Genomic DNA, 55,825 nt, shown 5'->3' on the forward strand with positions numbered 1-55,825 from the left:
CAGGCAGTTGCCTAGGGTCTCAGGCTTGGAGGTGGGGGCTCCATAGCTTTAACGTGTCTCCAACTTAACGTGTCGCACATAACATCAAACTACTGCAAGTGTTTCGAAAATATAAATGCAGCAGTTTACTTGAGTCTTGGCTGCGTGCTCCTGTCCTAACATGCAGCGCGACGCATGTCCCCGCACATCTCTTTTACAGTCATTGGCGTTGTTTGTCATAACGAAAGAGTATTATTTTACCCGTTTTAAAACGCTTGCTCATTTAAACTTTCTATCGATTTCTCACTCGAAGTCACTCGTGCACCCTTACGAAAATTAACCATGTTTTTTTTTTTAGGTACAAGTGCAGTAACCATGTTTTTTTGGTGCATTGATTACTTAGGGAAAAAACATGGTTTTACTACAGTAACCATCGTCTACTATGGTTTTTACAAAAAACATGGTTATTTTGTGATAACCATTGTTTTACTACAGTAACCATGTTTTTTTGGGGTTTTAACTGTAGTAAAACCATGGTTTTTCCATTTTAACTGTAGTAAAACCATGATAAATTTTCGTAAGGGACATAGACGCCAGTTCCCATACAGCGCAAGGCTACACGCAAGATCTCTATCGCGTCTTTTTGCGTTACTGTGAAATACAAGGTTATGTCAAAAACACATGAAAACAGTCCGATATGTCTTAAGTGAAAGCAAACAGTCGGATATGTATCCCTATATCGGATCAGTGGATTAAAGTTACTGTTGTTATTGCGCAATAACCCCTTCAGTGTGACACAAGAAGACCCTCCGCTTCGCGTCGTGTCTTCATCACATCACACTGTCAGCTCCGGCTGCGTCACATTATCCCTTACGTACATACCTGATAATAAGATTTTGTCAACCCCTACTTTGGCCTAAACAGTCTGTCATTCTTTCTTTCTTTTGAAGTGGAACACACCTACAGTATCCCTTATACACGTGTCCACCATCCAAGACACAGGCAGCAAAAAACTAAAGTTATTGCCCATTGGTCCAGTCTCTGAATGTAGGCTATAGAAAGAATAAACACTTTCCTGCAGCTGACTGATTATCAGTCATTTATTTATGATGGTGCCTTTTCTTATTTTAAATATATACTCATCCAAAAGAGTGGAAAAGTGATCTTTTACAGTGTCTTACTGTAAAATTGTGTCAAAAAAATAAAAAAAACTACTAAACAACTCAAAAAAAAAATCCTGGCTGCCCTAAAATTTTATTTTGAAACAATTTCAAATGTAAACAGACTTTTTAAAAATATCAATAACTTGTTAAAATTGTTACATTTTTACTGTGTAAAAAATGCTTTATTTATTCTAAAAGGTGGAGGAGATGAGGGTGCTGTGAGGGGTATTTAAAATAATTTTGCCCAGGGCCTCCAAATGTGTAGAACCGGCCCTGACTGCCCTTGAGAAATTGTGTTTTGGGCTCACTGTTTTTACAGAATTTTTCTGTTCTTTTTTTTTTTACAGATTTTCCACATATATATAATGTAAAAAACTGTAATTTTACTGTTTTTACAGATTTTTCATTTGTAACAAACGTAAAATTACAGAAAAATACCTAAAATTTACAAGAAAACATCATTACATCATTACATTATCATTATCATTACATCTTCTGGGGCGCCAGCTGGCAGAAAATTTCCATTTTTTTACAGGATTTTTTTACAGTTTATTTATGAAAATATGGTCAAAAAATGTAAAATTACAAAAAGACCGCAAATTTACAAGAAAAACAGGGAAACATTTTTTTACAGTGTGTATTCTAGCCCAAAACTGATTTTAATTTCTTTAGTGGATGGGGCATGTGCAAATAAACAGCGCTATCACTGGTGTAATTAATTGATAGTGATCCTTCTGTATTCACATGCATGAGCCATTTGTGTACAAGTGTTCATAACTGCTTGGAACTTACCCAGTAAGCACCACTACAAAGTCCATAACATTCCAGCCGTTTCGTAGGTAGGAGCCCTTGTGGAAGGCAAAGCCCAGAGCCAAGATCTTAATGCCCGACTCAAAACAGAAAATGCCGATGAAATAGGGTTCTGTGTCCTCCTGTGAGGGACAATCAGAGAAAAACACGAGGTTAGTTACATGCAACATATACCAGGGACCAATTATTATCTGTATTCTGTGGTCTGTGTGTGTTTTTTAAGTTATGTAGCTTCTGGTTTTTCAATACACTGACACAAAGACTCACCAAGCGCTCTGACATAGGGGTCTTGTCACCATCTGGAAGGTGCTGTTCCAGGGCCAGGACAATGCAGTTGGCGATGATGGTAGCCAGGATCATGTACTCAAATGGAGTGAGAATCACTGGTTAAGGAAAATGACTTGACACAATGCTACTGCTGGTTAACGCAAAGGTTTGTGGTTTATAGCCTTTTTGAACATCTAAGAAGACTCAAATGCTTAAAGTCAAGCATTTCTCAACAATCCCACAATCGCGGTAGTCAGACGCTCAGCATCCACACTGAATAAACTGAAAACACACACAGAGCTCTGCATCAGTGTACATATACATTAGCTTTAAAATCTCCAAAATCAGATTTTTCATAGCGGCTGGTTGAGCCTGTGGCAAATAAGCTGGTATTCATGCCAAAGTAATACGGGCTGTGGTTGAGTATGAGTCAGGCAGATTCTGTATGCTTTAAATGACCTCATCACTCGACACTTGCATTCACTGCAGGCCAATTTGCGTGCAGGCTAACATACAAGCTCAGAAGGAAACATACAGTATATTATTATTATGCATGCCTAGATAAATAATTGGTTATTAATCATGTGAATGTGACAATAGATTAATTTCTATACATTTAAATACATTAAAAGCATAAATACGTTTTGTATTTTTCTGCCGTTACCAAAAAGGTCAACTGCATGTCCAACCTCCAAAAAAAAATTTTACTCACCGAGGCCAGTTTTTGCTCGCATTGGTGCTTGGCAAGTGGTCACTCTGTCTATATGCAGTAAAAGAGAGAGATCTGGAAGGTTTTCAAAGGCGCTGTACTGTAAATGCTTGTGAAATAATACCCGGCAATGAGTCCAGCATTACAATGCATTACCACTTACAGTGCCTTTTAATTAGCCCTGCTTGACCTCTGCTCTGTGTGTGTGTGCATGTTTTCCACATGCGTGAACAACCATCATCAATGTTGATATTGTTATGTGTGATCATTCTAGTGTTTAATTTAAATACTACAACTGGGGTGTGTGTGTGTGTTCGGCCGGAAATTCTGCCTCTTTTTGGAAGTGCCTGTCGGGATGGAAAGATAAAAGGGAAAGTGGACATCCTGTTTCTGATCTAGAGACTGTGTGTGTGATATGGCCGCAGACGGTAATTTGTTTGCAGTGCTTTGAAGACTCCTTGCATCTCTGGCTTTGTGAAAAGGGGGCCTGTATAAAATAGGATGCATATTCACTGCTGTGATCTGTTCTGCCAGAACACTTTAATTATAAACCCACCTTCCTCCTTCTGCACAGCACTATATATAGTAACACCACAGAGATGCAATAAAGCGGAAGACTATGGAAAGGAAGAAAGTGTCCCTTTTCAGCCTCTGTGGGTGTGCGTAAAGTAGTATCGGTGGCATCACGCTGGAAAACATTATCCGCTGCTATGAGAGCGAAAGGTCATGTGTGTTAGAAGTAAGGGTACTCAGGTGGTACAGGAGGTTATGGCACAAGGCCGAGAGAGGTGAGGGATCAAAGTGCATATAGAGAGAGAGAATATCAGTTTAGCAGTCGCAATTACTGACCAGAATGATCCCTGTTACCCTATATTCTAAATCCAACAGCCAGCTGCCTCCAAAAAACACGCAAACTTGCCACTGTATTTACCTGCACACAAATCTGTGTATGTGTGCCACCCGCCCTTCAAAAGTCCTGCACTCATTCCATCAGAATCCATTGTTCCCGCACTTTCCCAGAGCCGCATCAATCTCTCATGCATCCCGTCAATCTCTCATTTTCCATCCCTTCATCTTTCCTCCACGTCCTCTCAGCCGGCTGCTCCCTCATTCCACCTCTCCCACTAAACCTGTGCATTCATCATCTCCCTCCATCAGCCCATCTCCATTCAGCCGAGTGCAGTCTGCACCGTCAGCTGCCTGACACGCTGCTCCACGGAGAAATGGATGGAGAAATATGGAGAGACAAGTTGAGAGGAGAAAGTAAAGAATACAATCTAAAATGGAAAGAAAAGATATAGATGAAAGAACCCTACACAGTAAAATCGCTAGTAAAAACGGTCAAGTTAAAAAAGGACACTGAGAGACACTGTGAGTGTTCATTTAACACTGTCGATTTTAGTGTGTAGGCACATATGGACACAGTTTAATGCCACATGAAGCAATTATCATTACATCTCTGCAAAACACTGAAGGTTGCCAACTAAGCAAACATGGCTTTGAAATATTGTGATGTCATTATTAATGCTACGTGAATGTAAATACGAAAATTTATATTCCAGTTTTTTTTTAATTTTGAGTAATGGAAAGGGAATAATTGTTACAGCTACTTTTAGACAGGCAGAAATTAATATCTTGAAGACTATACATTGTACAGTTGTTTCTACTTCCGTGTTATTAAACCATTCAAACTATATAAAGTTTTAAGAAAATCTATATAAATAGGTTATATAAAACATTTGTTTATGCTAACTATTAGTAAATGAATGGAGTAATGATGTACCGTAACAGCAATTATAAAAACGACAAGTAACCGAAGAAAATAATTCTAATTTACATACAAGCTGATGTAAATTTGTCAGCTAAGCAGTGGTGTGGAAACTTCATTAAACGTCTATGTCAACTGCACAGGTGTAATATACAGGTGTAAGCAAGGACATATCTTACTTTCTTTCACACGCTGTCTTCTCACAGTAAACAAGATGATCTATTGTAAAAAACACTGTATCTGTATAACAATAAAGACATTACATGACTTTACCTAGCGACTGATAGTGTTCATTGAGAAACACTTACACATGTATTGTAATGTATTTAAGTAATACATTGCTGTACTTCTGAAACCTTGTATGACCAAATTCGCTTTTTTCAGGAAATAAAAAAATGTACTTTTTAAATTATTACATACTGTTGACACTTTTTAATACTTTGTATTAGTTAGATATTTACAAAACCCAAAGACAAACATAACGCGTGACTAATAATGATGATTTATGGGAAAAATACAAATCATGAAATATGGACAAGGTTTCAGAAGGACAGCAGTGAATAGGTCTGCATACAAACTATGCCGTCAATAATCTCTACAAATATTTTAACATAAATCAGACACCTTTCATACAGTTCTACAGTCTTACTCGTACTCTGACATCTATTAGGCTACTTGTGCTCTCTGAAAATCTATTTCACAGTCTTCTGCAGATCCCCCAAATCAGTGCAAAAACATTAAAAAAGTCTGTTTTGGCTCATCAGGCATTCCTCACCACAGCTTAACTTTATTGAAGACTTGCAATCTACAAAATCCAATACAAAGCAGTGCTATCAAAATGGCTGACTAGACACATCTGACTGTAGTGCTCGGAGAAGTCGAATGAGTTGAAGCAATCATATGCAGTTATACACTTTAATCCACTAATACAGTACATGAGTGATTCAAGGAGCATGTCAGTCAGTCAGTGAGTGTGTGCTGCGTGTTTGACGTGTGTGAATCACTGGTTCTGTAATTAGCCGTAGTAAAAGTCAGTGCGCTATACAGTGCGACCTGAGAAGCCCAGCCAGTAAAATGTAAATATGTATTGATTTCCTCATCTGGCTGTAAGGTCCCAGGCTGTTTGCTTTTCTAATACTATCTCTAGCATTCTGGAGCTGCAGTCTGAATAATTTATTAACTAGAAACAGGGGTGTTTTTTCTCTAAATGCAGCTATAAAAGATGTGCCTGTAGTTACACTAATACGCTCTCCATCTCTTTCGCTCACTTTAATCACTCATTTACCCTTTCTTTACCCTTTGCTTTTCTAAAAGCTCATTCAGTCTGTTAGGACAGGATTAGCATTGATACTGTGTATGTGTGTGCGTCAGTAGGTATGTGTTACTGGACAATACTGTAGTCTAATTAACTTTACACCACGGTCTCCTCTGTAAATTCCTAAATCAGCCTCCTGATATCACTCATTAATTCATGGTAATTTATGTAGGCTATTGCTTGGTTATAGAGCAGTCTTTGTGAAAAAAAATGTCAAAAACTTTTGCAGTGTACCAGTGAAGTACTTTATCTTAAGGGACCCACATCTTTTCCTTCTTTTCAGTCACATTACATGCAACTATTTCAGCCTGGCTGCCTCCAGACGTTGACAAGTGTAGTCAATTCTGTAGTCAAGACCTAGACACAGGTCTAATGTGTCATTTTTTGGAGTATCTATTTAAAGAAATGCAATATAATAAACATAACTATGTCTTCAGAGGTGTATAAAGACCTCACATAATGAAGCGTTATGTTTTTATTACCTTAGAATGAGATCTATCTACATACACGGCAGGTCCCCTAGCATGGAATTCGTCATGTTGTTTCTACAGTAGCCCTAAACAGACAAACTGCTCTACAGAGCTCATTTCGTAAATACGTTATCTCCTTCAGCAAAAGAAGAGAAACGTGACAGCATCTTAGTGCTGTGTCAGCCACCTTGCTTCTAAAGGGAGGGATGTGAGCCGTTGGTTGCAATTCACAACCTCACCACTAGATGCAGCTAAATTTCAGACACTGGACCTTCAAAAAGCTAGAGACTTTGTGTCCTACAAGTGAACAAATAGTGTTTGTTTAAAATGCAGTTATAGGAGTGGGTAAATCTAAATTGGATGATCCCAAAATAACAAGAGAAAAAGTGTAAACATAACTGACAATGACTTGGATACATTCTCTTGCTAACAGAATAGCACAATTTTCGGCAGTGGTGGCAACGTGAAATATAAAAATAAGTGTGCATTGACATGTAGAAGATGATCAACTATAAGAAATTATATATGGTTATATAGTTTTCAGTTAATCAGTTTAAACTGCAGCCCTAACCTCCACTGTAAAACTTTGCTGTAGTTTTTGCAGCAGGTTTGACAGTAACTTACTGTAGATTTAATGACTACTTAATATACTTTCCAATTAGTACTGTTTTCAATTACTTTAATAAAAATTAAAACACTTTGACTTTTGAGATTCAAAATGAGCAAGAAGAGACTGGCATTATCACAGCAACACTGCAAAAAACGACATTCTTCTTAAGCATTTTTCTCTTGTTTTCTGTAAAAATATTTAAAACTTCTTAAATTACGATACATTTACACAACAAGAAAAGTGACCCAAGATATTAAGTCTTGTTTATGAAAGAAAAATATATAAACTAGGTAAGTTTATGCTTAAAACAAAATTGCACATTACTCTACAGTTAGTTACTGGCAAACCTGCTGCGAAATTACAGTAAAGTTTTACGTGTCCATTTACCCAAAAACAAACAAAAGTTTAACAAATAAAAAAAAGTTGCAGTATTCTATTGCTGCAACAATAGAAGCACAGTACTGTAGAGTAAAACATTTTATACCTCAGGCTAACATGCAAGTCTGTGTTTGTGTTTGAGAGGAGGCAGCAGGTGGAGGTGTGCGCCAGTGAAAACAACATTAGCAGAAGCAGCACGTGACTGTACAAACACCAGCATGAAAATTCAAGCCAGCATCTTTTTTTCTCTCTCAGTGCCCGAAATAGTTTCTCCCAAGTCAGCATCACACACACATACCACCCAGCCATAGAACTGAATAATTTACTACTAGAACACGAGATACAGAACAAGAGCGAATGAGAAACACACGAGAATGAGGAGGAAGGTTGGCAGAAATCACAAGAGATGCCAATAAAACATTTCACTGAACTGACTGCAGGTACATACTGTACATGTCAACACACATGCAAACACGGCTTTGTTCACATTATTAATAGAGGTTCAGGTTTCTCGGCGGATCAACTGTATGAAGCAGTTGTTGGTTGGGTTCTGTGTCATCGCTGCCTCCTGTGCAGTAGCATCTTAGCAGTGCTGGGCTGAAACATTACGGATGACTGCCATTTTTTAGACCCAGATGGTAAGAGGTACGAAACCACCAGAATCGTCCAGAAGGCGAATACAAACAGCCATGTGCACATGATGCTTATCTGAAATACCACGACTGGTGCTCTTGACTTGCTAATAGAACACTGTCAGAATAAATGGTCAAAATATGTACCCTTTTGTCACTGGGGCAGCAGTACCCTTTTAAAAAGTACACATTTACACCTAAAACGATTACAAAGGAACACATTGGTTCCAAATGTATACATATCTGTACCTAATGGTACATACATATTAGGACCTTATTGACAGGTTACTGCCCCAGTGACAAAAAGGTACGTGTTATGACCATTTTGTTCTGACAGCGAAGGTCACATTCCAATTATTTAACACCCCTTTACACAGAATATTAGAAAACAAATGTGTGAACTTAGTCTAGCCAACTAAACTAAAAAATATGTGGGCACTATGAGGAATTTTTTAAATATAAAAATATGTTCTATAGCCAAATCTATGTCTCCACTACACAGTATAGTCTATATAATTATTCAAATCACTTATTGCCATCTTTTACAATCATGCCTATAAAAAAGTGAAGGAGGAGACAGAGAGTGAGACAGTGGGTGTGAGTGACAGTCAGTGAGACAGTTGTGTGAATGAATCTAAGGTGATAGACTTTAACTGTGAGTAACTGAGGACGAGAGAGGGATTCTTAACAGTTAACATTGTCAAATGAGACTTAATGATATTATCATCATACACTTAAAAAAGGCTATAGATGATAGAAGAACCTTTTTGGTTCCCCAAAGAACCATTTACACAAAGATTCTTATAAGCACCATATCGTTCTTTTTTATCTAAAGAGCCTGTTTCCACTACAAAGGACCTTTTGTATAACAGAAAAGGATACTCATACGACTAATGTAACCTTGTGATATGTTTTATTTAGGTGCGTATGTGATCTAACATGGCTTCCATCCTAAAATATTTATATACAGTCTCCCTCTCTCTTCCGGAATACAGAATGTTTTCCATCAAATCTATTTCATCCTTTGAGGTTTCTTTCCTTCTTTTTGAAGTCTGTCTACATCTTGTAAAGTCTCAGTGTCTTTTTTATCTACGTTTCTACCTACACAAACCATCAATTGATACGCCTAATAAATAAACACACTTTACATACAATCTAAAACCCCCAATTCGTATACTCTTAACTCCAACATTTGTTTATCACGGCTGTTTCTTGTGCATGCATTTACATTACATTTACATTTGGTCATTTAGCAGACTCTTGTATCCAAAGCGACTTACAAATGAGGTAAACAATAGAAGCAATACTAAACCATGCTAAACCTTGTAAGCGACACTACATTTACCAAATCATACATTTACCTTCACACAGACATGTTTTACACAATCCACTCTCTCAACTCACTCAAGGCTGGTCAAATCTATACCGTCAATTTATGCTGAATAAACAGGACTGGAAAATATTTCTACAACAGTGGTTCAGGCACAAAATGCCAACATGCTCTCCCCAAACACTGTGTAAGGCACAACAGCATTCAGACATCACAACAGTCATTTTTTCTACCACAGTTATTACAGTCTTGACATATTCTGCAACCCTTTAACAAAACTATGGTGCAAAGGAGTGGGCATTGGAGTATTTAGCTATACATATATACGCTTATCTGGGGCCCTTCTGTATTCATACAACAGAGATCAGGAGCCACAAAGGCAGGAGGAAAGGAAACAAGACATGCTTTTTAAAATCCAGCACTGTTATTTTTAGCCTGACGGGAACCATGGAAAAGAAGTGCGTAAGAAATCTGCTTGTAATAAAAGAAGGCTAGCTGGTACTATGTCAGAAATATGTCATAGAATAAAGAAATAGGGCCTACATATTTTTTGTGCTGTACGTATGCACCAGACTTTACCACAGCGCTTTGAAATGTTGACACACACACATACAGTACATTGCAAAAAATGACTTCCTTACTAAGTCTTTTTTTCTTATTTTCCGGTAAAAATATCTAAACATATATTATATATATATAAACATTCTTGAATCAAGAAGCATTTTCTTGGTGAGCAAACTGACCTAAGAAAATAAGTCTTGTTTTTAGTAAAAAAATATGAAATTTCAGTGAATTTGTGATTAAAACAAGCAAAACAATCTGCCAATGGGGTAAGAAACATAATCTTGAATTGAGTGACTAAGAAAAAGGTCAACCTTAATTCAAGATTATTTTTCTTACCCCATTGGCAGATTTTTTGTTTTAAGCACGAATTCACTGAAATTTCATATTTTTTTACTAAAAACAAGACTTATTTTCTTAGGTCAGTTTGCTCATCAAGAAAATGCTTCTTGATTCAAGAATTTGTAGACATTTTTACTGGAAAACAAGAAAAAAAGACTTAGTAAGAAAGTCATTTTTGCAGTGTATGCATCAGCATCTATACTGGCACAAATGGTGCTCGATTTTAAAGCCGGCGGCATTTACATTTACATTTATTCATTTAGTAGACGCTTTTATCCAAAGCGACTTACAGATGAGGGAAACAATTGGAACAACATAAGGACAACAAAAAGCTAAGTGCAATAAAAGAAAACTGGTCTCATATAGCCTACCACAGTTTACAGAGCTAAGTTTTATTAAAAAAAATTGAAAGAGAAAAGAGATAGAAGTCAGAACTGATCAGTCAGGTGCTGACGGGAGAGATGTGTTTTCAGACGATTCTTAAAGATAGCTACAGAATCTGCTGAACTTGTAGCAGCAGGCAGATCATTCCATAAATGCATGGAACCGATCCCGAGAAGGTACGTGAGAGAGATTTTTTACCTTTTGGGGATGGCACCACAAGACGTCGTTCATTTGCAGAGTAGGGATCTGGCAGGCATATAAATCTGCATTAGCGAGTGAAGATAAGGGGGTGCCAAATCAGTGGTGGTCTTGTAGGCCAGGAGCAGAGTCTTGAATTTGATTCGAGCAACTATTTATCATTAATGAGTTAAAGTCTGTACAAAGTGAAATAGATGCTGGTCAGTACTTTGTTTAAGAAACTGGGTGAGAAAGAGGATTTAAGAGACGAAGACAAAGAAAAGGCGAATAAATAATTTAAATTCTGCGGACTGAATGTAGATCACTGCCTCTATGGAAGGGCTCACGACTCAGATCAGAGTAACTTCTTTCTATCTGTCTCCCTCTGGTGTCCACTTCTCTTCAATCTGAACTATTTATAGCCTTAAACATACCTTTCTATCATTCATTTGCCTCTTGTGTCTTCTTCTGCCATTGGTCTGTGAAACAGAGCAGTAGCTCAGTTCATATTAACGTATCTTATAGAAAGAAAATGCACATATATGTTTCTTTATTGTTAAAGCTGAAAAAACTATATTCCGTACTGTGTGTTCAAGCCATGACCTCACTGACATGAGCATCGTGAGCTGATTCATTGAATACAAGTTGGATTTCTCTGCAGTGTTAAATAACCCGTTTAAAATGTCAGAGCTTTGGTCATGCAAACACGTCCTATATTCTGTTGCTTTTGGAATATGGGAAATGGTGGCTGTTCCTCTCCCCTCATCGCCCCCGTTTTCACCATCGCTTTCTCTCTCGCGTGACACCAGGACGAGATACTTCAATGCTGACATCAGCAAGCCTGCGCGGAACACAGCGCCGCCCGGCCGCTATCGTCACACACAGCTCACCTCACTCCCGTACGTAACACACCGAACACACACACACGCCAGAAATCGTATCAAATTATTGTGCCACAAGTAATCGTATAGCCTACCTAAAAAACTCAGAAAAACCAAAATTCAGCCCTTTACCTATTAGTAGGAGACGAAGCACAAAACCATCACATCACGTGCTTGTTTTATCATTAAATCAGCAGTATTGGATCGATAATTATTGTACATTATAAGGTGACATGTATACCTTAACTGAAGGCTTTGAGCTTCTCGTTTGGTGTTTAAAAGGATATGGCCATTCGGTGATCTTTTTGGCGTATTTTCTCACAAAGTTGTCCTCGCTGAAGATGAACAGAGATCGGTTGACAGTGAAGCAGTTTTGCCGCACTGGTATTGGGTTGTACAGGGCCATAGTTCTGGCTCGCTGGGCCATCGACTGCTTGTACATTCTCTGATGAGGACCCGGCGGGCCGCCCTGCCTGCTGCCGCCGCGGCCGGGTCCCCCTTGAGCGTGTCCCGGACCTCCGCCATACCTGGACGGCACCTCATCTCCGAACCTAGCCATTCTATAGACACCAAATGCCAGTCTTCACGAAGCAGGAGAAAAGAGGGTGAATATTCAACGCGACCACACCACATTACATCCCATCTGCTTCAAAACTTAATACGTGTATAACTGGAGTGTACATTTGTCTTCCTGGCTTTTACGTGACGTTTAGGATCCAGGAGCTGATGCTTGTATATTCTGGCAGAGAAAATTATTACAAAACAAACGAACAAAAAACAAGCAAAAATCGAATAAAACAAGCGTGCCTTAGGCTATGTTCTGTAGTTCACAGGTTCGTTGCACCTTTCAATTTACAAAATGGTCCATCATCATCTCATTTCATGTCCAAAATCATGCACTGTATACTTCCAAGGCAATGTAATTATTGGGTAAATCTCTCTTTTTCCGTTGCTCCATTCTCATATTTCCAGAACTGTCCCTCTCTTGCTTCGCTTGCTTTTCCTTGGAAATTCAGGTTGTAATTATCATAGCCACTATCAGTTATACGATCTAGGTGTAATAACCTTAAGTGAAGAAAAATGCAAAAATGTTGAGCAATCATTTGAGTTGACTTTTCAACGATACATTGCCATTTTTGCAATATCAAAATCTTGTTATAGGAAAAAATAGGATAAAAATCGAATTATTTATTTATTTAGTAACATCCGCAATATTTGGCACGGTATAGCTATAATCTGCCTTCGGTCACCCCTCGATCACGTTTACTCGCATGCATTTGCGATCTCCACTACAGACAGATGCGAGATGTCCTATGTTAATTCATATTTCTTTTGAACGACATATGTTTCTAGTCGGATGCAAAGAAACAGATCACAATGATCGATTGGTTTTGAGCTCACTGGTAAGGTGTCATCTTTTCCGCCAGAGCCATTACTAGCATTTCAGTGCGAGAATACCAATCCAACCGTCATAAAATCCAATGAAGGGACACACATAAAGTAAAACCATCAATCGTGAGAGGACAACGGCGACATCTCCGCGTTCCCATAGCCGCTCTTATTCATCGGGCTCCGGGCCGTGCAGGATCTGCTCATCTTCCACGAGTGAGGGCAATCCGTTCATGAGAACACTCGGATCCCTCTTTTCCTTATTTCTTCCAGTGTTGAGCTGTCTGTTAGCCTCGTTACTCTCCGTCAAGCGCCCCTGAGAAAAAAAAGAGGGGGAGGAGGCAGTTGAGGACGAATGTGGGGTGGGGGCTCTCAGGATATCGGTTTGTGAAACACAACCCGCTCCGATCAGCTGACAAGCTAAGCTATATAATGAGCAACTGATCAATTCAGTGCTATTCGTCTCCAAAGCACTTGCAGCACGCATGCACCCCCCCAGTACCCCTACTGATTCATTTATTCCTCTCCCCGGTCTGACTCCAGTATGGCTGTACCTGTACCTTCAACCTAAGTGTGTTGTCAGCCTGTGTGAGCTGCACACAGCTCACCTGCCTTTGCCGCACGATAATATCATCGGCTTGTTTATACGACAGAGTCGGGGTTGATCGGTTTTAGAGATAACGAAGCATCCCAATCTGGCAGCGCGTTGTCAGGACGGACTGTTTGTGCCCAGTGGACGGGGATGTGAGCGCTGGGAGACAGCTGCGCATTCAAACGCGCGTCTCTCGGGAACGGCTCCGCTTTGCGAGGGCATGCAGGGCGAGGACCGACGGGCTATTCTTAGCAGCACATTTCGGAATTAATAGACGGAGATTTCCCATCAGTACAGCTACCTCTGACAACTCTCCATCTCCACCAACACACCCACCCTTAATAGACTAGTGTCTATTAAAATGAATAATAAAACACTAGCTACTGACAATTTTAGATGAACTATATTGGCATATTGGTAATATTAGCAGTATTTGATTAACGGGATTTAAGGATGGTTGAGTAGCCTATAGTTTCATTTAAGAGCAAAAGAGTGGCAAAAATCGATAGACTCGTGCGACCTTAACAGTGCTCACCTATCCGATATCACAGGAAGCGGTGATCAGAAGAGGATATAGGTCCCCCTACAAGAGCCTCATCCCAATGCCGTTGGGTATAGTAGTTACACGAGAATTGTCAGTGCTTCTCTCTCATTTGTAGTTTGGATTGACTACATGTCTTATTTCTGGCGAGTTTATAACATTGACAAGAAACGCTGAATTTAAAAGCAGCGGGTGTCCTCTGCATCTCGGCTCATCCCTTGATCTTGCGCAGTTACATGTTCACAATCTGAACCAGTGCGCGTGTGATCAACCGTACGCGATGCGTTTAGCGTCAGTTCGGTAAAGCCCAGGGTCAAGAGCTCCAGCAGACACCAGCTTCCAGCCCGCAGGTTCAGTCAACAGATCAGCAGCGACTGACAGGCGAATTTTTCATGTTTCCCTGAACAGTCAGACTAAGCGGCAGGAATGCACAGACGGTTTAGATAAAATATGGTAACTACACAGGCTGAAATAAAATTAACCTCGCGAGATTAACTGCAATTTGCAGATGGAAGTGTCACAGTATTCATTTTTACTCAAATGCAAATGCAGACAGATAGTACGTGCCTAATGCCCTTGTATTAAAATTTGTATTCTTTACAAATGTATATGTCAACTCCATAGTTTGATTCGTGGTTTTCTTTCACAAACCTTATAGCTAGTTTGGTAACAGCACCGATAAGCACCGATAAGCAAAAGCGCCTCGCGCCAAGGTAACTGTCCATGGTCCTGAAACAGTGTTCACAAAAATAAATGAAAAATGAAACACAAAAATGTATTAATAATTGATAAAAAATAAACATAGAAATAAACATTTTAAATGTGAATTCTACAAACTGTTATTCTTAGACAACTTGCAGCAAACAACATAAATATAAAAATAAAAGGGTAATATTTAATAGCGCTGGGGCGCCAGAAAAAAACGTGTTTGTAAATTTAAATGAGATGTTTTGCATGTCATTTTACACCCAACCTTTACATTTGCAGTCTAGTTCTGTGATTTTGCAGAATTTCAAAAATGCTTAAAAAATGTTTAAAATAAAACAGTAAAATTACATTCTTACAATGTACATGTTGGCAACATGGCCGTAGCCAGCTATACGAGGTCCGGACCTCGGTAATTTTTTCATATTCAAAAATAAAATGTGAAGCTCTGAATGAATAATCAGCAGTTTAAAACTCTTCTGTCTGCGTTAAATAGTTCAGTCTATACAGTTTACGAAGTTGTTTATTGTCCGTGGTGTAAAAGATTGATTAATTTCACTTGATGCGGGAGGCTGGTGGTGTCATCCGCAGACAGCGTTTTTTTCACGTAATGCCACACTTTTATTGAGGAGTTAGCCTACATATGGAAACATTTTAGTGCAACATTAGTGGAAATGCTGAGTGACTAACGTAACGGAGTGAACTGTAGGTCTAGAAAGTCTAGGTCTGTATCGTAAGCGCGCGGTTTCTCATTCTGGAGTCTGGATCGACGATAGTTCGAGGCCCGCCCTGCGCGGAGCGAGTAGAACAAGTTACATGAGTTGTTCTGGAAAACCACTAGCCACCGTATTTAGATATTGGTTAACTTTATTAATCATTATGTTTATTAAAGTTTAATCATTTATAGCATTTATTGGTAATATTAGGTATAATTATTGACACCCCACCCCAGACCTTACTAATTTTCAAACCCTGGTATGGCGATGTTGGCAACGTGTGTGGACATATCATTTTTGTATTTGTTTGTTTGTATATTTTTTGTATCATTATTATTGCGTGTTGTTTTGTCTCTATATTTTTAATTTAAAAAAAAAGCAAAACAGGACTTCTAAATTAATCCATCTAAACAACTTCCTTACAAATAACATTTTTGTTGTCACTTCAGTGACTCTCCTACTCAATGTATTTTAGTAGCTCCTACCCCATAAAAAGTCTCATCAGGACATATTCATCATCACGTCTTGGAACTGACAGCTGCCTCTATAGGAATCTTGTACAGCTGTTATTTTGCCCTTTTTAAACAAAAGCGCACTTTGTAGGTCACATAAAGGGCTATGTTCTGCTTTTCCTTTCACCCCGTGTAATAAAAAGCAATGTAGATTTAAAGACAAACAATTACAAATAACGAAGTCTAAAGGAACAATCCTAATTGCAATGCAGATATAAAACCTAGTGGAGATAAGAATAGAGATTACGACCGATACTCCATGTACGCTTATAAACATTCATATTTAAACACTAATCAATTAAATGAATTGTTTTTGGATATTATATATGTGCAGGTATTGATAATGAACATGGCATCTGATATGTGCTGTAGTCCTAGTGTGTCAGCCTTGTCACACAGCTGGAGTTCACAGGGCGATTGCTTTTGAATGTCAGAGGCTCTTACACACGGCCCCTCCCTCAGTGCATTATTAAAGCATAGCACACTAATCTAACACAGCAGTACACAGAAAGCACACAGTCACTAAACGAAATCGATGAGACGTCTCACTGCTGTGTACCTATGAAAGAGTTTCTTGCGAGTCTCTTAACAAATCTTGTTTCACATGTCACATTCGCACAGGGCAGATGAAGAATTTAGAGGTTATGTTACTGTGCATTTGCAGCAGAAGCTGAACCCAGTGACTCATAAAGCTGAATAATTCATAAACATCATGTATAACGGGTTCTCTGTTCCTGATTTAACCTTTATTTTCTAGATATGAATACTGCTGGTGACAAGAACAGGCAGCCACCAACGTACAGTATGTCCCCAACATGTTAAATACAATAAATAATAAAAGAGGAACATTTAAAAAAATCTACAGAGTCGTTGTAAACTCAATATTTTAAACTATAAGAAAACCAACCTATCAAAAAACAAAACTATCAAAAAGGAATCAAAGATGATTATATTGGCATGTATAATGCTGTTACACAGAGTCTACTGAAGCTTAAATTAGGACATCTTCCCTTGAGTGGAGTGTTTTATTTGGGGAGGAACCTCATGGCACACTGGTCATCTGCACACAGCCATGCAGGGAATCGCCTGATGTAGGTACAATACATTTTTAAACAGTGTAAAAATATTAAAGGCTTCAATGCAGAGTAGAAATGCAGGGAAAAAACTTTTGTATCAGTATACGCCCTCCTGCAAACATACATCTAAAGGACAAGCGATCATGAAATATAAAAGTCTGTGTGTTTGTAATGAGATTAGAATGAGTAAATAAATACTAACATTTACTTATTAACTTCCGGCTGTACAGCAACATTTCATTTTCTCCCCATTCAATTTCTCCAAATTACATCTTGGGTACAAACAATAGCATGTTTTTGCAAGAGCAACCTCTTTTTGTGAACAGTCTGTGTCTTGTACCTCTCTTTTTCTACTGTGGACGAGCAGATCCAAACTCATTTCTAAGTCTATATTTACATTACAAGCAATTGGGCAATATATAGTCACTTGACAAATGCTGTGAACCTTGGAGACTTCAATGTTTTCCTGTGTTACTTAGATCAGCTGCTGTCAATCATGAAGCCCATTGAGAAAAGACGCTTGAAGTAAGACAGGCTTGGAGAGAAGCCAGACTAGACTTTCGGGGAGTTAGAAAAATATGTTGTTGTTTGTGAGTGTATGTGTGTAAATGTTCTTTTTGTGTGAGATGAACAAAAAAACAACCTCAATCACCTTTACATGTCCACGTGCATTAGATTTCCCCTCATGCTCCAAATGCTTTCAGACAAAAAAGCGTACATGTACAAATTTGTATACTGTGAGAGGAATTCTGCTCAAGTCTTTATTTTCGAGAAAAACATCATTTCAAAGTTACGATATAAAAATGTCTTGACTATTCAAATGTTATGTAACAACATGACATTTGAGCAAATGTGTAAAGTAGTGTTTGCCTGTTGTAAAATGTTTACAGAGAAACAAAAAAATGAGCTGTTTCATGAGTGTATGTTTCAGAGTTGTTTCCGTCTTTGTAATATTGTAATGTTTGCAGTAGCGTGGACATATGGCACATTCCCCAGAGCCATGTATCAGCACTCAATGTCTTACTGCCTATAAATCTCACTGACTTACAGACTGCTTAGTGCCCTCTTACTGCCACAAACAGTGCTGCCTGACCATTACAATTACAAATAATTACCTTCATTACAGTCTTTGAGGCTAATTGATGAGGGAAACCAGTCAATGTGGTGTAGTCTGTGTGTGTGTGGAGAGAGAGAGAGAGAGAGAGAGAGAGAGAGAGAGAGAGAGAGAGAGAGAAATTTATGCGATATTATCACATATCAAGATAACAATATACACCTTAAAGTGATACTTCACCCAAAAATCATTTACTCACCTTTGAGTTGTTCCAGATCTCTATAATTTTCTTTGTTCTGATGAACACAGAGAAAGATATTTGGAATAATGCTTATAACCAAACAGATCTCAACACACGTTGACTCCCATAGTAGGAAAAATTACTCTTTCATTTTTTTTGTTCTGTTAAACACAAAAGAAGACATTTTGAAGAATGTAGGAAAGCAAACAGTTGTGGGGCACTTTTGACTACCATTGTTTTTTTCCTACTATGGTAGTCAATGGGTGTTGAGATCTGTCTGGTTATAAGCATTATTCCAAATATCTTTTTCTGTGTTCATCAGAACATAAAATGTATACATATTTGGAACAACTCGAAGGTGAGTAAATGATGACAGAATTTTCATTTTTTGATGAAGTATCCCTTTAACATGGGAAAAGGAGGAATTATATTTTATATTTAATACTCCTCAAAAAGGCAATACCAGAACCAGGGTCTTTAAAAAATCATGATTTTAGTTGGTGTCAAATGAGTAAAGAAAAATTCAAATATATTGTTATTAAATATAACAATGTTGTGGAAAATTGTAAAATTACTAGTCCCTATACAAAAAAGCAATGGTCGGGGAGTGCTCCCTAGTGTTAAGAAGCGGTATTGTTGGTGCAGAGCGTTTGTCATTTTATTTTATTTATACGGGTATTTGAATAGGGACAGTACAAAAAAATCCCAAGTGAAAATATGCATTTTCCAGTTTATAGTTGGAAAATATGCATTTCAAAGACAGTATATCATCACAGTAAATTGGCTATACTAAAAAAAAAAACAATATAGAACAAACGACAAAGGCATTCACACGTTTTATTTTCAATCAAATGTTATGGGGGATTTCTATCATCATCCGAAAAACAAATAGCCCTCTATCATGTGCCCATGTATGTATTTGCAATATTGGAAATGACTGAATCAAAAACGTCAAGTCCCAGAATTCTTAGCGATTTCAAAATGGCGCCTTGTCAATGACAGCATAAACTGCATATAGTGTGGAGATCCTCACTGTTTTAAGGTGTCATCATTTTCTCCACGACAGAATGAAACTACTGGTCAAAGCAGCCAAACAAGCCCAGAGGACATATTTTCAGCGCATTTTATTGTATAGGTTTACGTCAGACAATTCACCGCTCAGAAAAGGCCTGCAGTCCACAGAGTGTCAATGGTTGTGCGCATCGTCGCAGGAGATTTTGACCGCAGTGCGCGGACTGGTTGAATTTCGGCAGAACTTCATTAGCGAGGCAGAGGAGAAAGCCCTTTTTAAAGAACTAGAACCAGGACTTAGGAAAAAACGATACGAGTTTGACCACTGGGACGATGTAAGTAGAACGTATTTGTGTTTTCGTAACATGTCTATTATTGCTACTTTGATAAAGTGGCGGGCAGAGCGAGGCTTCGTGAAACTACTGAAACAGTTGTATCAACAATCCGATACCCGTCTCCACGGTGACACCTAGTGGTCTTTTGCGCGTGTTGCCCTAAAACGCCAATATAACAACGATTGAGACAATTGTTGACGGATTACAATTTGTATGTTGGTGAGAATTCTTGTTTGAATGTGTGGGCGAGTGGTTAGTGCCCTTGCCTGACGTGTCGGAGGTTCGAATCTTGGTTGAAGCTTTCGTTTTATTGAAAATTAGTAATACTTTTTAATAGGCTAACGTTATACTGTATGTCTGTCTGACAACTGCTTGAGCCTGGATTTGTAAACTTTAGGTTCTTTATTGTAAATGATATGGGCTATTTTGGCAGTGATAATGAAGATAGGCCTAATAAAAGAAATCAAACCACAATGTTTCAAATTTTTACAATAAAACTTTTTTATTCAAATATGTTATTTGCTCTGCTGTTACATTTACTTTTATCCAAAGCGACTTACATTGCATTATACATTATTGTTTCTGAGTATGTGCAATCCCTGGGATCGATCCCATGACCTTAACGTTGCTAGCGCCATGCTCGAACCACTGAGCTACAGGAAGGATGTAGTCTACATCTTTTTTCCCTCATGAATTTACATATACCATAACCGTGTACTTCAGTCATGCATTGTAGGAAATACTTTACTTTATGCTGGATCTTTACAAATGCCCTGGAGCCTTCATTCTTCAACACCGAAAACGGCTGTTTGCCAATCAGAAATCTTAAAGGCAGATTTCTCTCATTAGGCTGGGGCGGGCTATAAGATTGTCTGACTAATGAAAGTGTTTAGGAAACCTCTATGAAACCATCTTTTTTGCAATTCCATTTGATTCCACTGGTTGCGCATAAATAGCATACAACAGCAGGAATAATTTTTGCTTCACCTTAACCTTTTATCTACCATTGTCATTGCCGTTCAGGCCATCCACGGCTTCAGAGAAACAGAGCGTCTTCAGTGGGGAGATGATTGTGAAAGCGTCTTCAGGCGGGTCAGAGAAGTGGCATTTCCTAAGGGCAGTTCACTTCTTGGACCCGTTCACGTTCTGGACCTGGACAAAGCAGGCTACATCAAACCCCATGTTGACAGTGTGAAGGTCTGCCTTTCATCCACCGTTTTATGTGTTGTTTACTCAGTATTGCTGTTCTTCATGTTGTTTTTTCTCTCTTTTCAGTTTTGTGGAAGCACCATTGCAGGACTGAGCCTGTTGTCTGATAGTATTATGCGGCTGATTCCAGAGAATAACTCTGCTGAGTGGCTGAATTTGCTTTTAAGTCGTCGCTCACTTTATATATTGAGGTATATTATTTTCTCTCATAATTCCCAGTACTGTGAACAGAATTGTAGCTACTCTGTACTGGAGGGCAGCAGCCCACTTTGAGTACTTTATACAAACCACTTAAAGTGTAATAAAATGTTGACTCGTTTTATTTTTCTCATTTTATTCCTTCATCAACAGGGATGATGCTAGGTTTAAATACACACATGCAATCCTGAAAGATGAGGAATCCTTTTTCGCAGGACAGAAGGTTCCCCGTCATCGCCGCATTTCTGTGATCTGTCGAAACCTGCCAGTTTAAAAGCGTTGGGACTGGATTGCTTCTTTTTTGGAGATTTAGTGACTTCTGTTGGCAGCAATTTTCCAAAAAAAGAAGAGTGAAAACAGTTATCTTTGCTTGATTAAATCAGGCTCACTTAAATGTGTGGTCACAACACGCTACTGCAATATAATAAATGAGATTTATATTCTTTACACATGCAAAATAATGAAGACTGAGTCAGTAAAACAGTTTTTCTTTATCTATTAATAAATTATCTTTTTTTCTAATCTTCTACTGTGGCCCCTTGTCCAAGAAAATAAACGTTTGTACCGAATACAAATGAACAACAACACTTACACTGTTTTCACAACAAACTGAATTTAATACTGAAGGGAAACATCTGCAAATAAGATGATACATTTTACACAGAATTTTAAATGTACTGTAAGAAATCAAGTTCATTACAAGTGTGGAAAATGCTGTTAAACCTCATTAAAAAACAATTTAATAAGATATTTTACTAAAAGCCACCCTCTCCCTGACCTTGCATTCTCTGTGTCCCTCTCAAAATTCAACAGGTTTTGCTGAGAGACTATTGTGTTTCTCTGTGATATTCAACTACCAATGCTCAACACTAAGAGCCATAAATCGTGTCTTAATTTTCCAAACTTTTTGTATCTGTATATAGAGTTCTACTCGCTTTCTGTTACTATTTCCTTTGTCTTCTGTCACTCTTCTGTGCACTTCTCCTCTGTAACTGAGTTACAGAATTCAAGCACTACTTTTACAATTGCTTGGTGGAAAAAGCAAAATGACAGCAAGAAAAGTGACTTGACCAAGCAGGTCTTAAACTAACTGTATTCTTAAAGGAGAGGCTGCTGGTGATATGCTTCAGCAGCTGCAGTCAGTGACACTCCTCTTCTCTGCTGAGCTCATTCTGTGAGGTAGAAGTGCATCTTGTCGTTGATGTTCTTCCTCTCAGGGTTCAACCTCTTTAAGATCTGAGCGAGCACATTGACTGTCTGCTCACTGCTGAGGCCTGTACGCTTAGTCTGGAACTTCTTCAGCAGGTCTTTAGTGGTCATGGGCTTTCTGATGAGATACCTGCGTACGGCATCCTCTGTCAGTTGCACGTCACTGTAAAAGAGAGATGAAATGGGTTTTATTTTTATCAGAAATATGCAAGACAGAGAACATCAACTACAAAACACAAAAGTGGTAACAAGAGATAGGAAATAGAGAAGGTACCTGGAGCAGGGGGTGGATTTCCCTGATGCGGGCTGTGGAGTACTCTTTCCTGAAGAGCTCTGTGGACTGGGCTCCATCTTCAATCTCTTAGCAGCTGGAGTCTCTGAGCTGGGCACAGTAATCTGCCGCTTACCTGAGACAGAAAAGTCAGTAAGACTTAGAATGACTAGACCTGGAGCAGCGAAAAACATCCACAGAGAAATGGAAAGCAGGCATATAATATCACTAGCGAAGAAGCACAGAGAAGTGGTGCAGTACAGTTGTGGATAATTCAATATGCAGAACTGCAGTGTTTTTAATGTACCTTGCTCCAGTTTGTTGGCAGCGGCACGGAGAGTATTGGAAGTGGCAGCATTGTCAATAGAAGGTGTCCCAGGTCGACTTCCTGTTCTTGAACTACCTGCTGAGCCACGGCCGCCCCCTCGCTTGGGAGGTGTGCGTTTCTTCTGAAAGCGGGTACATAGAAAAAGGACTGTACCATATTCACATGTAACATGTAACCTCAAAACAATTTCACTCTCTCTCTCACACACACTCACAGACACACAAAGATATAAGCCACTACCACCATAAACAGTGCTGAAGCCGCCTCTCCATCAATATCACTTTCCTCTGAGCTGTCTGATTCACCACTACTGTCTGAAACAACATACATCATGTTTTTTAACATTACCTGTCTGTAAGTTTCATGTTTACAGGACATAACCACAAAATAATCATTATGAAAGGCAATGTGGCCGCTCTTACCTTTCTTTTTCTTCTTTTCCACCTGCACTGGTGTCTTCTTCCCATCGTCCTCCTCTTCTTCCTCCTTTGCATCTTCCTCATTCTTGTTCTCCTCCTCGCTCTCTTCCTCACTATCTGAAACTTCATCAATCCCTGAAAAAAAAAAACAAGAACTGAAATATTACCATTAGAGGAAGTTCAAAAATGCTTTTAGAATCAGGCTGGCCACTAACCTTTAGGTACATCTTCTCCTTTATTTGGCTTTGGCTTCTCTGGCTCCTCGTCTTCAGAGCTAAAGCAAAGAAAGAGTTTTAGAAACCATGAGATATGTTTTTTGATGACACGCTGTTTGTATGTACCAATAGTAACTGTTCTTTAAGTCACCTGCTCTCATCAGACATGTAGTCCACTTCCAATCCCTCAAAGTCCCCATCATCACTGTCCTCAATTCCTTCTAGATCACTGCCCTTTTTCTTCTTCTTTCCCTTGCCTTTAGGACCCTTCTCCTTCTTGGCTTTTGATTTGCCCTCACCGTCTGCATTGAAAGAACACCTGCAGCTCAGAAAATCTGACACTACCGTTTCTCTCACAGGCAGTCGCACACCGGACGAGAAATGCAGCACACAACGTAGAAAACACAAGTCTTGTTGTTGTGTACATGTTATTGCTCATTAAGCTCACCCTCTCCCATGCTGCCGTCACTGTCATCGCTGCTCATGTCCAAGTCATCCTCCAAGTCATGTATGCGCAGGTCTCCTCCCTTCTTTTTCTTTTTCTTTCCCCCTTTCTCTCCCTCTTCCTCATCCTCGTCACCTCGCTCCTGCTCACGGAGACGACGCTGAAGCATGATACTGAAGTGGTTTACCACTTTGTTTCTCCTGCAAGGAACATGAAATGTAAAAATGACTCATTCACTTGCCCTCCAGGAAATGATTTATGACTTCCATTTCAACACGACCACCTAAAACTGCTCTAACCTGCCCCACTCTTCTTCTGCCTCCTCGGCTGTGAGTGTACGGTGCTTGGCCTGTGGTGTGAAGTTGTACCAGGCATGCACGGGAAACGCCTCAAAGGCGCCATCGGCAGACTGCGTGAAGATGTAGTAGGAAGCATTTTCTGTGACTCCGCCTTTTTTCAGACCCTTGAATCTGAATGAACAAGAGCAATATAGGCAGAGTCAAATATCCATATTTGGAAACAAGTTTAATGTACAACAAAATATAATACATCATTAATATTTATATTATTTATAATTGTTATAAATATTTAAGAAGCAATTAACATATAACACTTTATTTAATCTTGTAGGTGTATTGTAAACCCTTGAACCAGTTTATTTTTATAATAATCAGTCACCACAATAAAGTAACAGGCTTAATTCTGTGTTTGCTGATCAAGTTTTGCTTTAACAATTTATGACATTTTTCTTCGAAAGAACACACTGTTTTTATGACTTTACAAAGCATAAGCTATCCAAGAGAACAAAATGGCAATAACTTTGTACAATACCTTCTTCCTGCCTTGCCATTCACTTTAAGGATCCAGGGCTGGTCCTCCACTTTGAACTCCTTTGTAACAATGCCGTACTTCTTCCTCCGTGCCTCCTCTCTCTGTTTCTTTCCAAACTCACTGCCTGCTGCACTGTCCTGACTCTCCTCCTCTCCATATATCCGCCTATTACTCATGTCCCGCTCCATTCGGGCCTAAATACAAAATACAAACAGATAGGCAAAGATATTTAAAGAAAAAGATATGGGATAAGCAAAAATATGCATGTCTGATTATACTTGTACAGTGATCGCCTACCTGAGTCCATGTGGAACAACTGACTTTGTCACCAGCATTGAAAGCCATTAAGTTGTATGTTTTATTGGTGTTTCTGTTCGAAAGAAGGCCCAGATCAGGTATTCATTTATTTCTCAAAAACAATTACTTTGGAGGACCATTTGAAATTGTACTGAACAAAATGGGAAATATGAAAGTAATTCATACTTAGGGACTCGCACTGTGTACTCCGTTGTGGAGGAACTACTACTTCCCTGTAAACAGCAAGATAAACACTTGATTTTCATGTGCTTTTTGAAATGCTGAATCGTATGGCAGTATAGAAAGAAGTGCTATATCAATTTTAAAATGACAAATGTTCCTTTTCACTTATTCGTCTTAACCAAACCAGACCTGGACCTCATAACATATTCACAGATTATAACTTTAGATGAAAATGCTTTGGAAAACTTACCAATGACGTCATCACGGCACGCTTTTTAACCTGCCATAAAAGATAAGAGTTTTAAGCAATGCGAAAACACACATGCACGCTTTCACATCTCTGAGTAACGTTAACTTGGCAATCCACTTCAAGTGTCTGTCTTTAGCCCACATAAAGCAAAAGCTGAATATAAACAATCATAACACAGTAAAAAAACTTAAACACACCATTTAAACAAGAATGAAACGACACATTTTCTTCACAAGCCTTATTATGAGCCATTTAGTCTCTGCTGTTCTTTTTTACGTAACGTTACGTTACTCCATTTTACTTTAAAGCCGAGGCAGAAAATTAGTTAAACACACTAAATAAATATTGCAATGTACAGCATTTGAACAACATTTTACTATTTGACATCTTAAATCGTTTAAATGCGGTTCGTTGTAAAGTTTGAAATGAGGGTAATGTTACCTTCGCGGCTTTAGTTAATCGTCTAAATTAACTGAAGAACAGCCGATGCCCGTTTTCAATGCTAAAACCTTAAACGACGTCGTACAGCAGGTCACCGTATTTTTATTTGAGTATTAAGAAAAAAATATACTGAATTAAATTCTCAAAGAAATGAATGTATTTGTACCGAAATTAAGAAAGCGTGAAAGCAGATACCACATTTCACAACTATACTCTTCTTCGCGTTATGCGTGCAGTTATTTACATGGACATTTAGCGCCTCCCACTGTTCTGAAGGGCATACTGCGCTCCTGTAGCTAGTCTACGCCGAGGTCTGTGCATGCATTTGGACAGAAGTCTCATGTCTGTCTTGCTTTGACTGAAACCATTCCCTCGCTCACTCCTTCACTATTCCCTATATAGCAAACTACATTTGAGTCCACTATATGGGGAAGAAGTGAATGATAATGAGTGAATGACACTGGCGTAATATAACCTGCGTCTGACAGTACTGTCGCGGACATTCGACATAACGGTTATATTACACCTGTGTGGCTTCATAGATTTCTTAATAAAATGTAGTTGTAGTATCTTGCATGGAATCAACAGACTACTACATGATATGTTGAAAGTACCTTTTACTTCAGTAAGGAGTAACAAACAAGACCTACATGCATCGCACATTGCACATCTTCTTCAACAACCTTATAATATCATACCCCCCAATTAACAATCACTAGTGACACCTAGAGGATACTCCACGATACTACAGTAGTGATGGCGAAGTGAAGCTTTCTGAACCACTGAAGCTTTCAACAAAATTGTATCTGAAAAAGGTTAATTACTCGAAGCTTTTTGAATCAGAGCTCGACTATGACCTCTGCCGGTGAAAGTGTGGGAAAGCGCTGTGTCGCAAAATGTTTCACAATGGACCGACGCATTAATTTTAGAATCCATAATGATTTAATAAATGAATGAACGAATGCATGGGTAGACTAGTAAATTAATAAATCAGTATATTAAGTACATGACAACAATCTGTTTCGCATACTTGGTAACTCAAAACAATAAACATAACATTTTGTATTGTGCATGTGGACATTTTTCCTGTTTGTAAACAAGTCAAATTCATGAATAGAGGAAGTAAATAAATGCAGGTGCATGCACACAAAAATACACATGCACTTTCATACGATTATAGTAAATCTGTAGCTGTAGAAACCCATGAGGGCGTGGCCTGTATCGCGAATTTTTAAACCTTTTTAAAGCTTCTATGTTAATAAAATTTTGGTAGACTGGTTTTCACACTGAGATTAGTTTAAATAATATTAAATTGTACTGCAGGTTATTTTTATTGTGTATGCTTTAGTATTTTTTAAAGTGATTGTGTTGTGGTGGTACATTTTACAAGTATTCACATTCTTTAGTTACAATATATACACTAAAATATGCAACATGCAGGCACTATCTCTCCCTAGTGTCTTCTAGAGATGTGCGATAATTGCGATGATCTGAAACCATCGCGACGAGGTCAAACAATCGCGATGAGATGATTAATAATCGTGACAGCCCTACCTATAGGCGGCTGCATATATGAAAAAACCACCTAACCCTAAAAAAATTCTAACAAAAGGTTTCTCAGCTGTTTTTTGTAGTATTAGGTGTCCTTAATAACATACTAAAAGTTTACCAAAGTTTGACCACTAGAAATGTATAATTTTCAAGATGGCGTCCAAGATGGGCAGGAAGCCCTTAAAATATCCTAACTCCTTCATTATTTGACCTAGCCAAGTAATCTTGATGTCTAACCCTATGTTGTCTGGGTCTATGAATCCATTGGACTTTGGTCTAAATTGCACTGACATGATTACAAACTTATGGAATACATGATTTTGTGAGATTACTGTAAGGTTTTATCTTTGTTTGGGGTGAACCAGAGATGTAAACGATTTAGCCTATGTCATAACTCCTACTCAGTACGTGTTTTTGGACACATTTTTTGCTTAAACACAGACTTGACATTCAATGGAAAAGTTATTGCACCCAAAAGTAACTTAAATTGGAGTTGTACACTGTAAAAAAAATCCCTTAAAAAAACAGATAAAGTACTGGCAGAAAATTACCAGTACATTTTCCTTTATTTTACGGACATTTCCATTAATGCTAAAATGCAAATGAATGCAGTGCAAAATGTAAAATACAGGTAAAACAACTGTAAAAATGAACACGGAAAATTCCTTCATATTAATACAGTATATTGTGCCCTATTTTTACGGCTTTTTTTTAAAGTGTATAACTTTGATCATAAACAACTCTGAATTAGCCCGAACAGAGGCCTGTATGAACCCTCTAAAATGGTCACTCATTTAAATTTGAATAAGGTAATACATATGTAATGCATCCTCTATAGATGTTGTTAATATAAAGGTGGCATTATACTAAACCCAACAAAACTAAATTCACAATTTTCAGCAATTCAGAAGATGGTGGAAGAGAATACTGACATTCGATATCGCTTGCCTCATTGAAATGTTGTTGGCAGCACAGTGTATACCATTTTGCGCAAACAAAATTCATCCTTGACTACTTAAACCTCCAACCCCCCCACCCAGATTTCTAACTCATGAAAAAGGCCAACAATGTAAGTGTGTTTAGAGAGGATGACACTGTTGAATTAGCTTGAGGAAAAAGTACACTCCAGATGCAATTTTGACCATGAGTCATGTTGTTGTAAACCAAGAAACTTGCCCTATTTGCTGTAAAAACTTAAGAGATGGCTCTGATGTGGTTGAGGGTCATCAGAAGGGAGCTGATGGAATAAACGATGCAAGTGTACAAAGAGGCGACGACGTACACAACCAGGTAATTGAGACATCTGTCCACCAGCAAATGTCCACGAAAAGCTCTTTGCACTGACTTTCCAGTCATCATGTGCTGGACGGCATTTGATCCATAGACAACTTCCATAATGTTCCTGAGTCCTGTGTCTTCCATCAGTGTGCCTATTGCACCAAGTAGGTTCATAAAAGTATGAAAACCTCCAAGCATTAAGACTATGCTTTTAAGGGGACTACTCTGTGGTGCATCCATGATCATCTCTGCTGCTTTCCAGTGATTGAGCATTGTGTTTGATAGCCAGGTCACAAACAAAATCCAAGGTGGACAAAATACACGTTTTGTCTCCAGAGTATAGGTCAATCACTGGAAAGCAGCAGAGATGATCATGGATGCACCACAGAATAGTCCCCTTAAAAGCATAGTCTTAATGCTTGGAGGTTTTCATACTTTTATGAACCTACTTGGTGCAATAGGCACACTGATGGAAGGCATCATTAGGCACCATTTGCTGGTGGACAGATGCACAACTGCCTGACGAACACAACAGTGCAGTTGAAGGGCATATGGACTACCATGCATGCCTGCTTGTGGACCATGTCAAGTTGGGAATTGTGAGAATCACTATAATCAACCTCTATGGGAGGAAGAGTGTGACGACTAATGGTAAATCTAGTGAAGGTCACAGTTCAAAAAAGTATAAAAAATAAACCAGAATAAGAGGAAACAACTGAAGAAAATAGAAAAAGTTATGTATAAATAAGAATAGTATTAAAAAATATATAAAAAACATAAGGCAAAAAAAGCATTATAAAAAATATATGAAAAAATAAAACACAAAAAAATAAAAGGGGTTAGCGGAACTGAGCCTTCACGTGGCAGCCCTGTTTTGACCAATTTTACAGTACCACACAGTTCTAATGAATTTATTCTTTATTGGAATCAAAAGAATGGTTATGAACCACAGAAATCACCAACACTAGGCAAAACGATATGAGAAAGGAGAAATATGCAATTACTTAAGGGAAATTTTACTTATTTTTCGCATAAATATGCTTGTAACCAATTGCTTTAATATATAGTTGTACTTGTAATCACTTATCTATCATGCAAATATGCCAATGAGAATATTACACGGCCAAAACATGTATCAGGCACCAGTATTCCTGGTCTAGGAGGAATACAAAGGAGTAATGGTAATTTTAAGGACCTGACGGCCACCATTTTGAAAATGGGGCCTTTCTTGGAGTCAAACTTTGGTAAACTTTTAGTATGTTTTTAAGTACATCTGATACTACTGTAAACCACAGAGAAACCTTTTGTTAGAATTTTTTTGGGGTCAAGTCATATTTGCAGCTGACTACTATAAAAATATGTCCACCAAAGCGTTTTTGGAAAGCTAAAATAATACCTGGTGCTCTTCTGAAAACGACCAGCTGGTGGCGCTTGGGAACGCGTATCTGATGCGTTGGTTGCTGTGATTTGGAACATCCGCACCAGTTAGCCTATTTGTAGTATCTTATTTTGAAGAATATTACAGAATATTTAAATGCAGTAACCATTAATATTAACTTCTCCATTGTTGTGTATGATGGTCCAATGGTCAATGTAGTGTTTGTCCGCTTCTTCTCCACTGTGATTGGACGGCTGTGTAAAAAAGGACAGTGACGAGCTCTGCGTTTTACCCAAAGTTAAAAATGATCGTTTATCTCAAAACGACTCCAATCCTGTTTTTAATCAAGTATGCGTGGGATCAAACTGTTACAGTGCACATTCTTCCAAGAAACTATTTTATAAACCATGCAGTCATCAGTACACTTACTTTGATTTGATATAGGCCTACTTGGACTTGAACAAACACTCAGATCATTTTAATATGGTACAGTTTTATTTGACAACCAGAATTTGATCATTTTAACATTTAAGTCATTATATATTTTTTGCAAAGCTTAAAACACACTCATCATCATTTTAATCAAAATAGTAGCCTAATCAAATTAAGAAAAAAATGACACAAAAATGACACTCTCGCTCATGTCGTCTTCACTTTGACCAGAGTGACTGTGCAACCATAGAAGAGAGATAAGAGGAAAAGAACGAGGAAGGAACAGGCCATTTTCCACGCTTCCTCGAGAGACTCGTGTGCAATAGATTCGGCTTTGTTTTCATTCATAAAAATAGCCTCTTCAAATATTTCTGTAAAGAACAGAGAAAAGAATGTTTCCATTTCAGATAAAAATAAGGAAAAAGACCTTGTCATTAATAAGCATAAATTCTTTGTCATTTTGCAGTGCATTACCAGACTGTAACCATACCACAGTTCAATTGTAATTGTAATTCAGGACTTCCGCAAGTTTGTTTGGTTTTTAAAACGCAGCAGAGTTTCATTACCTGGCTTGGAGATGTTAAGCAAGAGGATACCAGTAATATGAGTAACACTGCATGAGTACACCTCTCCAGGTGCCCACTCTGTAGGTAGTAAATGCAGGTGACTTCGGATGCTAAACTTTCCATCGGGACCTTCTGCAGGGCTGGTGACCTTTTGGTGAGACAGCTCAGTCAAGCCCAGCAGCCAGGTGATGTTGATGGCAGATGGGCTAAAACCAAATGCCAGACACACCAGCTCATTTGAACCCTGCAGCAGCCTTGCAGTAGGAGCAGAGTGGGTCAATGAAGCTGAAGCACAATAAAAAAATAGACGTCATTTAGGGCAAGAGAAGAGGGATTTTGTAATGTTCCAACAAGACATATATTTAAATGGTACATGTGTAATGACATATTTGGGTTGCTAAATTACTAAAAGGGATAGTTCACCCAAAAAATGAAAATTCTCATGTCATTCTATAGCAGTGAATTATTTTGTGTTACACAGAACAAAGAGTCATGTACAGGTTTTGAACAGCATAAGGGTGAATAAATGATGAGAGAATTTTAACTATCCCTTTAAATTCTATAAAGAGGTATTATATAAACATTATTGTTGATAGGACAAATAGTTTGGTGGTGAGATCACACCCTCCGATAAAAAAACCTCTAGGGATAATTCTACAATTAAATGTCACTGTATCTGTGTACAATTTAGACATATGCGACCCTGGACAACAAAACCAGTCTTATGGGTCAATTTTTCGAAATTGAGATTTGTGCATAATCCGAAAGCTGAATAAAATAAACTTTCTATAGATATATGAGTTGTTAGAATAGGACAATATCTGGCTGAGATACAACCGTTTAAAACTCTGGAATCTGAGAGCGCAAAAAAATCAAAATATTGAGAAAATTGCCTTTGAAGTTGTTAATCAGGGGCACTGTGGCAGACCACCCACTCACAAAAATAAAGTTTTTATATATTTAAGGTAGGAAATTTACTAAATATCTTCATGGAACATGATCTTTACTTAATATCCTAATGATTTTTGGCATAAAAGAAAAATCGATAATTTTGACCCACACAATGTATTTTTGTCTTTTACTAAAAATGTTCCCGTGCTACTTAAGACTGGTTTCGTGATCCAGGGTCACATATTTGTTAATTATAGAATAAAGTACTTTTAATATAATATGCAACTTAAAATCCTATTTTAAGTTTTTATAATGACACCCACCATACAAGTTCTCCAAAGTATCCATAATTGGATTTTGAGATGACTCGTGAGAAACAATACAAGAGTATATCTCCTCCTTCCACTGTGACGCAGGTAGTATTAAGGTGCTATATATTGAATAACCCTCTGCTCCAATATGAGAAACCACAGGACTGTTAGTATAGCGAGACGCATCCAGTTGCACCTTGTTCAGTTGCCAATGCACTGAGATTTCAGATGGGAAGAAGCCAGTGATCATGCAAAGAAGACTGATATTTTGAGATCCAGAGAGATCACTGTCAGAGGGTTTGAAGATCCTCACTGTAGGCCGTTTGGGGTCTGTCGACATGAAACAAAATGTAATACCTAAAAACATTTTGCAGGTTTGAGGAAGAAAATGAGCAGGACTGAGCTCACCTCTGGTTTTTGAGATGTGCTTCTTCTGTGTGTCTCCAGAGCAGAAATGTTTAACTTCACAGGTGAATACACTATACGCATGCCATGTGCTGACAGGAACCTTCAAAATACTTTGGACGCTTTGAGTCCCATTGGCATGATCTTGAGGATGTTGGATGTAATGATGTGAATTGGAATTGCGTCCGTCCGTTTTCCATTGGACGGTGAAGTCCTTGACACGGTGACCAATAACCAAGCAGGTCAAGATAACGTCAGTCCCGGATCTCACATCACTGAGGGAGGGACCCAGCAAGTAGACATCTGCCAGCTGACTGCTACATTCATTCACTGATGAGGACATGAGTTTAAAAGTTATATATAATTGCTTGAGAAACAGGGAACACACAAGGTTGCCAAAAAGAACATGATTGTCACCATAGTCACCTAAATTCAAAAGTTTATTTTGATAGAAAATTTGTTACTGATGCATTTTTACCTGCACAGATACTGATGTTTTTATGAATAGTTTTGGCAATTAGCTGATCTGTGATTTTACATGTAAATGTCACTCCTTGAGTCCACTCTTGTTGTGACACCAATATCTCGCTGTACACTTTAACACGCCCATTTTCCCCAACTGTGACAACTGGGCCAGTTTTCTCTTCAAATTTTGGAAGCCATGTGATCTTTGGGTTAAATCCTGTCCCAGAACACACTAGCTTCTCAGGATTTGAACTAGATCCACTCACACTGGGAACAACTGAGAGCGCTACCGTAGGATCATCTGGAAAACATATGTCAAATGTTTTATGAGCAAGCAAAACTATTAGATCATAATTTTGAAAAGCACACGTATGTACATTATTAATTTAAATGGCTAATATAGTACTGATGAAAATCTGATGTTCATTTCCTACCGAAAATATTTCCAGTAGGATTTGATGTCCAACTTTTGGAAAGACTGCGAACTGTACAGGTAAAGGTTTTGTCTTTTTTGTGGTGCTCCTTGGGTATTGTGAAGTCTGTGGTCAGGGACTGAATGTTTTCAGATCGGGTCACATCCACACAGTTGATCTCTGAGATATCAGCACCATTGGCCTGTAAGGTGATGCACACCTCAATAGAGGGAAGATCTCGTACAACACACTCCAACACAGCACTTTCTGATTTTCTGAAAGGCCTCCTGATCACCACAACAGGATTTTTCAGGATATTTTCTGAGGAGCAAAAATAAGTTTTACCACATTTTTTACCCACATAAATACGCACAGATCATCTCGTATAATACAGCTTACCAGCCTCAATTGCAGCTTTCTCTTCTTGGACACATGGATGTTTTCCCTTACAAACAAGGGTCCTAAGGCTCAACCAATCTTCTTTGGTTAAAGTCAGGTTACTTACAATCTGTATTCTGCTGCTGGACAGGTCTATTTGGTTTTGTCTGGTTGCTTGTTTACTTGCACCGTTTACCAACCATGACACTTCTGTCTTGTACGGTGCTTCAACAACACAAGTAGTTGTTACTCCCCCCCCTTTCATTATGTCTCTGAGATGGGGTTTCTTCACAAGAATCAAAGGTTCCGAAAAGGTGTGTGCTGTATAAGTGAATTGAAAAAGGTTAGTTTTTCAATTGGCTAAAATCACATTTAATCCCTGATAGCACACATACATTTGGGAGACGACTATTTGATGTCTGCATTTACATCTGCAAGACATAGCCTATTTTTTTATTGTTTGCTCATCTGAGATGTCTCTTGTCAGATGTCATATAAACATCTAGAAGATGTCTGTAATGATTTAGAATGCATGTAAAACTGCCTTTTCTGAGACGTTTATCAAATGGTTTTATACAGCAGATGTTTTCCAGATCTCTAGATCTTCAGCAGACATTTTACAGACGTATCTGTGCCATCTGGGATACTATGCATGAAATAGTAACAGAAATTGTGTTTTAAATATAAAAGTAATCTCCAATTGAGAAGTATATTTATTTACTTATTTAGTCCAAAATTAATTAATGGCTACACAGGGATTACTTTACTTTTTTTATTTAAAACTATCATAACATTTTTGATCTATCTGATGCATTTTACCTGAACAAATGTTGATGTTTTTATAAACAGTTTTGGAAAAGAGCTGATCGGTGATTTTACATGTAAATGTAATTCCTTGATTCCACTCTTGTTGTGACACCAATATCTCACTGTACACTTTCACACGTCCATCTTCCCCAATTGTGACAACTGGGCCAGTTTTCGCTTCATAGTTTGGAAGCCATGTGATCTTTGGGTTAAATCCTGTCCCAGAACACACTAGCTTCTCAGGATTTGAACTAGATCCACTCACACTGGGAACAACTGAGAGCGCTACCGTAGGATCATCTGGAAAACATATGTCAAATGTTTTATGAGCAAGCAAAACCATTAGATCATAATTTTGAAAAGCACACGTATGTACATTATTAATTTAAATGGCTAATATGGTACTGATGAAAATCTGATGTTCATTTCCTACCGAAAATGTTTCCAGTAGGTTTTGATGTCCAACTTTTGGAAAGACTGCGAACTGTACAGGTAAAGGTTTTGTCTTTTTTGTGGTGCTCCTTGGGTATTGTGAAGTCTGTGGTCAGGGACTGAATGTTTTCAGATCGGGTCACATCCACACAGTTGATCTCTGAGATATCAGCACCATTGGCCTGTAAGGTGATGCACACCTCAATAGAGGGAAGATCTCGTACAACACACTCCAACACAGCACTTTCTGATTTTCTGAAAGGCCTCCTGATCACCACAACAGGATTTTTCAGGATATTTTCTGAGGAGCAAAAATAAGTTTTACCACATTTTTTACCCACATAAATACGCACAGATCATCTCGTATAATACAGCTTACCAGCCTCAATTGCAGCTTTCTCTTCTTGGACACATGGATGTTTTCCCTTACAAACAAGGGTCCTAAGGCTCAACCAATCTTCTTTGGTTAAAGTCAGGTTACTTACAATCTGTGTTCTGCTGTTGGACAGGTCTGTTTTGCTTTGTCTGGTTGCTTGTTTACTTGCACCGTTTACCAACCATGACACTTCTGTGTTGTACGGTGCTTCAACAACACAAGTAGTTGTTACTCCCCCTCCTTTCATTATGTCTCTGAGATGGGGTTTCTTTAAATGGATCGAAGGTTTGGCCAAGTCTGTAGAGGAAAACTAAAGCTTTTTCATCAGTCATAATGATGCATATTGTGAATTGCCATATTTTACACAGAAGTTCTGAGATCTGCTTAATAAATTGTTTTATTAGCTGTGCTAAACTTACCCGTGCACACATTATAGTTTTGTGTGATCTCCTCAGAATTGTGGGTGGCTTTACAAGTATACAGTGTGCCCTGATCCCGAACACTGATAGCTAACTGACTTATGAGAGTAAAGGTTTTCTCTTTCCCATCACCATTCTGAAGCTTTTTATTTGGTAAAGAAGTGCTGATGGGCTGATCATTGCGAAGCCACTGTACAGTAAGTTTGTCAGGGTAATAATTATTCACTTGGCACTCTATCAAGATTTTATCACCATCCGCTCTACTCAGCAGAGTGATACTGGGCTTAGTGACACGATTTGCTGTTGAAATAGAGATTAGACATTAAATTAAATTAAGTAATGTAAACATACAATGAGAAATGTACAAATTTTAAAATGCATCACAAAATCATACAAATATGACGTTGTCAATGTTTCGGGGGGGGGGTGATCTTTATAGTTCACAATAGCAGAAAACAAAGAAGGTGGACAGAGGGGGAAATTAGAGACATGCTTCAAAAAGCAGAGCAAATAGCAGATGGAAGCGTTAACACCCAAGTCCGAAATAAAGCTGAAAAAGCCACCAAAAGCAGAACCGAAAACCATCTGCGTCTTTGGGACATGGTTTAACACATCTGAACAGGAAGACACCGTTCCATTTACATAAAATGAACCCCCTGTTATGCAATTTACTGTATTTTCCTTTGTAAGAGTAGATGATTCAGAGTTTCAGTTCAAACTGAACAAAGCCTTGCAAGTCATTAATCTGGAAATTAAATACACATAAATTATAGTAGGTAGATATGGGTATTACATTGAGAAACAAGGGTAACATGTCAAAAACTGATGGGCTGTAATACATACACAATTAGTGCTGTAAATTGTGGTAGGAAAATCATGTAAAAAAAAAATCACTTATGATAAATGCTAATGCTGTTAAAATTTTATGTGAACAGATTAAAAAAAATGAAACAATGCAAGACTAATTAAACGGTTTACTATTTTTATTTTATTAAAGCAAAGTTAAACCACTACAATATTTACAAGAAAATAATCTGTTACATTGTTTTTCTGGGAATCAGAGGGAGTGATTCATGCACGTCCATCCTCACAAGGACCTCTTATTTCACCTGAAATTATAGTTTGACAATAAATAGTAATTATTATAGTGTAACTTCATTTACTAAAAATTCCATTACAAAATCTTAGGAAGTCAGGCAAAAATGTCTCCCAAGAGCTGAATGATATAATAAAATTATAAAATTAAATGCCCATGCCCTTTATAACTGCAAACGCTCAACATATCCTAAACTAAACACATTAAAATATATATACCTTAACAAAAGTAGCACCAATGCTGTAGAACAAAGTAATGAGAAAGAGGAAGACAAAAGTTATGGCAGTGTTTGCAATGCCGCTGTCATCTGTATCACCTGGTTCATACAGAGGTTGCTCTATCCACACAAGCCATGCTAAAGGGACACACAAAAATACAAAAGCAATTTAGGGCAAGGATTATTAACAGGGGCTCTGTAGTAAGACTTCAGAGGGCCCCAAGTAACTGTTTGATGTCAAACTAAGCTTTGTGTAAAAATAAAAACGTTAGTTGAACCAAACTACAATATTAAGTTATTGAGCATGTTCTTTACAAGTTAATTCAATTCTTATACCGTATCTCATGTCTGACACATAATTGAATATAATCAAACGTAAACAAAGGCGACCCTGATAACATCGAAGGTTTTGAATGTGTCTTGGCATGCCACTGATGAACATAGATGTGCACCAAGTATTAACTACAACACATAGTTTAAGCTTGTTGTCTTGATGATTTTAAAATTAAACAGCTTTGAACAAATGACAAGCATACAAGATCATATGCAAACACATTGATAATTAAGGTTTTCAATAACTCCCAAGATTTTATGCACAAATATTATTAATGTTTTCCTCATCTAAATTGTGTAAATACATTTACTTTAAAGCAATGCATTTTGAAAGGACTTATGTAATTCTTAATTCTATTCGACTACAACTAACCTTTTAATTTAACTAAATAAAATTGAATATTTGATTAATCCAAGTAGAAATTTTATTTTTAATGAGCATATATATTTATATATACTGTATATTAAGATCAAAGAAAGTGTCCTATATAATTAAAAATGCTACAAAGACTAAATATGTTGATGTTTTATATGTTGACACTTTAAGCTTGGATACACTGAGACACATTAAATGCACATGATAACATTATTAAACAGACAATATGCTTAGGTTTTTTTATTAGCTTTTTTTCTCAATTTGAAGTGCATGACAAAGTTTCAAGCAAACATTAATGACACAGACTTTTACAAGACAATATAGACATGACACTTAAAAAAAAAGAATAAACATTTAAACGTCAACATGCAGGCAGACACCACATAACATTCTAGCCCTTGCAAGCAGGCGTATTCAAACTTAGATTAAATATGCTGGGTTTTTCCGAATTATTGTTAATAGATCTTGTCAATATTTGCAAAGACTGATCAATGCTTTCATGGTACACAACACAGCTAAACACTGTACCACTTTTCCACGTAGAAGACGGAAGTGTGAGCTGACTATAGACACTAAAGTATTCATTGTTTAACATTGGCATGCTCGTGTTCTGCATGTACCCATTCCCAGGTTTCAAATGGTCATCATCAGCAAGCCAAGACACAAACACCTCTTTGGGGTAGAAGTCCTTCACATAACATGTCAGGGTCACCGTTTCATTCTGTATTTGTTCTGGGGGTGCTAATATGTAAACAGAGGGTCTCTTCACATTTCCACCTAATAATAGGAGATCACAATTAGGGTGAGAATGCCGCAAGTCAAGTTTTTCTCATTTTTCTATTTGTGCAAGCATAAATATTTAAAAATAAAAGATAAATCATTAAGGTATAAGTTGTAGTTAGTTGAAATCGCACATGACAAAGAGAGATGTTGAAATGTTGAAGTTGAAGAAAAAACATACCCTTCTCTCTGGTGTACAAAATCTCTGTGGGCTCTGCAGTTGAATCGTGTTCGATGCTACACATGAATTTTGTTCCATTGCTCCATTCTTCAAAATTTATTCTGGCCTCAAGCTCAACTATTTTCTCATATGCAAGGATTTCTTCTGATGTTGTATTGATGACTTTCCCAGATGCTTTAATTTCCATTTTTTTGAACCCTATTTCGCCTGAAGCTCTGCACTTTAGACTTCCACTTTTTTTCTGGAACATGTCCTCCCAGGAGGGAGGGATAAATTGAGCAGTAATACATGTATCTGCTGAAGATTCTGTAGAAACCAGACAGACAATACATTTAGCGGGCAAAATATTAAAGGAAACAATAATTAAAATGTTTATGGCTCTCAAATAAAACAAACCTGTGTTACTTGCTTCTTTCGTATCACTTCCAGCTTTGTGCTTGAATGTGCACGTAATTTTGGTTCCATGTTTCTTGGTCCATATGTCAGCGTTCAATTGCAAAACGCTTGTGGCGGTATAAAGAGTTACATTGGTTTTCTTCTTACCTAAACAATCATCAGCTACCCCGTCTTTTACCACCTCACCATTCTGAAGCCACTTAAATGAGTGCTTTTCAGGGGAAAACTCCTTGGCTAAGCAAATGAAAGTAGCTGTTCCATTCTCTAAATCCGCTTTTGTAGGAGTTGTTAAGAACACAGATGCACTCTTATCTGGCGGTGGGGCTGCAGGCAACATACAGGAGAAGGCAGAAAGGGCATCAAAAGCGACAGAAACAGAATGACATGCTTTATTGAGCAAGCAAACATGTACAGTAGATGAGTTTATATGCAGATCGACTGAATAGCATGTGACCTAAAATATCTGGTTTACATAAATGTTTCCTGGCATAGATTTTGTTAAACCAGTATTTCTGAAGGCATAGATGGAACTATTGGAATTACTGTGGAACATAATAATAAGGAATTATTAACTTTGATGCAGGCAAATCTGTGATAGCCTACATATTCAAACACTTTACATCTCCTTACTTGCTAAATGCAAGTATAAAATTGTCTATATAACTGTATATAAAAAACGAACAATATGACTGCAGAAACAGCAAAGTTGACAGCAACAAATAACAGATATAGCTACATTAAATGAAACTCAACTCTCATTTTAAAAAAATATGTTACATTTAGGGCGTAACTTACCTGCCGGAACAACGTCAATTTTCTTTTCACCCACAGAACATTTGTACGAGTTATTGGGATCCCAGACGCTTTTCTTCACGCGCAGGTGGCTGATTTTGGTGTTATCTCCGTCCCGTCCGACTGCTGGATACTGCACGAAATCATTCACCGGTTGCCCCTTAGGATCGGTCCATTTGAAAGAAAGTGAGTCCGCGGGGGAGACACCTCTTGCCATGCAGCCGAGAGTGAGGAAGCCATCAGAATCAGAACCGCACTGAGCCAAGGCGAAGAGAGACAGTGGCGCAGATGGTTGAGCTGCAGAGACATTCAATATTAATTGAAACACTTGCAACCTGTACAGTGTACATCTTTGAAAAAATTGCATAAGGTCTATGTTTGTTAAATCAACTCTATCTGCTACAATAATGCACCTTTTTACTTCAACATGTGAGCTTTTGCACTTTTGCACAATTAATCTCTTTTTCTTTTCTAATAGATATTTCCTTGTGTTTGCTATTTAAATAGTCTATTAATATTCCTATTAGGAGCGTTTTTATTATGCAACATGACAAATTCCCATGTAAACGGTATACTTAACAATAAAGGTGATTCTGAGAAAAGTGCAATAATATTAATGCAGAGTGAATTCCCTTACGAAAAATAATCACAAGTTTAGTAACAGTGTTTTGGCGTGTTTTAGATTTATATTACCAGTAAAGCTGTACTGTAAAGGATCAATCTACACCAATGCGCCAAAACACTGTTACTAAACTTTCATTAAAATAAAACCATGGTTGATTTTCGTGTGGGTGTTTTTACTTAAAAACAACTCAAATAATTCACATTTAATAATTGAATAATAACTTATTAATTTAACAATATTACAATATCGCAGTTTGCAACCTGATTATTTGGAACGTTTGAATAGTATTTACGGGTGTTTTTTTAAATATTTGTTATGCTGTTTTTACTGTAAAACAACTCAAATATTTTTTAATTAATAAGGCTATTCTAATTTTCTAAAAGAAAATTACAATATTAAGTATAAGTATTATATAGTTTGCATATTTGGATCGTTGAAATAATATTTACACGCTTTGCACTGCAACAAAAAGTAGCAACAAAACCGTTCAAATAAACGAGAAATCACTGCTGTTGTTAATGTAGACAGGACGCAGCCAATGTGTTAGTAAAAAAAGACTAATATTATATAGGCCAATTAATTAACAAAGTTTTAGTCCTTTAACATTTTAAATGTTTGAATCAAAGGCCTTTAAATCGGTAAGCTACAGCAGTGTTTGTGATTTTTCTTTTAAACAATCGATCATACAAAAACTTTTTTCTAATATTTTAATCAACTCGAAATATCGAAATATTACAAATAGCGCATGTAGGCATGCACTAGACACCCGATTTAATCTTGCTTTTTGCTCTTCTCCTAACACAGTCTGTACTGTTGAGATTAAGTCGCAAAAAAAGAGAATAATTATTTGCCGCATTATTGTTATTATTAGATTTAAGTGAGAATTATTGTAAAAGTATTTTCGGGTGAAATTACCATGCTATTGAAACATCTAAATAAATAGGAGCAGAAGAATGTGCACAGAATAAGCTAAATTGGCTATACCGCACAAATACAAAACCTAATTTAAATATCAAACGTTAAATATGCATTTTCACATTCAATTAAATAAAACAAAAACCTACTGTTTGTTACGGAGACTTTGGTGCCGCTCCCCCAGTAGTCGAAAACCCAGTTACACGATATGCATTTATAACACTTAATGGAGCTCAAAATTGTACGCACTGAGTATATGCTCTGTAGGAAGAGCTTGAAATGACTAATGCACTGATCCTAACTGTCATAAAGTCAAGGTCACCCGCGCATACGTTTATTTAACGTTTGAAAATTGTTCTATCGAAATTAATTTAGAAATTAATTATCATTTAGTACATTTATTTTGTAAATAATATTTAGATGTTGTCTTACCTGATGATACAGTGACCATGGTTCCTTTCCCCCAGTAGTCAAAAGCATTGTCACAATAATAATTTTACCCCAATATATTGCACAAAAACTATAGGCTTTTACGTGACAAATCACTTTCATCTAATTCCACAATGAAACGAGTCGTTGTTTTTATTTAATTCAGAATAGGTTTGTTGGAAAACAGAGATGGCTAATTTAGGTCAATTTAATAATTTTATATTAGTTGCAAAATTAGCAGATATAAAGTTCTTACCTGATGTCACAGTGACCAACGTGCCTTTTCCCCAGTAGTCAAAAGCATCGTAGTCACAGTGATACTTTTAACACGTTCAATGTACAAAATTGCAAAACATATTTGCCAGCTATTTAACATGTTCATTAATAGACCTACATATATTTTCTATTAATACTTTATAGATGAGAAAAATTCTCGCAAACAGGCAGCCTATTTTATTTGCCTAAACACATTTTTATTGGATATGTTACCTTTGTCTTTTAGTCAAAGGAATAAGTTGTCAATTAAACAGGTTCACGTTTTGTTAAGACAAAATAACATGGCTTGACATGATTTTCAAACAAAATAAAATAAAAACCAACAGGAATGGAATATTAATAACGACTTACCAGACGAAACGGTGACTTGGGTCCCTTTTCCCCAGTAGTCGAAATAGGTGTCACAGTGATAGAAGACTCTGGATTATCAATCAAAAACTCATGGACCAATTCATGTTCATCAAAAGTATAAATCTCACTCCTTCACCATACATCACTAGTTTAAATGGATATGTGGATGTGCATGATAAGCATGGATAAGATTTCCATATCGCTGCTGTCTTTCTAAAACCTCCATATTTCGTGATTTTTATTAGTCACCCTTTATGTTTGTCAATTGGTTTTGAAAACATCTAACCAATGAAAGTATTATAAAGTGCTTGTAAACTTTGACAACACAGTATTTAATCATTTAAATAGTAGTGTTTTTTCCAATTTCCTGGTAGTGAATTTGGACATCCGACAGCAACAATATGGTTGCTGTTCATGCAGTACATCCAAAACGTGACGAAACTGAAATATTCACACAGAGCCTGAAAATTATTTTATACCTACATGGCTTCTTACAAGACACCACGACTCTAGTAGCTATTGCAGTCTTAAAGTCACCATGAAATTAACCAGGAAAATGCTAAGTGTTTTACACAGTGTTGCAGTGATTATTATCAATGATTTATCCGTGCACACCATTATTTTTTCAAAATTAATTTGCACTTGTAATCTTTAATCAAAAACATCAAGCTCTTCCCCCTCTCTCGACAACGCTTCACCACATGACCTAAGCAACAAAAAAAGAGGTGGACTATTGTCACGTATAGCAGCAGGGAAAACAGGAGAGCGGATCCACTTGCAGTAAAGTTCTTTTAATCAATTCACAAAAGGCTTGTTCGACTTGATGCGGCGCCGAAGATCCAACATGCGGATGACATCAAAGTACCGCGAGAGCTCTTCGAAAAACTATAAAAAGTTTGGTTTCGAATCGATCTCGCGGTACTGTGATGTCATCCGCCTGTCGGATCTTGCGGCGCCGCATCAAGTCGAACAAGCCTAAAGAACATGGCAAGGTGACACAAGGCGTAACAAACAACAACGATCCACAAAGCACAACCGAACAAAGGGGCGACAAGAGAAGAGACAAACATGAAATAAGACAAAGGTGAAACCAGTTACAATACCGTGACACAAGGCATAATGGGAAATGGAGTACAAAACACAAGCAGAACCACATAATAAAAATGGGAAATGCAGAATAAAGCCCCGCCCTACATTTTTTTCAAGTTTCAGAAGCCGTTTCACTCGGATATACGTCACAACTTCCGTTTCATGGAAACTTTGGAGGACTTTAAGGACATGTTGTATTGTGTATTCAAGAGTTGTTTACAACAGCAAAATCCTTACAAAAATCGTAGGATATAGTTAGGGATGCACAATTGTTACTTTAACCTTGGACAACAAATAATTTTTCCTTACACAATACAGTAGCTTCATAGGGCAACATTTTTTCTACAAAAAGGATCTCATTTAAACTCATGTAACTTAATCTCATGTAAACTCATTCTATGTGTTTATTTTAAACTGGTAGGACAATCTGACAGGGTATTTTGCTTTGAAAAATCATCCTACCTGGGTTTTTTTGTCGATGTGGTTTAGATTATATTCAGTTTTGCGCTGCCGTAGGAAAATCTGACAACCCCGCCATCCATCGTTACTGTTGCGACAAGCTTCGTATCAGCCATGCGTTCCCAGTGTAAATGTGAGCACTCCCTGGCAGTGGTGTAGTCTAGTTTTTTGTAGTGAGTATACTCTGATTTTACCTCCCAGCCTACTCATCCGTCCCAGATCGACAACCCATGAGCTCCACCACACTCACGAATGCATAGAGTACGTCTCTATATGTAATCAAGATCAAGATTTATTGCAAGCAAGACTTCAATAGCCAATGACAGCTGAGGGGACTTGCTGGTTTTGTTAATCACTGTCTCTCAGCCAGTTAAGAGTTTCATTTAGCCTTAGATGGTATATGTAAACAATCCCTAAAGCACAGGTTTTATCTGCTGGCAATTTTCAATGCACATTTGTGATCCATGTGAAAAACCAGCTATAAAGTCATTTATTTTGTGATATAGCCTACTATTTCTACATAAACCCACCCTGCTAAAAATTAGAAACCATTACATAAATTCTAGTGGTTTCCATTAAAATACCATTATGAACCACAATTTTTTCTATTACAAAATTTTAAAACATGTCTTTGGCATTAATGGGTATTCTATTGATTCCCATCTGCATCTATTGTGTTTTGGGCAGGGTTCTATTATTTTTTCAGCAGGGCAACCAACAAAATAAAGAATATCCTGTGAAAGTGTAATCTTTAGATTTTAATTTAGTTTGATTTTGACTGACTAAGGCCATGTCAAAGACTCACAGTAAATCATATTGAAATAAATGGTTAAAATCAAACTCTGATGCTTGTCACTAATAGCTCAATTTTTAGCCTAGTTTTCACACACTGGGTCACACTTATGAGTACAAGTTGCGCCTATTATTGACATTGACAGTTAACTATAATAATCAACAATGAAAATTGGTGCAGTTTTATCAAGCACTTTTTCAGAGTAACTTACCCAACACTGTTTACGACTTAATTGCTGAAAACATCTTTCCTTTAAAATGTCACTGCAAGTGCTGTTCTCTGAAGGCTGAAGGTGCACTCATCACATCACAGGGATGCAAAGCATATCTTGCCAGCTTGCTCATACTTGTAAGTAATATATCAATAAGTATTATATCAGCCTTAAAACACCACTTCCCTAACGCTTCCGTGTGTAATTCGTACATTAATGGTTCCAACAACATCTCTTATCTGTATTGGTATCGTTGTGATGTGAACTCTGCTATTCTCCTTCATTTAGAATTATTTGTAAAACTTAGTTATTGTTTATCGTCATAGTGTGAACGTCCATTAAAGCTTGGTTTATATATCTGTGTTTACTCTTACAATAATGAAAAAGCAATTTTTTCATTTTAATTATCAAAGCTCTACTACGCCAGCTTGTCGTTTGTCGGACAAAATGGCGGTCAGTCACGTGGGCACATAATATTAGCGTTATGATTGTCAGATCGCCTGTCAATCAAACTGCTTGCGAAGGGTCAATTCTACTGTGAACTTGCGATTTTCGCGCTGAACTTGATGGTACAAGTTGTTTTTCCTCAGGTTAATTTTGGGAAGGATTTTATTCCTCTACTGTCAATCTTACAAAATAGTTTTATTTCTTTTATGAAAGTTAAGTTCTGGTATTTGGGCTTGGACAAGTTTTGATTGGGCTGTTTTTTACGCATATCTAAACCCTTGACTGGCATGTTATGCTGGTGTGCACACCCAAATATTGCTGTGGTTTTTAAAGCCAGAAGCTACGCTTGTTGTGGCATCTTGACAACTATCATGAGATGCATTTCATGTTCATTCTGAACCTAAATAAATACCTTAGTAGCCAAATTTTTTGCAGCTGTTGTAGTGTGTCACAGGTGAATGCATACAGTATATGGGTCACATGACAATGAAAACATGTAGTAGCCTACGTCTGAATGTTCACATAGGCTACAGCACCCACACACTATCACCAATGTACTGTTTTAATGGTCAAGAATAATCATATTTTAAGTGTTTCAGAAGCTGTAGAATGTGTAGAATGATGTTATTAAAGTTCTAGCTTTGGCACGTAAGAGATAGTAAATTTAAATGTTCAATGTTTATATCTGCTATAAAGGCAAAGCATGCCTGCTTGTAGATGTCCTTAAAGGTGCAATCCGTAACTTTTGCCACTTTACTCCCTCTCTGTTTGAAATATAAAAGTACAGGTTACTTGTGGAGTTATCTTTAAGTAGGTTGTGCTTTGGCACGGCAGCTGTGAATGCATGAATCTGATAGCAAGCTAGTGATTCTCAATTCCAGTCTTTAGGGTAAGAACTAAAATTGAGAAACATTGGTTCAAGCTATACGTATATACATATGTTTTGTCTGTGATCACAGCATTAAAGCAAATCTGTCATTGTACATTGATATGACAGTATGTCCTGTACTGTATATCAGAATAATTGTCATCTGAACAAGTGACCACTCCGTCGCATCGCTAGACACGTTCCATCAAGTCGCCAACGGTTGCTACAGTTTGTGCCGCTGGATGTCGCAAGCTCTCTGTTGAAATGAATGGAATCATGTCGCTTGTAATGTGAGCGGGCATTACATGTTCATCAGAAAAAAGCCATCTCTGTCAGTCCCTCACAATATTATCACCACCTTTAATAAACTCAACTGATATTAACTAGGTCTATTGTTATAGCACAAACTTTTTTTTTAGTCACTTTAACTTTAACATTTCTTAATTTAGTTTTTATTTTGATTTACTTGGCCAATAAATGATTCTTGTTAATTTTAACCAAAAAATATATATTTTTCAGCCGAACAAACCTATAAACTATGATATATTACTTTCTTTTTCCCAAAGATGAATAATACTATCAATCGACAGTAGTTAAATGTGAAGGAGGTATCATCTTCTGTCCTCAACAGCGCAGGTAGTATGCTCAAAAGACATTTTCTGCCATTGGCATTGTATTCTGACTCCTATCTGTTTTGTCTCAGCACATGAATTAAATGTGATGTGGGAAGGAAACTTGAGGGGTATGGGTCTTATAGTTACAACATAAGCTTTTCAAAATGGTAAACCATTAAAGGGGGTGTGCCACAGTGTTTCATGCATTCTGACTTCTTTACAATGTTAAATGTGCTGGCTTCTCATGCTTGACATGACATGGTCAACTTGTCTAAAAACGAGTTGGAAAGTATGATGTAGTATTTCTGTGCTCAGTACACTCCCCCAGCATTTGTAAAGGTTTCAGAAAGTTTCTTTCAAACATGAAATTCCATTTCGTAACAACTTTTCTTAGTCCCTTATTGGACAATTCTCCCTGAAAAGCGCAGTCAACCAGGGAGAGTGGGAGAAAGAGCATGAAGTGCTCTTTCTCCCAGTTCACGAAGTTCAGCTGTGTTTGTTTGTTCACTGCATTTGGGTGATGAATGTTATATAAACTGTGGATATAATGCTGGATTTGGAGATCATTTGAAACTGATAGATGGAGCGTTCCCATCACTAAAAGATGCCATGAACCGCACGCGGTAAGTGAAACTGAGTCATATGTTTGTGTTTTGTTGGCAACCGGTCCGTACGTGCATAAGGTACGCCACATTAACTTATAGTGAATCAACAGTTATGCAGGGATAATGCGATGATGTATTGTGTGCTCGTGCTATAGTCCCGCCCACCCTGCACACGTTCAGGAGGTCACCTGTTTTCGGAAAGAATCGTACAGCTGTATCTGTCTTTAATAAATGTGATGAAACTAAATACTCTTCGAAGTACGAAGTATGCAATACTACTCTATAGGTACTCAAGATTAATATGAGATTGGCAGAAACTGCGTGTTACATTCGCTTTAACTTACAACATACAGTTGAATCTAGATATGTTTGGAAAATGTTTATACAAAAATGACTGATGTGAAATAATAAAAACTGTTAAATACTAACAATCAGTAAATGATAAATGTGAGCACCCTGAAAGATAGGAAAATGATAGGCTTATTTTAATTGTTGGTGCTCGGATGCCTGATTCTACCCAAGTAGCAGTAGGAAACACCTGCATACTGGTGAGCAGAATCTGCCTCAACCCAGTCTGCTGTAAAAAACTATTACATAAACAACCCACAGTTAACCATTATCATTAAAGCTGTATTAAAGGTTGTAACAATACCATAAACATATGCTATATTAGCTGAAGTTGGTATCAATGCTGTGCAAATTGTGTTAAGTTATTATTCAAATCTACAATTGTTTTGCCAAACATTTAGAGATAAGTATTCTTTCCTTTTATAAGTATCTTCTCTGAATACTTTATTAATGAGAATAAATAACTGACTATTTAAAAACTATACACAGACAGTCAAATGCTGCTCAGTCCTGGTATTAATTTACACTGCTTTTTACATTCATGTTAGGAGATACATTTTTTTAGCATAAAATTATGAATGTAGTAAAATAAAATGATGAGCTATGCTTACTTTTAAGCATGAAACAAAAATGTTTTTTTTTGTTTTGGTGTTGGCAGGTTTTTATTTTATTTAACAGCTGATTCTTTCAAGGATGAAGTAATTAAATTTTTTAAATGAATGGCTCAGTAAACCATCGACTCATTTTAATCGTTCAATAACACAGATTCGTTTGGGAACAAAAACTGCTGTGTGTTGCATGGTTAAGCTCGGTAGTTCTGCGTTGTGTAGGCCTAAATTGTTATTGGCAAAAAACAGTCAATATTGACAGTATTGGGTTTAAATGATCATGTAATAAACATTTAATTTAATTTGTCATTTCATGTCATTTAATATTAACTTTTCTTTACAAATGACTGGTGAGGTTAAATTGTGGTCAGTATTTTCTATAGTGATAGAATGATATATTGCTGTGGCAGATTTTTACAAATGGACAATGTTTTTTTCTTTTTTGCCGCCTTACAGCACATTAGCATTTTATTCATAAATATGCCACGAAGATGTAAAGATGTTCAAGTCGGTTACTAATTAGGGACGTAATGCACAGTAATTGTTCATTTAGTTTTACCAATTTTCTGTACACTCATAAAAAAGGTGATTCTTCTATGGCATCTAATAACTTTTTGGTTCCATACAGAACCTTTAACATCTGAAGAACCTTTCTGTTTCACAAATGGTTCTTTGTGGCGATAAAGAAGACAAATAACCATAACAAAGTTTTGACAAAAGTGGAGCTCTGTTTATTCAATCTGGTTTACCAAAATGCCAGAGTGAGTCTAGAAGATTTACATAAGTCAGATTTGCTTGTTACTGCCCTTATTAACCAGATTGCACATCTTTTGTAGGGTTAGTTTTTGTAATGGCTTAAACTACTGTGCCCCAGTTAGACACAGAGGTACACACCGTGACAAAAACATATGTCAGTTTTGATATATTAAAGGGATAGTACACCCAAAAATGAAAATTCTGACATCATCCCCCATTGACTCCCATAGTATCTCCCCTACTATGCAGCAAATGGGGGATGAGATCTGTTTGGTTACTGACATTCTTCTAAATATCTTCTGCTGTGTTCAACAGAACAAAGAAATTGTTACAGGTTTGGAACAATCTGAGGGCGAGTAAATGTAGTTTTGGTGAACTATCCCTTTAAGACAACAGCAAATTATTTTATCATGTTTTTGGATCCACCTACAGTACATATTTGTAACCATTGCATTTATATGATTTTGCAATCAATAAATTTTCATAATTGTATAATTTTTCAATGCATCTATTTTAAAGGTCCAGTGTGTGATTTTTTTGTAGGATCTATTGACAGAAATGCAAGATACATAACAATGTCTTCAGAGGTGTATAAAGATCTTGTGTAATGAAGCGTTGTCTTTTTATTACATTAGAATGAGCTATTTCTGTGTACATACACCGCGGGTCCCCTTACATGAAATTCACCATGTTGTGTCAGCCGTCGTAGTGCTTTGAAAGGGAGGGGTGGAGTGAGCCATTGGTTGCAATTCGCAGCCTCGCAGCTAGATTTCACTGACTGGTCCTTAACCCTGGTCCTTTAATGTAACTATAAAAAGTATAGATAAATGTCGTGATTCTGCCTCATCTTGTCATGTCTTTCTTGATCTTGTGGCAGAATCCCTTGTTTCATGAGGAGAGAGACAGTTTTGGTCCGCCATACTCTCTCTCTCTCCAGGTCTCCTCTCTGTTCCCGCCCTTTCGTCTCGTTATTGCTTGTTAATTAGTTCATGTCCCGCACCTGTTCCCTCTTGATTTGCTCCCCTTTATATAGTCCTCATGTTTCATTGTCCTGTGTTCGGTCACTGTGTGTGTGTGTCGTGTGCTTACCTATGTGAATTCCACTGTATGCTGTGGACTTATGTACTGCTGTGTTCCTGTTTTCTGTGACAACCCCAGTCAAGTGTAGTAAGTGTTCAGTCTAGTTTATGTCTAGTGTTGTTCATTTCAGTTTAGTAGTCTATGTCCTGTCTTTACCCCGCTTGTCTTGTTATACCCCACCGTGGGTCTTTGTTTTGTGTTTTTTGTAATAAATATCCTTTGTTAACCCCTTCATCCCCGCTGCCTGCAATTGGGTTTTTTCTCCCTGTGTAATCCTTGACAGATAAATGTTGGTTTGAACATCAATACTTGATTAATTTTAAATAAATAAATAACAGGCAGAAATTATGTACCACGGAGTTTAAGGGACACGAAAGTCAGTGTTGTTTGTAAGGTTGAGGTTTATGATAGGAAACATTTCACTGTGGCCACCCGTCCATACACAGTGATGCATGCTACCTCAAATACTCCTCATACAGCACACGTGCAACACAACTCCTCATGGATTTCTCTACTGTAAGTTTAACACTATTTCCATTTTTTTGGATTATCTTGTTTATGTTTCATAAAGTCAATTAATGTTTTACTAAAGTGTAACCGTAACACGTTGTGGACAGTAAAAGAAATGGAAGAATAGGACTTTGAGTAAGGTTTTTGTAAAGGCTCTTATCACGGTGCTGTAGTATCACAATGATCTGGACCATGACAAATACACAACATCTTTATCTCCCATTATCAGACTACCTGTATATGTTGTTAAAAAAATACTATTTACATTTCTAGATTTAGATGTACACTTTATTTCCATAGTTTTACTAGAAATATCATGGTTAAACTATACTGTAGTGTGATGAATAATTTGTTACTGTGGTTTTACTATACAAAAGCAGTTAAAGTAGGTTACTTTAGTAACCTGGACGGTTTAAACCTATATAATCCCAGACTAAATTTTCTATTTATGGCTCAAGATGCTGGAATGAGATCCAGTCCTTCCATGACATTGCAGGCCATTAGCATCTATGGAAAATTAATAAATGAATTGTTGCAAACAAGTAGGCCTAATAATTTTCTTTATCAAAGTGTTCAAGATAATTCGGGTTTCTTCAACTGGGGACTGGTGACACCCAGGGGTTTATTGGCAGTACTGCAGGGGTTCGGCCAATTATCGTGTGATCTTCATCAAAAGAATATGCACTGCTGCAAAGGTTATGTACTTGTGAAATTAATTGAATTTGAATCGAGAATTTATATCAGTAAGACATAGAATATAGATTAAAGAGATACTACTTCACCCAAAAATGAAAATTCTGTCATTGACTCACCTTCGAGTTGTTCCAAATCTGTATACATTTCTTTGTTCTGATGAGCACAGAGAAAGATATTTGGAAGAATGCTTATAACCAGACAGATTTCCCCCCATTGACTAGGAAAAAATACAATGGTAGTCAAAAGTGCCCCAGAACTGTTTGCTGTCCTACAAATGAGAGAGAATTTAACATTTTGCTCAAGAGCTCAACAATAACTGTAGCCTATATACCAAGCCATGTTTACATGTTATGGTATTATTTGTTTATTAAGGTTGAGGAACAGTCAGACATATTTATAAGCATTAATTAAATAAGAGAGAGTCTCCCGAATATAGTGGTGTTTTACTTAAAGACTCGCCTTGGAACGCGCAGCATTATTTGACGTGTTGACGTAACATCAACTGAAACCACAGACTGTATAAAATAGACTGAAACATATGGAGTAGCCCCTCCCCCCTTTAAAATAACCAATAACGTTTCGTTTACAGCACAGTCAGCCAGGCAAAGCTGCATTTAGCGTGATAGCCACAGTGACAGTGCAGCAAGTCTATTTAAAATAATAGGCAGATCAGTAATACCAGTGATTAGTGATGGTGAAATGAAGCTTTGCGAAGCATTGAGGCTTTCCCCTCAAGTGTAATGTAAAATGGTTCGTTACTCGAACTTTTCAAAACTGTGCACACTAGCGCCATCTTGTGGTCAAAAGGTGGAAAAGCCGTGTCAATTTTTATTTTCAATGTTCCATGTAATACGCCACTTCACATCAATAAAAATAACCATTTATTATGTGTTAGTGTTAATGTAGCACGTAGGCCTAGGCAATAAATACTGTATGAATAACTGAGTCTATGTCTATGAAAAGTCTACGAAAGAATCAATAACAAAACAACATTTTATGAATGTGCTTCGCCTATGCTGTTTTTCACAGAAACCTTTGTCTTAGTCCTGTAAGTTCATAAGCGAGGCTCAAGTAGACATACGTACACGACAAGATAAAAGAAAAGTATTGTATAACTGTGACGTGATTGTGATGGGGACATTTTAATTTGTGGGTAATAGAAAAATCCAAAGATTTCTATTAAGGACCAGGAGGTGTTCAACAGTGCTAAGCTATTTCTTTATTATTTCATAATTTTGCTGCCTTTGGGATATTCTTTCACACGTGACAGTTGTAGTCCCAATTCACTACCGAAACGAAAAAGACAATCGAAACCTGCACGAGCCAATGGTTCGTGAAATTTTTAATACGAAGCAGTCACGTGTGTTTAAAAACGAGCTTCAGACGTCACTGATCACGTGGTCATGGCAAAACTAATCAAGCTCCGGTACAGTGCTTCACTGTGAGATGCATCGGTGTCAAACGTCACATCACTACCAGTGATGTGTCATTTGAAGCTTCTTATTTACGTTGGTGATCATCATCATCATCACTTTTATTACAGACTCGAAGTCCAGTTAAAAAATTACAAACAAATTACATAAAACAAATAAATGCATAAAAAACTGTACAGCAGTAACCACATAAGAAATCAATGTAGGCCTATTACATAAATACAGTGATACCAATGCCTCCACAGCCGACTTATACTGTGTAGAACTTACATTTATATTAGTTAGGCCCTCAATACATTTTTTACTCATTAAGCCGACAGATAAATGTATACATAAGATTTCGTAAAACAGCCTGAAAGTATTTACTTGTAGTCCCACAAACATTTCACTTGCACTATGCCACCTAGGTCTCCGCAGCAAAATTCTCATTGCATCATTATAGGCTATACGTGGAGCCTTTGCAATCATGCGGCACTATACTTTGACCATAAGTGAGCAGTATATAATGGTGCGCAATATGCTTTAAACAAACATGTTCACTTCATCTGAATAGAAACCAAACTTATGTAAAAGTATGTTAGCCTGTACATACATCATTCGACGTTGCCTCTCTATATCATCATCATCTGTCAAATGCTCAGTAATAAAATGCCCAAGATATTTTACTGTCACACCCACCATTAGATTCTTATCAGACAGTGTGATACTGGAAAATTTAAACTTTTTTCCTCCTTAGTTCTACAAATCATAGTAGTACTCTTCTTAGCGTTATAATATAATATCATGTTTAAGTCATGCAGAACATATGTTCAAGAGCTGCAGAAGACTGGGACTGAACACAACAAGATCATCTGCATACATGATGTGATTCACTAAAATATTCCCAATCATACAACCCGTTTTGCAGGCTTTGAAGTATTTAGATAAATCATCCATATGGAGATTGAACAAGACTGGAGACAAAATTCCTCCTTGTCTCACACCATTACTAACCCAGAAAGGAGCAGAGATTTTACTGCCCCACTTTACTTGCATTGTCTGGTGGGCATACCAATAACTCAGAATTCTCACAATATATTTAGGCACTCCTCTTTGTGTCAGCTTTAGAAATAGCTTTTCATGATTTACCCTATCAAAAGCTTTTGATGCATCAATGAAACACAAAAACACTGATGAGTTTTTATATCTGTACTTATGTTTCTTTAAGAGCATATATACACAAGTCAGTGCCATGTTTTGCTTTAAACCCAAACTGATTATCTGCCGAGTTAATAAGCACACTAATCCTATCCAACAAAATAATTTCTAAAACTTTAGATAAAATACTGGCTAAGGCTATGAGCCTGTAATTATCCAGACTACCTACTTTACCAGCTTTATCTTTAATAACTGGCAATAATAAAACAGACAACAGTGAGTCTCGTTAAAAACCACAAGTCATAAAACCTAAATCCTCCTACTTCCACATTTAAGATATTCAGCAGAGATATGATCTATACCACTAGCTTTGTCATCAGACAGCTTACTTACGGCATGATACACCTCGTGTGTTGTTATCAAAATTGGATCATTTACTTCAATATTCCTCACATCATGAAAGTTATTTTGAACACAGTTAAATAAGTTACAATAGTACTGCCTCCATAAGTCTGCAATATTATCTGTTCCGGAAACACCACCTACAGTACAAGGGAGAGATGATCTGCAATTGTTAAGAGATTTCACTTCTTTCCAAAAGCCGGTAATGTTAAAATTCAACAGCTTCATAGTCATAGAGTCAGCTTTCAAAGCTTGCTAATTTTTACAAATAAAACGAATAGCATACTTATATCTTGCTTTAGTAATCTTCTTGTGTTCTAGCTCCGGCCCTTGTCTGGGTCTCCTTGTCTGGGCCATAATTTATGTATTTGTAGCTTCCAGAGCTTCAGCATGATACACAGCTACATGCCTACTCCATTCAGGCCTGATATTATTTATCTTATTCTTGTGCTGATGATATAACTTGCTACAATTATAAAGAGCATTCACAATATCATTATACATTGAGCAAATGTCTGTGTGATTCTGTACTGTACATCCTTGCAACTAACATCACTACCCATTAATGCATCTTTGGGTATATAAATATTACTCAGAAGCTTTTCTGTGCCATTATGATAAGCTGCAAGATCTTCCTTTGTGACTGCTGACCAAAC

At 37.4% G+C, this 55,825-nt stretch overlaps 4 protein-coding genes across 8 annotated transcripts in view; 1 reads left to right on the plus strand and 3 right to left on the minus strand.

The window, feature by feature from the left end:
• The window catches only part of cacna1aa (calcium channel, voltage-dependent, P/Q type, alpha 1A subunit, a), an 80,848-nt gene extending 67,147 nt beyond the window's left edge, over positions 1-13,701 (minus strand). Inside the window, exons 1-3 of the mRNA XM_057346269.1 lie at positions 12,064-13,701; positions 2,220-2,325; positions 1,935-2,074 (exon numbers count right to left, since the gene is read on the minus strand). Of these exons, the coding sequence (XP_057202252.1) occupies positions 1,935-2,074; positions 2,220-2,325; positions 12,064-12,335 (518 nt within the window). The 5' untranslated portion in view covers positions 12,336-13,701. The remainder of the gene's footprint in view (positions 1-1,934; positions 2,075-2,219; positions 2,326-12,063) is intronic.
• Positions 13,702-19,585: 5,884 nt separating this feature from the next.
• Positions 19,586-21,785, plus strand: alkbh7 (alkB homolog 7). 2 transcript variants are annotated; one of them, XM_057344944.1, is made up of 4 exons: positions 19,586-19,948; positions 20,972-21,145; positions 21,224-21,348; positions 21,509-21,785. In XM_057344944.1, exons 1-4 carry the CDS (start codon positions 19,670-19,672, stop codon positions 21,627-21,629), a joined length of 699 nt encoding a protein of 232 aa, XP_057200927.1. In that variant the 5' UTR covers positions 19,586-19,669; the 3' UTR covers positions 21,630-21,785. The 2 variants fall into 2 exon arrangements, with proteins under 2 accessions (XP_057200927.1, XP_057200926.1); XM_057344943.1 differs by having other exon boundaries at positions 20,972-21,348.
• A 176-nt stretch (positions 21,786-21,961) lies between these two features.
• gtf2f1 (general transcription factor IIF, polypeptide 1) lies at positions 21,962-26,470 on the minus strand. Its single transcript, XM_057344942.1, has 14 exons — positions 26,245-26,470; positions 25,804-25,833; positions 25,557-25,603; positions 25,371-25,443; positions 25,074-25,267; positions 24,542-24,712; positions 24,246-24,442; positions 23,949-24,099; positions 23,798-23,856; positions 23,586-23,717; positions 23,407-23,477; positions 23,143-23,284; positions 22,839-22,971; positions 21,962-22,727 (listed from the first exon to the last, which is right to left on the minus strand). Exons 2-14 carry the CDS (start codon positions 25,813-25,815, stop codon positions 22,523-22,525), a joined length of 1,587 nt encoding a protein of 528 aa, XP_057200925.1. The 5' UTR covers positions 25,816-25,833; positions 26,245-26,470; the 3' UTR covers positions 21,962-22,522.
• A 4,466-nt stretch (positions 26,471-30,936) lies between these two features.
• Positions 30,937-43,237, minus strand: ighd (immunoglobulin heavy constant delta). Of its 4 annotated transcripts, none has more exons than XM_057344938.1 (13): positions 43,114-43,237; positions 40,521-40,814; positions 36,347-36,646; positions 35,931-36,224; positions 35,553-35,852; positions 35,132-35,419; positions 34,334-34,633; positions 33,956-34,255; positions 33,535-33,822; positions 33,060-33,386; positions 32,664-32,981; positions 31,450-31,734; positions 30,937-31,254 (listed from the first exon to the last, which is right to left on the minus strand). In XM_057344938.1, exons 2-13 carry the CDS (start codon positions 40,732-40,734, stop codon positions 31,091-31,093), a joined length of 3,378 nt encoding a protein of 1,125 aa, XP_057200921.1. In that variant the 5' UTR covers positions 40,735-40,814; positions 43,114-43,237; the 3' UTR covers positions 30,937-31,090. The 4 variants fall into 4 exon arrangements, with proteins under 4 accessions (XP_057200921.1, XP_057200922.1, XP_057200920.1 ...); XM_057344939.1 differs by lacking the exon at positions 43,114-43,237 and adding an exon at positions 42,743-42,821; XM_057344937.1 differs by lacking the exon at positions 43,114-43,237 and adding an exon at positions 42,490-42,669.
• Positions 43,238-55,825: the final 12,588 nt, after the last annotated feature.

Source organism: Triplophysa rosa, linkage group LG11 (assembly GCF_024868665.1).
Source record: "Triplophysa rosa linkage group LG11, Trosa_1v2, whole genome shotgun sequence".
Taxonomy (NCBI): domain Eukaryota; kingdom Metazoa; phylum Chordata; class Actinopteri; order Cypriniformes; family Nemacheilidae; genus Triplophysa; species Triplophysa rosa.

Bases quoted from the DNA above. Each gene is read 5' to 3' on its own strand.
- alkbh7 (XM_057344943.1), top strand. From the start codon at position 19,670: ATGAAACTACTGGTCAAAGCAGCCAAACAAGCCCAGAGGACATATTTT. The intron at 19,949-20,971 runs GTAAGTAGAACG...ATTGCCGTTCAG, and splicing joins AGTTTGACCACTGGGACGAT to GCCATCCACGGCTTCAGAGA. The intron at 21,349-21,508 runs GTATATTATTTT...CTTCATCAACAG, and splicing joins CGCTCACTTTATATATTGAG to GGATGATGCTAGGTTTAAAT.
- gtf2f1 (XM_057344942.1), bottom strand. The intron at 25,444-25,556 runs GTATGAATTACT...TCTTTCGAACAG, and splicing joins TACACAGTGCGAGTCCCTAA to AAACACCAATAAAACATACA. The intron at 23,718-23,797 runs GTTAGTGGCCAG...TTTTTTTTTCAG, and splicing joins AGGAGAAGATGTACCTAAAG to GGATTGATGAAGTTTCAGAT.
- ighd (XM_057344937.1), bottom strand. The intron at 36,647-40,520 runs GTAAGTTACGCC...CTATTTCAACAG, and splicing joins AATTGACGTTGTTCCGGCAG to CAAATCGTGTCACTAAGCCC. The intron at 36,225-36,346 runs GTAAGTTTAGCA...TTTCCTCTACAG, and splicing joins AAACTATAATGTGTGCACGG to ACTTGGCCAAACCTTCGATC.